This window comes from Ochotona princeps, chromosome 18, assembly GCF_030435755.1.
Source record: "Ochotona princeps isolate mOchPri1 chromosome 18, mOchPri1.hap1, whole genome shotgun sequence".
NCBI lineage: Eukaryota > Metazoa > Chordata > Mammalia > Lagomorpha > Ochotonidae > Ochotona > Ochotona princeps.
In genome coordinates, this window is record NC_080849.1 from 16,008,810 (window position 1) to 16,075,898 (window position 67,089).

Consider the following 67,089-nt stretch of genomic DNA (forward strand, 5'->3'; position numbering starts at 1 on the left):
CACTGCCCATATGACCTTTCTAGTTAGTGGTTTTGCTGATATTCATTAATATTATCTAGATAAAAGTTACCATGGAGGACCAGGGCAATACATAACGCTGTTAAGTGTTGATTGTGGTGTATAGACAGGAAGAATCTGAATTCCTGAATGAGAACAATTTGTGTGTTTGTGAAACAGTGCTTGTATTTTAATAACATCTTTCTGTACAGGAAGCGTTGATGTTGGTGCATTCAGTAAAACCAAACTCTGATTTGTAGAAATGCAAACATACAGTCACTCAAGAAAGTAGAATATACTTTAGATTAAATTAAGTTAAATAAATAATTAAAGAGTCCCTGGAACATGAGTTCTCTAGGCCTTTGGTCATCCTTTGTGGTACACAGCTATGAACACTTGCCCAGGAAAGATGCTTCAGCCCTTCTATGTGAAATGTCAGATATCAGTATTAAGCACAACCCAGTGAAATGTATATAAATGAGGTGAAGTAATACATTTGTAAATATATCTTGGTCTTGTTATCATTGAAACATTGTCTAAGTGTGAGTTTTATGCTTCATGATGTCTTTTGAAGCGTTTTTGTTGTTTATTTGTTGCTAAAATGTAGTTATCTAATTAGCATTCAAAGCATAGTTACACCATAAGAAGAACAATGCTAAATTCCTCACCTGTATTGATTCCATTTGCCTCTGCAGAAGCAGGTCATGTATTTGCGTATCTGTTACACAGGAAGATACTAAGAATGGTGATGAATTTGCTCCGCTGCTAACTGAGAAGCAAGGAGTTAACTTTTCGACTTGGCTGTGGATGTTCATTCTTCTTTCCAAACCGATGTTCTGGAAATGTTGCCGTTAGAGAACACCTTGTTGAGACTTTATCAAAACACAGCTTCCTGGATGGCTCTTTGCACTTTACAGTGGATGAGAGTCAGGAACGCTCACTGAGAAGCCATTATTTTACAGAAATAAGTGGGCCTTTCATCTTCTGCTCTCAGTTCAGATAGCCTTCCCTGCTAAATGTCGGATTACTTGTTCTTTATTCATAACTCTATGTGACATTGAAGAATTTCTAACACATTTTCAGGTGTACCTGTACTTAAATTGGGGTCATGAATTGGTTTTAGCATGCCCAGTGCAGTAGGAAAACTTGCCTGTTACCTGTAGTTCACTTAGCCTTCTTTCATAGCTCAGTAAAGTCATCGTTCTGGATCATAATACCTTTGAAATTTGGGGATGTACTTTAACTGACACAGCACTCTTAATGCATTCTCAATGTATTCTAAAGTCCAAATGGAAAGGCACTGTTGTGTTGGTTTGGGTTTCCTTTCCCTCGTGTCTTGATAAGGAAGCACAGCTGCAGACAGTATAAGTGAACTAGGTGAACTCTACAGATTCGCTTTGGAATGTTTGGACTCACAGGAACAGTGACTTACAGTTTCAAAAGCCTAAAGAGATCTGAGCTCTTACACAAACATATGTATATTTGTGGCAGAAGCCATTTCATTTATTTGTTATTATGCATTATTTTGTATGACCTTATGGACTTTTCATTTGAAATGTTATCTAAATAAACAACTGAGAATGCTGAAACGAAGGATTACAACGTGGAATTAAATCTATTGTTCTGAAAGTGGTTCTGGCTAGGACATATAGACAAAGAAAATACTCAAGTTCTATTCTGGATAGCTGTACTTTTAATTATACTATTCAGTATTTTGTGTAAGAAGTCTATAGAGAGCCTTAAATTCATATATGCAGTTTGGAAATGAAAATAAATTTAGTTCTAGGCTGTGTGTTTAACCTAGTGGTTGAGACATCAGTTAAGAGCTCAAATCCTAACTTTCCTCCCAATTCTAGATTTCTGATCCTTTGAATGCTGTGAAGCGGCAATGATGGTTCCATTCCAGGCTTTGAGTCCTTGCTGCTTCTGTGGGAAACTTGGATTGAATTCTGAATTCCCTGGTTTGGCCTGCCATATCCCAAGCCATTGTGTACTTTTGGGCTGTCACTTAGCCATAGTTTGGCTCGCTGCCTTGAAAGGAATGTAGGCAGGGTAGAAAGGAGACGGGAACGAAGGAGGACGGAAGAGAGGGAGGGAAGAAAGAGAAAGGGAGGAGACAAGGAAGTATTTTTACGTACATACGTTGCTATAAAATATCAAGAAAGTTTTCATATACATATGTTGTTGTAAACTGTCAAGGAATGTTTAATCTAAAAAGTGATGAGTGTATTTTGAAAACTTGCTTATAATATGTCTCATTATAAGAAAACTGATATTGTACTGTACACTTGGGATTTTATCTCTTTTTATATTAAAATTTTATATAAAAACTATTTGACATGAAGTTTTTATTTGATTAATTATGAGTATATAAAGCTTAATAAATGGCTTGTTTTTTGTTAGTGAACAGACATTAACATCTTCCTTGGTTTTTTTCTGCTAATTTTTTCTGTATTTTAATCAAGAGCAAATCAATTGAGCTTACATTCTAAATTTGAAAAATGTAACCATGAAATCAAAAGGAACATATACTTTTCACATTCTTTCATATTTCTCCATTTTGGAAATTTCCACCTCCCTTCCAATGTATGAATACAGAGTCTTTATCATTATTCAAAAGTTATACTATCCAACTGTAACTGAGAAGCCCTCGAACTAATTTGTAATCATTATAATTTCTCCTCTTCCCTCCATCTCTCCTTTCCTTCCTTTCTTCCTTCTTTTTCTTTTTGACAGAGACTATTAAGAATGCAATAAAGATTTAAATAAGTATAGTGAATTGTTTTCAATCATTCCCTCTTTCAGCAAATACTTCTTGATTTTCCCTAGTTGGCAAGCGGTTTCTACATGTCAGGTCTAGAGCTGGAGGTGGTAAGGGTGGAGTGGGAGGGGAAAAAGAAAAAGAAAAATCTGTACCTTAACAGAAATGCACCCTAGTGAGGGGAAAAGATGTCAGAGGTGTCCAGTGCACTGGGTGGAAAAAGAAACAAAGAATCCAGTGCCAGGGAATTCCCAAAGACAGCAGGGTGGGGTGACAACATTAGACTGGGCAATGAAAACAGCAACAATAGGTTGTTACTTTAAATAAGGTAGTAATTTCAAAGAAGACTGTATCTTAAAAAGCAACATTTAAGCAAGGAAAGAACAGTACACACCTTTGGAGAAGCCAGCAGGTGAGGAAGGTGAGTGCAACTGACCTGGGGATTGGAGAAGAAGTATCCATTTTGTCTAAGTCCTTTTCCATATGCTATAGCATTTCATATTTCACTTGCATAAATTATTCCTTCTAGCTTTTTGGATTCTGTGCAAGAAGCTAACGATTCCTGGGACTCTTTATCCCAACCCCTGATGTTATATAGTTTTCCTAACATATTTAGAAAACCCACATTCACTGCACAAATCAGAGAAAACTGCTTTGAGATGGTTCAGTTTAAGGTCTTGTCTTGAGCTAATGACCTCATAAGGAACTGCTCTTGAATGTCAGGGGAAGAGAAAGAAAAGGGTTTGCCTTGAAAGGGAATGGCACAACATGTATTGATAATGCTGCTAGCTCAGTTACTGTTTCATGAATTAGTTTACAATGTAAACTTACCTGGAAAATTAATCAAATTGAAGTCCTGTGGTATAGCATTGCTGTAGGTTTAAAACATTTGGTGAATATGTATTTTACTTAGATTTAGGAAAACAGGTCACCACTATAAGAACAACTATAAAACTTATTATCTTAGTGCCTATACCACAGCTTTAGGTCAGATAATAATGAACATGCTGTGTTCCCAAGGCATCAGCCAAGTTATCGAAATGAGTTTCAGCTAGAACAGCAATTGCTTACACTCTTCTGATACCAATTCTTTCTTCAGAAGCAGCAATCCATAATAGAGATGAAATCCTCCATGGTATAGCAAACTGTGAATAATGCAAATGTGGCATACCATTTTAAAAACAGAAATCTGATATTTACAGACAGAGGATGTTAGGTTGCTCTGTCCTTCTTTCCTCTCAACATGGGGCATGCTTTGACTTTTTAAAAATCCCTTAAAACCGTTAGAGAAACCAAGCTCCTAGTGATTTATCTTGAATTATTTAGAATGAACCCAGTGGGCAAAAGATCCTGCCTGTGTGAGGCAGCATTAGTACTCCTGGGGAGTGAAATTGAGAGAATGGTGCCAAGGATTTATTTGCTTGCAGTGGGAGAGTTGTTTATCTTTAAATTAAAAACTCATCATTATCTTGGCAAAGCCTATCTGTGGAACATATGGAGGAAGATCTGCTCTGGGAACAAGGCAGACTTTGCAAACGAACATTTTAAAGGAAGTGTACAGTCATGGTCTTGAATTAGCCTTGAACACCAGAGTTGCACCAATCTATAAGCAAGAGAACATAGCTTTTAGTGCTGGGCTTTAACGGGTATTAAGATGTGGAAGGTTGTATGTACCATAGCATGCTTCGACTGGCAATTTTAATAAATGCACTGCCAAAAGTATTAGAAAGTTTTACTTGCAAAGCATAGTTTTTAAGTAATTAATGAGTAAGGCTAGAGAGATGATGTGATTTTACTTGTCTGGGTTCAGACCAGTTCTTATATCCTACGTTGGAATGGGTTCCGTTATTAATGTGATTTAAATCCCATGTTGACACTGATTTCCTGTTTCCCACACTCAGTTTTCAATGATTGGACTCTCAGTTTCAGTAAAGAAATAGTTGCCTGGAAGACACAAGATAATTGATAAAAATGCATTTTTATTTGAAAAATGTGCAAGAAACAGTCACTTAATACAGTTCTCATCCATAATATTTGAACCCAGACACCACACAATCATTGGATGCTATGATTTCAGTAGCCATTAGAACTTTGGTACAATAAGATAATAACCTAACAGTATTTGTCAGGTACCACGGTTTATTCAGGGGCATATAGAATTAAAAACTCCATATTTAAAAGTTTTAAATTATGCTAATAGCACTAGACAAAAAAGATCTCTGTGGAAGATAGACAAAACGATTACACATGCTTAGCTTTAAAATGAGGACAAGGCCACTTAAGAGTACACTGTTGGGATACAGTAAAGAGCTTCGGTGTTGTCAGACCATCGTCTACTAACACATCAGAGAGCAGGATTATGCATTTTTCTTAAATAATTTCAGGTGTAATCAATGTGTTTTATAAGCTATGAATACAAGGCCTTATTTGCACAAAGAGGATTTTACCACAATGTAATATACTGTGCGGAATTAAATGGCTTTCCTTGAAAAAATACAAGTCGAAGTAGAAGTCATACTTCTTCTCAACAAGATATATTAAATATTTTATGTCAAATACAATGACATCAAGGTGATTGCTGAACTGCGGTTTCCAACACCTCTACTAAAATAAGCGTTTTGTCCCTGCTGTGAGCTTTTTGTAACCAATAAGTGGTTTAAATGATGTCTGTTGCATTTTTATTCATTCTCAGCTGTGACAATAGCCTTTATAAAATGGAACATAAATTACAAATCTCTTACTCATATTTTCCTTTGAGTTGGACATGAACCCAATGAACACACAGCATTTATAAATTCCATGACAATCCACTAGTAGATATAATTTCATATGTATGGGTCCCATGGGTCCTGAATTGTTGTCTTTCTACAATGGCAGGTTTTCTTTCAAAGCACATTTGAGAATAAAAAATCACCTAGACAGAGTAAGGATAAGTACACTTTTACTAAGTCAGATACTATTTTGACTTGCCAACAGACATTGGAACAGCAGCTGCTAATTAAAAAAAGAGATCCATTAGATTAAGGTGAGACATGCCAGCTTCTAAAGAATTTATTAGCAATCATTAAAAACTGGATCAGCTCAGGGATGTTAGCCACACTTCCATGACCTCTTGTGAAGGAAAGGAACCAGCAAACCAAATTTAAACCACTACATCCAAAGATGATTCTTTAGTATATCTTTCCCCTCAAATGATTCCCCTAAATATTGACTCACTGTTTCGATGCTAATAGTTTTGCTTACTTTTAGTTAGTTCTGCTCTCTCCATAAATGAAGTTGGAAAATATCTCAACCATAGATGGTTGATAGAAAGAATATTACAGAAAGGCATCTTTGTGGTTGTTGATAAATTAATCAAAATGAAATTTATGAGAGAATTGGACTAACCGTAATAAACGTTTCCAAGTTTCCCAGATTTTTATACTCACAATGAAATACTTAATGTTTAAGTACTTTTATTAGCTTAGTTCTAAGGGCGTAAGCCTCTATGAATAAAAGTAATGAATAAACATTTGTGACAGATCTAGTTACAAAATTGTTTCTGCTACCAACCTTTAAAAAAAATCTACCAAAAAATCAACCTTTTATGTATGGCCTTCTAAATATCTCTCTGGATTTAAGAGCAAAATTCATACAATTTTTAACTATAATGTGTACTTCTTGGCCAACATCATTGTGATTTGAACCTGTAACCAAGAATGCTGAGGCAATGAGTTATATAAAATTGTTTATTTATCCAAAAAGTTTTTATACATTCTACTTTAAGAAGCTTCATGATTTTATAAAGCATTGAGATAATACTCATCTAAGATAATATTCTATACTTACTATCATGTTCAAGGACTCTCACTGTACCCAGAGGGGGAAAACAAAGATTGTTTGATCTTGGTCAACTTGATGAGCTTTTCAAATATAGACAGAATTTTGTATTATTAAAAATGATAAAAGTTTTCTCTAAAATGTTCAGCTACATTCATTTTATTTTAATGTCATAATGTTTGGTAGTTTGATTGGCAAAGGCAGCTCCGCTATAATTTTGGCTAGCATCACCTCGCAGATTTTTCTTTCAAGGAGCTATTTCATATCCTAGCAGACCAGAGATTTGGAATATCATTTCTTTATTCATTGAATTTCTATTAAACTTCCAAACTCCTTCATAGAGGAGGATTTTCCCTTAAACTTATGACATGCTATGAAACTGGGAAATTATGTGTGTCATTTAAACATGCTTATTTGAGAGGCCAATAAATATATATGTGTTCCCGTCTGCTGGTTCACACCCCAAGTGCCTGCAACAGCTAGGGAGCTGGGTCAAGAGCAGAGACAGGTATAGAACACAGTTACTCCAAAGTGGGAAACAGGCATCTTAACTACCAGGCTAAATACCTCTCCCATGAATCCTAAGTGATGGAGAGCTTATTGCATAGTCACAAGTTTCCAGTGACAGAAAATGCGTAGTTTTTCTCTAACTGCTCTCCTTACTCCATCGGTGAGAAGAACGATGGGCTTCCTCTATTTTATCCATCTCCTGTGGATGCAATGTATAGCTTAAATAATATTGTATTGTGATGGCTGTTAAATTAATTTGTAATGTACTCACGTCTTTCTGATCAAGCTTCCCTCTTTCCTAGACAGAGCAAGGGAAGCTTGGTTAAAACTGTTTCCCAGTTCAACCTGTTTGTTTGCACAGATTGGCAAAGGACAATTTACAGCAGAAACAAAATAAAGACATCCATTGATAAGCAGACTGGTCCATCTGGTTAAAAAATATCCAGTAAAATATTTACTCTAGAAAGTGCTGGTTTTGAGTTTTTAGCAATGTGGCAGTTGATAAAATGGCAATGAGAGCAAATTGGCTGGAGTGTAACTTGCTCATGTTTTTAAACTCTCATGGACAGACAAGTTCAACTCCTTAGCATCCAGCATTTTCTGTAATTCATGCCTTGTTGCCATCATCAGACAAAGACAAACAGATTCTTTGGACTACTTTAGACACGTTTTGAAAGGGTCCTTCTTCATTGACCTGAGAGCTAATCACATGTAAGAGTCTGGAGTCAAGCCAACTCCATCAGGAAAAAGTGATCAGAGTCTCCAGATTGCAATGAAGTCCTTGCATCGTTTTCTGAAGATTCTATAGACCTTTAGCTGTGTTAATGTCTCTGACTCTTGGGAGGATTCCTATAATTATACAATTATCTTTTTATAGTACATAATTAGGGGAAATGAGACATGGGGTTAGAGACAGATTTGGTCACAGGGATTTCTGAGGCACTGAGTTAGAGAAATGTAAACATCAAACCTGCATAAACACTACAGAGACAGTTCCCATAACAGAAAAGAGTTTCACATACATTTTAAATATTTCTTATGAGAGGATTTACTAAGTATTCAGGAGATAATCAGTAACAGGGCACATCTTAGCTAAAGACGCATGCAGTCTTGAGACAGAAGGAATATGGAACTTACAGCAGCCAGTATACTCATGGCAACAGATCCATTTGAATTGTAAAATGAATTACATAGAACTAGAAAACCTGGAATACAATCAAATAAGGAAATTCTAGTAATGGTTTTATGTATTTGGGGTCAGATGTCAGATTTTATTGGAAAATATTTTTAGATCAAGTATTTATAATAATATTTTAATATCTGCGTTCAGTTTAAATTCCATTCTTGTTGATATTGTTACTTACTATTTTACAGGAAAAATTTCATAATTATGTGCATCACCACCCTCTGTTTCACACTACAGTTATCAACAGTCTTAAAATAAATCCTGAAAAAATATTCATTAAATAACCGACAGTGACAGAATCCTGGCATTAGTAAATCAGTCCCATAGTTTGGAGCTAAATACAAGCAAAGACATGTCAAAATAGAATATCTCTAGGGCTTTACAAAGCCTCAGCATTCACTATTATGGAAATTCTGGGGATATCACAATTTGAGTCTGAAGAAGAGCTTGATAGAATGTCCACCTAAGTTTACAAAAGTTCACCCCAGAAATGGATAGATTTTTGTTTTCAGTTTCCTTTAAGAAGAAACATCATACATATTCGTCAACAATATTGTGTCTTCATGACACAGGCATTGAGGTCAAAGGGGGCAACCCAAAGAAAACATCCCTGGGAGGTATGGCTGGAACACCAGCTACCACCGACTGCAGGAGCTGGGCAGTGAACACTGATCAATTCACCGGGGGCTAATTTCATCAGAACTTCCAAACTGTTTTGATGCTTGGCACATTTCTGGATCTACTCCATCCTAAGAACTATAAACAGATATTTCTTAGGATTCTGTGTTTCTGAATTGATTCAATAGTAAAAGGAGATTGTATGGAAAGGTTGAAGAGGAGATTGGGATTTGAGTTTCTCATGTTTGCAACATAAAATCTATGCACAAAATACAGAATATTAACTTGGGAAAGCCTTATGAGAAAAGGAGACATTGTATCAAAAACAATGTATTTATTGAAAAAAGATAAGAAACTAAAATGCATTTGTTATTGATAAAACTGACTGATGCATTTAAACATTTTGATTGGAATGACTTGTATGTATCAGAAACTAAGATTTTAAAATGCCATACTAGTTTAAACACAATAGTAAGATAAGGTCAATGGAAAATATATATGTGATGACGTTTAGAAAAAAAGGTAGCTTTGTGTGAAAAATCAAGTCATTGGCCAAAATTTTGGTGGGATATTTCGCCTTTCCAATTAACTCCCAAGTACAGTTTAACTGTAAGTATTTGCTTGCAGTTGGCCTTGGAAAGAAAGCAGATGGAGCCAGCAAGTTAGTTATAAACAAGCAATGTCAAATGACTGCTCTTACTCCAGACTGCTAATCTGACTGTTCATCTTCAGCTTGGTGGCTTACTATTTACATTAGCCAAATCACTTACTCTTCTTGGTCCCAGCTTCCTCATCTGTAAGACGTCTGATAGTACTTACGAAGCCCTGTATCAGTACTGATTCATGCCCTTTTCAACTTGGGGAAATGCCCTTCAGATAGGCATAATACAGTATAGAATGAGGTATTATCAATTTTGTATTATTGAGAATATCAAAATCCAAAATGAGGGTAGAACTGATTGTTTTTGTGAAGTTGTTCATCTACAAAATGAAACACTGATTCAAAACGAGATGTGAGTGTAGGTTACAGAAAAGAAATGCGTTTCGGTTTCTAGTACTTTTGTAAACAAAAATGAAACTCATAATTAACAGTTTGTTTCATATCAACTGCATTTTCAGCTTAAAACTCATTAGACTAAATAATTTTTCTTGACTGCATTTTCAAAAGAGCTCTTCTCCTTGTGACTGCTTCTCAAAATTTTGTTTTAAAAAAAAAAAATGAAATGCAAAGCTGGACAGCACCCAGGCCAATTCCTTAAATTTTGTTTGAAATGTAACCCTCTGGAGAGTCTCTTAATCTCAACTGATAATGTAAGTTTCTAATTGGTTGGGATGAAATTCAGCTCACCAACTCTTCTAGACATATGTAATAGAGATACCTAGTTTCAGCTGTCCAAATGCCATGTTCCTATTCTTTAAGTTTTTTTCTCCTCTAGAGCATTTGTCTTGTACTTTGTCATTCACAGTCCTGTTCTTGTCTAAATGCCATGTATTAAGAGTATAAAAATGGCATTAAAACACAATTTGATACATTTTGGCAGAAGTGACATTCACCCACTCATAACATATCAGCAATCCAGTCATTCCAGTACAGTTATTGGGTGCATCCACATATGTTATTTATAACAACCCTCATGAAAGTCTTCATTTGTTTTTTTCCAAATCAGCTAAAGTGTTTTTGCTCAATGCAAATCTAAAACATAATAATCCCATTCTAGAAAAGAAATAAAGCCAATCTTAAAAAATTATATTCTCCCTTCTCCAATGTGACAAGGTCACTTTTGTTCCAATTTAAACAAAACTCATTGATATTTCTCTCTTATATGCTTATCTTCTTTATAAGAAAAACAGATGGCGTTTCCATGATGGTGAGGTCACCTTAGCAAATGTTTTGTTTTGAGGAGCCTCAAGCATAACTAACTAGTCAGTTCTTCTGAGCACTGCTTACTATTCTGACCTCTTAAAATAGATTCTGTAGCAGAGAAAGAGAGAGATGTCTTTGTTGATGGTCTACTCAACAACAATTTTGTGGTCTGTTGTTGTATTTGGAAGTAATATTTGGGTAGGGATCCTGACCATCAGTTCCTCCTCCGAGTCTAGCAGGCACATTTCTTCTCTGTAGGCTTTTCCCGATCGAGCTTTCCAGAATTTCCGCCATTAACAGTGTCAGAAATTTGTGTCTTCTCCACACACTGCTCCATTCGCTTCATGATCAAGTCCAGAAGGGTTTCTACAGCTTTCTCCACATTCTGTCCAGTTGCTGCACTTGTTTCAAAATATGGTATGCTAGCATAGAAAAAAAAAACAGACAATACTGATGAGATGAAGAAATCAGAGACGATCCAACAAGATGTGCAAATGAATCACACATGCTGACTGAAGAGACTGTGAAATCATCCTGCTTTTGCTGCCTCAGTGGAAAAATAGCCTCTCTTTTTCTCAGCAAGTAGAAAATGGTGAGCTGCCCTTTAGTGGATTTACAAGCACTTTTCCCTATAAAATATTGTGGGAAATAGGAAGTAGAAATTTGGACAATATAAAACTGTTAATTGAAATTTGAACAATATAATTTTTAATAGGTTAAAATGTCTAGAAGTAATTCTGCAAATAAAATACTACTTCCCTTAGAATCATCTAGAAATCTCATTCAGCATTGAGAGTGCACAAAATGGGATATTCACTTGAACGGTTTATACCTATTTTAGAATTAAAAGTTCTAGGATTCTAGGAAGAGATGTGAAACCCAAAGCTTTCAAGCAGGATGAGTCAGTGAAACACTGGCAGATATAAAACTGCTTTAACCAAAAAAAAAATAATAATAATACTAATGACAGATTCTTCTGTGGAAACCAAATTGTAATTACATGGGTTTTTGTGGCTTGGTGTGGGTTTTCTTCAGCTGTTGCTGAAGCTCAGCTGGATAAGGATTGCATTATTACATCCATGTGAGGAACTATTTCTCAGAGTTTTGAATTGAGTGTAGTGTTTAATGGCCTGAGTGCTGAGCTTAGATTGCCTGGATTGAATTTAAGTTCTGCTGCTCACACATTGAGGCCTTCCATCACTTACTTAATGTCTTTGTAAATCAATTCTTCATATATAAAATGCTTCATGGTTGCTTTCTCTCACCCGAAACAGTTATAAGAGGTTAAATGAACTAAATTCTATGAACAGTTGGTAACATGCAAGTGTTCTATAAATGTTAGGTAAAAACAAAAAAGTGCTTTCTGAAACCATCATATACATTCCTGTTTAAGATCTTGTTAATTCATACGCAATTCTTGATTCAAGGGGATTCCTCCTGAAATCAGTCTGTGTCTGGCTCTACTGCTTGAGTATCATTGCCCAAAGTCACATGGTTCTCAGTGCAACTGACTTACCCGTATTTCTCAGCCAAGTCCCGGGCTTGCCGTTCATTGACTTCCCTCTGGTCTGGCAGGTCTGCCTTGTTGCCAATTAATACTATATCTGGGTTCTCACAGTAAGCATTTGCTTGCAGTTGGCCTTGGAAAGAAAGCAGATGGAGCCAGCAAGTTAGTTATAAACAAGCAATGTCAAATGACTGCTCTTACTCCAGACTGCTAACCTGACTGTTCATCTTCAGCTTGGTGGCTTACTACTTACATTAGCCAACTCACTTACTCTTCTTGGTCCCAGCTTCCTCATCTGTAAGATGTCTGATAGTACTTACGAAGCCCTGTATCAATACCTCATGCCAATTCTTCCTCAAATGTGAGTGAAAACAATAAGTTTAAAGTTTGTCAATTTGCTTTGTCCTTGAAAAAGTTGCTATATTTTCTTGCTCTGATGTCTAAAGGCTACATCATTGGAGAACAACTGCAAATTCACATAAAAATTCAAGACTGAGAATCTGTGTTTACTCTTTTCTCATGATGGAGGTTGAAGAAACAGAGTAAAGTAAGGTAGATTACGTAAGACAGGTAAGGTAAGGGGAGTGGAGAGGTGGGGAGGGTAGCAGAGAAGAGAGCAGGATAGGGGAGGCAGGACAGAAAGAAAGATGTCGTGTCTGAAGGGCTGCTGTGCACTACCTTGCTAGACCACAGAAAACAGCAAAGGTTTATCCTGCAACACCAACTGTTTGGGTGCTGGAAATCATAGTGTTACTAGACACAATTAATTATTTTAAATCCCTATGATGTCCTTCAGGAGACTTATTTAAAAGCATGGTAAAGTCCCTCTCATCTGGCTTGAAAAAGGATAAACAAATTTTCAGATAGAATCTGACAATCTTATTATCTCCATGTTTTCTCAGAATCTATTAATACCATCAACATTTGGATAAGGATACACAATATTAAAAAGAAATAAAGACAAATCCAAGGATAAACACTGGCTAGGAGAAGCAATTTTCAAAAACCCAGAATTTGTCATATTTTCCCCATTGGTTGCTACTGTGTTATTGAACTGACATTGAAAGCAGTCTTGTATATTACTTCTTATTAGTCATATATAATTGCTAATAAGAAATTTATACAAAAACATTTTAAAAGTGAATGTGTACATTTTTTTGTACCAAATAAACGTACTTCTTAATTTAATTTTTCTTGGACTTTTTGATGTAACCCTCCCCTGTATTTTAGGAAATGGTTCAATGTTAGGTATATAGTTTACCAGAATGGGACAAAATATAACCAGAACTTTCAAAGAGCCAACATTCTGGTGGTGGAGTGAAAAAAAAAACACAACTAAATATGTATCTATACACCTAATGTGTCAGGTGGTGGCAGTGACAGAAGGGAAGAATTCTTTTAATATGATCAGTCAGGGAAGACCTCTTTCAGGAGATCAATGAGGCACGAGGGAACTTTGAGGTCCTAAAGGATCTAGCAAATGGCTCTAAATGGGAGAACAATCAGGGAACAGAAATGGAGGACCAATGTCTGGAGCAGAGATACTGGTTTTCATCAGGGAAACAGCATGAGAGCCAGCTTGGCTGGAGGTAGTGAGCTGGAGGCCTCAAGGGAAGGAATTGAACAAGAAGCCAGGCATATATCCAGTAGCCTTGGAGAAAGTTGAGAGTTGTATTCCAGATGAGATGCGAAGTCTCAGAACAATTTTGAGCAGAAACATAACATGACGCAATTTTCAGAAAAATTAGTATCCTTGTAACACTTCCATTGATGTATACCAATCTGACTTCAGTAACTGATTAGACAATGTTTAAATCCCATGTTATAGCTAAATTGTCATGGAAGCTACGGCTTTTTATATATAAGCTTCCTCGCATCTGAACTTGTTAAGATAAAGTGCCCATGTGGGCTGCCAGATGCCTGCTTCACCCTCACCTAACATACCTGCTCTGGAGTCCTTTATTGCCCAGTGAATCCATTAGTCCTTGAGCACATCTTAAGTGCCAATGCTCCATCTCCAAAACCACTCGTGATTTTCACTGTGCCCCCTCCAGGTTTGATGTAACAGATATGGGACTCAGTTTTAAGTCCTTTAAGATGAACTAACATGGGAGATGAATGGCCTTTGAAGAATAACAGTAACGACCTTAACTACAGGAGATGATAGTCATACCAACTACCTCTAAGAAGAGTGTCAAAGAAATATATCTCCTAGCCACTGACACAAAAGCAATCATGAACAGAAAACATCACTTTCTAAAGGTAATCTGGTTTCCAATCTTAGATTTGCTATATTACTCAATCTCACTTACTCATCCAGTTTCTGACGTTCAAGAAGCTCTGCTGACTGGTGAGGTCAAACATCAACAAGAAGCCCATGGCATCTCTAAAAAATGCAGTGGTGAGGCTCCGGAACCTGCCAGGAAAGCACAGCGGGAGGTTCTGAAGGTTAGTTCTGACACTTACGGCTAGGCAGACAGCACTGCTTCCTTTCCAAGACGAAGGCTCCATGGCAGGTCCTAACAAATTATCATACAGGAATGGAGGATTGGTCACGAAAATAACTAAAGCATCAGGGAAGAATCAGATGAATTGGTGTATTACTCAGCTTTTCATCATGGTAGAGGCTACCTGTAAAGATGACTTTTTTGTTTGTTCGTTTTTAGCTCATTATATTGGCAGCTGAAGGGCATGGACCAGCATCAGCTCAGCACCTCTGGGAGGTTCACACCGGCTGTGTCATTTCACAGCTTAGGACTTGGGGAAACACAGTGGGTTGTTCATTTCTGTTGAGGAATCTGGAGGATCTGTTCCATTATGTGCAATGTAAATAAAGATGTTCTGTGCCCCATTCCTGTTTATGTCCACTAACATCGTTTATGAGACATACGCTGAGATCCACTTTAACGTTAGCTTTGGGCAAGAACAGACTATGTACAGGATCAAAGGTGGAATGTGGTAATAGATTCTTAGAAATGCATTTAGCTAAAATAAGCCAATCCCTAAAAGACAAATATCCTAAATTCTGATATAAGGCAACATTCATGCAAAAATACAAAACAAATTGATACACTCTTGTCATAGATGAATTGTGTAACAGAGACTAGCATACCGCGAAGTGATGTTATGTAGCAGGCATCTCTACTCCTGAATAAAAGGAGGACTCTGCATGAAACAGTTAACTCGACCTTGACAATACGACCCTACATTTTCTATACCTACAATTGTGTGATGTGCTTAAATAGCACAACGTTAAACTTGTAACGGTTACTCAAGGACTACTGGAATATGTGAGGAAAATGGCAGAAAGGCAAATGTTGGAGCAAAAAGGGGAAAATTATGGGGGAATTCCTACACCTACAAAAATGTATCATGGAAAATAATAAAAATAATTTAAAAATTAAAAAGAAAGGCACTCGTTTTGAAAAAGGGCAGATTATTTCCTATCCTAACTGTCCTTTTAAAGTTTCAGTTTCCTGTTTCAGCTTGTTTGTAGAAACTTTGTGTTGCTTTCCTCCAGGTTCTGTTCTTGGCCCTTCTCACTTTCCACATATTCACGGTTGCTCTCATCCACTGCCCTGGCACAACTCTATCGCATAGATTGAGGAATATGGTATGTGTGGATCTTTCCTGTTTACACACTATATATCTAATTACTTGTTGGGTATTTCTGCTTGCAGCAAACTTGGGCACCTTCAACTCTTCATACCATAAAGACCAAATTTGTTCCCTCTTCTTGGTTTCTTTTTCTAATACTGACGGACTTTTCCTCCTAGTTGCCACACTCTTTTTTCCTTCATCTGCTGTACCCATGCAACACTGAACTCTTGACCTTATTGCTGCCCATCTACTCTTGCCTCCACTCTTACATTAAACTCATCGTCTCTGCTAAATAATGTCAACACACTTGTCATTAGGCTTCCTGTCTAATTTTTGGGAACCCTAGACAATCATTCATTAGTTATTAATCCTCTATTAAAATATTTCAATTTTACATTATCCTTAAGATAAAACTTGCACTCCTTAGTAAGTTGTCAAGGGCTCTGCAGGAACTGACCCTTGCTGATTTATGCAGCCTCACATCGTGACTACCCACAAGCATATTGATCTTTCAGTTCCTGGAAATTTTACTTCCCTACCCTGGGATTTGACACCTGCTGCGCTTTCTGTGGGTAAACGTACCTTAATTCTTCTCCTTTACTTTTCTTTAGTCTTGATAATGCTTACTCCTGCATTGTATATGAGTTATAAGGAACCCTCCCAATAGACATATGTGGGACACAGGCCCCTCCTATTTAGCCTATCTATAACTTTTTGTCTTCTTTTTAGTGCTCCGAGACTATCTTGCAATTATTTGTCCAAATTGCATCTTCAACTATGAGTGATAAGGGGATAGGAGCTGTGTTTCTAATATATTATTGTTATGTCTCAGAACTTGGTGTTTGCTTACTAAATATTTGTGAGACTAAAAAAAGTAGAAGAAAAAGAATAGTAAAAAAATACAAAATTGCCAAAAACATACAATGACTTCAACAAAGAACTATTCTTTGAATACCAAAAAGGGAGAAGAAATACTAACTACTATTTATATTAAAGCAGAATTTCTATTGCAAGGCATTATAATAATCTAAAAATATACAGCGAGAAATAAGAAAAATGACTCATCTGTGGTTTCTTGTGGATTAGTTTCTATCTTGGAAACTCAGAGAGATCATAGCACTTTTATTGAATGGCTCTATTCGGAGATGATCTGTGCCCACAAAATTGTCTGCTACTCAACCACAATGTGCCATAACTCAGAAAACTGCTTTGGACTATCTGGTGTGTGTGTGTGTGTGTGTGTGTGTGTGTGTGTGTGTGTGTGTGTGTATCTGATTTAAGGGTCAAATAGGTGTTATCTTCTCTCCTGTTGCCCACAGCACATGGCAGACGACCTGCAAAAAATGTTTCTTTCCAAGGATCTATTGGGACAAACATTTTTTTTCCGATTCACAACAGCACAGATGGGGTCCTCCTGCTCCATAGTAGGCTACACATTGGACCATTCTTCCCATGATCCTTGTTATCATCTTATGCTCTTTTGGGGGAGGGAGGGAAGTCATGAACTTTAGGTCCATCCCCCTATGTCATTCTGACACACAGGTGCATAGGGTAGGGAAAAGCTGGACCATTCTAAGAAACAGATCCCAGAGTCACCTTATCAGTCTGGCTCCCTCGCCGAGAGCTAAGGCAGTGTTCTGTATTCTTTAGGTCCTTCCTAGGATGTGATTTTCATCTGTAACCATGACCTTACATGGATCCTTCTGCCAGATGTCCTCAGGCCAAGGACTGAGTTGTGAGGCGCTGTTTCTCTTGTTGCCTAGCTACATCTTCATACACAGAATGCACAATTCTCAAGGGGTGAATAATCTAAGTCTGACGAAGACTGTCCCTAGGATTTCCCATTTCCCTCATGGCACAGCTGTCGTAAGAGGACAGATGAGAGAAGCCTGCCATCACACTAGGTTGACATATCATGTGTGAGCACATATGGGGCTCACATTTTCTCAGATTACTTCTTCAAAAATAGATTAAATTGGTCTGTAAAACATACATCTTTGTGACAACAAAACTGACATATGAACAGAGATTCTTGTGAGGAATGACTGCCGTGGGACCAGCAGTGTTGAAGGGTGTGTGTAAATGGATTCACAGACAGTAAAGCTAACAGAGAGGGCCCAGCACCTCTCCTGGCACTTACACTTAGTGAAAGTGAGAACATTTTGGACGCATTTCAAAAAGGCAAGTGTTTACAAGCATAAGCATTCTAAGACATACGATGCAGAATTTAGAGGTGCTTCCAAATAGCTGCTCTGCCAATCCATTGCCGTATTTAATGTCATCTACTACTGAAAAGCTTTATTTTATGGAGCCTTTAGCACTGTGCAACCTTGCAGCCCAAGAAAACTTATTTTCATTGAATAATGACTTGGTACCTCCAGCTCTAAGTCATTAACATTACTGCGCAGTTGTCATCTTAGACATTGTAGGAAAAAGAATGGCTAAAAAAATCAGGCTGACTGCTCATACAAAGCTGAAATGAGAAGGACAAGTAAGTCAATGAGCAGTAGTTAGAAAACAGAAGATTCTCTTACTTTTAGTTAATATGTAATCTATTAATTTTAATTTTTTCACTTTAATAGGTTTGATAGAATTCAGATACAGTTTTAAGAATATAATGATATTCCCTTTCTCCCTCCCTCTTTTTGCTTCCAGTTAACCTTTATTCCTTCTCCCATTCATTTTTTGAGATAATATACATTTATTTTGCACAGTTAAGGGCTTAATGCTCCAGTAAGTAGAGTTTAATGAGCAAAATGCAAAAATACTCCAGCTCAGCAAAAATGTAGCATAGGGATATAAATAACATTAAAATGGAAAGAGATGATTTCAGTGTAGTAATCTAAGGGTGATAAGAGTTGTCACAGGAGTTCAGAAGAAAATGTGGTAAATCATCATAGACAGGGTGGAATTTGAAGTAAGCTTTGTGGAATGAGAGGGTCAGGGCCGGTATGGTGGAGGGAAGTAAGAGTCTAGCTGGAAGACAATAGTGTGCTCAAACCCTGAGAGGACAAAGCCAGTCACATGACAATGGTCAAGTGGCTATGCAGAAGAATAGAAGCAAGGAAAAAGATTTCAATGCCATTCCTTTAACTCTCTTTTTCAGTAGTACATATAGCAGTGTTCACTTCCTGTATTCATTTGGTTGTACTCTGGAGAATTTTCTTACTCCTGAAAACTACAGACAAGGCATAACAAGAGTCTTCACAGACAGCTTTGAAAATCTGATTTTTAAAATCTGTACCAAATACATAGTGTTAGTTAATGGTAAAGCACTTATGGATCATTTAATTTAAATGTCTATCTTGAAATCAAAGAGTTCCATCTCATGTCCTTTTAAGTTTGCACCTGTTATTCACTTTACAATAGGTTGTTCTAAACTCAATGGGGTTAGAAACTAAGTGATTGATTCTTACCGTTCTTGTCCTGCAGTGTCCCAAAGTTGAAGATGTACCTTGAATGCTTTCCCTGAAGACCCATTTGGTCCTTGTGCATTATAAACCTGAAAGATACCATTTCTGTCTGTTAATGTTGCTTTGGATTTTGTTCACATTCAAATTTTTTAGGTTCCTTCAACATGTTTTTCTTGATTACTATAATCAAAGTTCATAGTACAGAATAAATATTTGCTCTATTTCTTTCAGGAAGTATCACATATGCTCTCGCTTTTAAATGTCAAGTACAAGTATGATTTTCAACACAATTTAAGCATGCCACAAACTTGGGTTAGACACCTCCTGTCATTTTCTCACAGAGGAGCCAACATCACCATTAGTACCCAAGTTCTGAGTTTAACTACAACTTTTCATTTAAATTCTTTGAATCTTACTTTTAAACCTACAAATTGAAATCCATAGCATCTTCCTATTTTATGGAGTATTATATACTTCAAACTCAAAAGCAATAGCAGATGGGAGAGAATTTTTAAAACAGCAAGCTGCTCTGCAAATAACTGAGTAGCTTTTACTGTAAAATGGACTTTTGAAATGACTTAGCCATGAATTATGCACAGAATTTCTGAAAGAGTTGACACAGGACATTTCAAGATTTCCTTTACTAGTTATTTCTTCAAAGTTTCTTTTTTAGATAAGTGTACTTTTTCTTTTTTAAAAAAACAAAGTAGCATTTTTTACATTTTGAGCAAAATACGAGAATTTTAATATTCAATTAGCTGCCCAAGTATGGCTAAGTGAAAATATTTTCCAGGGAAAATTTTGCAGGAACTTATATCTAGATCCATATGGACACTGTGGGGGAAAGAAAAGCAACCTGAGAGAGACCAAGACTGCTAAGACTATACTGCCACATATCAGCTTTCACATAGGTATAGGCTATTACAGAAGCCATGACTCAACTTCTCAGGCAGCGTTCTTCCAACAAGCCTTTTCTTTGTTTCCAGCTCTCAAGCAATGAGTAGATTCATGACATCCACTGGAAGCCAGAGCCAAGCTGGCAGTCAAGTGTTCTGTGGGTGGCAATAAACCTGGCTGAGCCTATGTGCCTGTGTCTATGTTACATGTCTTGCATGTCACAATATCCTTATCACTGTCATTAGTGTCTAGCAGAGAAAGAAGTGGTTGCGATTCTCACTTAAACGCCATTATCTTGGAAAATAGCTTGGCTGGTCTCACATTCTGTTCATAATAAGCCCATGATTGACAGCTGAATCTACACAAAAATAAAAACGCAGTAAGAGCTGATAAAGCTCATGTTCCAGCTATTTGTCAATCATACTTTTAACCTTTTTGTTAAGAGTAAGCAAAGGAATATTTGGTTTTCTTGAAGAATTCAACTCAGGTAGAAAGGTAATCCTTAAATCCTGAAAAATAAAAACTTTGAAATGTTCCTTAAGACTCATGGAAAACAAGCTACACAAATTTCACAATTATTGATCTCAGTTGTTGAGTATGCATTTGGAGGCAAGAGCTGGTGTCACTCAATATTTTTCTGGAGATATGCTATTTATTGTTGAAAATAGTAAATGATACTCCAAGGAAAATTATAGTGACAAATGATATATTTCATGTGATAACAGCCACTTTGCAAAACAAGAAACATACCATTTTCATTCTTGTTTCACAAAGGATAGTAAATGTGGTTAACTCACCACACGTTTTTCCCGAAAGTCTATTCCTACTGTAGTGATGAATTTGGGATTGAATTTATTATCTGTGTATCTATAGAGAAACGTTGTCTTCCCGACCCCCGAATCTCCAAGGGCTAGGAGTTTGATCAGATAATCATAGTCCCCATCGGTCATAGTGATGGTCTTGCTGGGCCTGTGAAGAAAATAAGTATGTTGTATTTTAATAGAAAAAATCAAGGAAAATCATAAGAAAAATTTACTTCTCAAGGTTAAAATACCAAAAAGCCTTGATTCTATAGTTCTGATAACTGGAACAAAGCAGCATCAGGAACGAGGGTGCCTCTATTATTTCACTCACTATAAATTTTTTTACATCCCTTAAAATGAAGCATGATAGTCATTGCCACAGCAGCAGTAGAACTTGAAGAGCACTAGGCTTTTGTTTTGATAAGCAGAATGTAAAGAGCCTGTTGGGATTGGAAGGGTAATGCTGGTAGGGGATAGAAGACCCTCAACTAGGTATACTAGAAAGAGACTGCAATTGCAAGTAGCCGATGAAAGGAAAAAGCCTAGCAATGTATTATGAAGCTAATGCTGAATGCGTTTCCTATTACGTGTATGCAAAATATACCTATTTTTTCTACAACATTTAACTATTGGTATGACAATCTTCAAAAACCTTTGCTTTAAAATCACTTCAAAAGCTGTTGTGGAACACCAAGACTTCTGCTGCCCTGTGGCAGCTCTGCTGTGCTTGTCTGCACACTACTCTATTTTTTTTTTCCAGATCTTAAACAGGAATCATGATTTGGAGGTGGAGCTGGTGGTATTCTGCTAATATTTTTCCTGACTAAAGAAGTACTGTCACTTGCTGTTTCTTCCAATTCCCTGACCCCTCATGCCTCGAGATTTCTCTTCTATGTTACAGTGTCCATAGGTCAAGATGAGCCAAGAGTGAACATCAAGTAAGTGCACTTGCACAGGCAGCACACTCATTTAAACGCCACCATTGCCTCCTGGACATTGGTGAAGTTCCTTCACTCCTGAGTTCAGCAAAATGATTCACTGCCTGGGACAACTCTGATCACTGGCCTTATTGCAGCACCTATAAAGGAAGTCTTGTGAGATTTTCCTACAACAAAAAAGCATTTCTCCCGTTATTGTGCAGGAAAGAATATTTTCCCAACGTGAAGATTCAGCAATACATCATAATTCAAGAGCGCTGCAAGGATGAAAAGTAAATTTCAGCAACAGTCAATTCCACAGACATATCCTATCTAAAAGTAACCAGATCATTCTAACTTACCACAGTAGGAGAGTAGGAAAATTAAGTACATGCACGTAAGCTTAGAATAAAACTTTCTTTGCCACTTTAGTTGGTAGTCAAAATTGAAATATTTTATGTCTCCATAGATAATTAAATGAGGAATAAGGTAACAAGATACTCACCAAATAATTTAAGACTACTATGTTTGGAAAATGCACATTTTTAAGTTTATTTTTTATTTATTTGAAAAGCAGGGTTACAGAAAGAGAAAGAGCGAGAGAGAGAAAATCTTCTATTTTCTGGTTCACTCCCCAAATTGCCACAAAGCTGAGGCTGTGCCTGGCCAAAGCCGGAAGCCTAGAGCTCCCAGGTCTCCTGCATAGGCACAGGAGCCCATCCATGGATTCACTCTTCAAATGGTTGCAATGGCCAGAACTGGGTGGATCCGAACCTGGGAGCCAAGAGCTTCTCCCGGGTCTCCCACACTGGTCATTGTCTACTGTTTTCCTAGGCTGTAAGCAGGGAACTGGATGTGATGGAGCAGCCAGGACTAGAATCTGCATCCTATGAGACGCCAGCCATGCAGGCACAGGATTAGCTTGCTATGCCTTTGTGTAGAGTCCTCACTGTTTCTTCTTGTAATAAACTTCACTGAGTAAGATTCTCAAAGTGAGTTTTTGTGGTGAAAATTTTCTTTGTTCTTTTTGAAGTAGCTAGACAGTGCCCAGTTGCTGCTCCAGAAAAACATCCACCTCCATAACTGAAAGATGCCTGAACTACTGACAGGAAACACTTCTCGGGAGATGTGTGAACTGGCAGATGGCCTGAGAGTGATTGGTTCTTGGCTTGGCTGGTTCTAAATATCTTTCCAGGATTTTGTAGCCAAAAATGCTGCAACTGCTGGACTCTGGCTACCCAGGCCCATTAAAAGCTCCACTAAGAACCTTGTTAGTGTGACAAAATTTAGCACTTCACTAATAAAAGGAATGGCTAATTCTCTCAGGAAAAGAAAGAGTATAAATTTATTCTAACTAGGGTGGAACTAAATCCAAATTCTTCTTTAGGCACAAACCTTAATGATAGGGGATGAAATTGAAGCCACTAGTTGACTAAATAGGAGACAAAGTTAGAGAACACTGTGGTATCCTGGAAAACCGAAAATAGAGTCCACAGAATACATCATGATACTTAAAATTTCGCTGAAAGGCAGCTTTTTATTATTTATTTATTTTGGTAACAGCCTTAAGAAAGGCTGTCTTGAGCAATTTCAGAAAATAACTTGGTGCCAATAATCCCAAAGATGAAGATCAACACAGGTGAGTCTGGCTTCTGACAGGGCATGGACACACTTAAAAGATGAGCATGCTGTTTGTGTCTCCGTGTTTAGGGCAGCTAAATTTACAACAGCTAAAATATCGAATCAACTCAGATGTTGATCAGTTAGTTATTGAATAAAGAAAATATGGTGTATATACATGATGGAATGAATGAAATCCTCTCTTTTGCAACAAAGTGAATGCAAGTAGAAAGTATTATGCTTAGTGAAATAAACCAGGGACAAAAAGGCAGATGTAATATGTCTTCTATGCTATGTAGCAGCCAATGCAATGTATATATGAAGTATATATATGAAGAAAAAAAGTATGTCACTGCAGAAGTTAAAGAAAATTAAAAATGGAAGGAAGGAGGATGAGCAAGTGCAGGGACGCGGGAAGGTTAAGAGGTGTTAGTGTCCTTAATATCTGAAATTTTTCCCTTTGTAAAATTAGAAAATTAAGTAAAAAAGAGATGCTACAATGAATACAACACATGTTAAACAGCTGACAGGAGTAGTGTCTGCCTGACCTCAGCACCTAGAGTCTCCTTCCTTATCTGTGAGGTGAGGGTTTAGAATAAATGACCACAATTTTGCTTTCCAGCTGTGGCTAGCTAAATTTACTTTTTTTCTATTTTAATTTGCACTAGAGTATAAAAATCTCAGCACTGAATGCTTTCATCTTTACAAGAAGAGTTTTAAATAACCCACACAAGGACAATGTGAGATTTGCGCTGGCAGAGAGCACATCACGAGATTTTGTTTGAACAGTTCCAGGGTTCAGGGAACAGAGCTCTTCTGTGAAAACATCCACTTGTCCAAGTAACACTGTATCCTTTATTTGCATGGTAGTTTTCAGGGTTCTGAGGATACCCTGATTGCTATATAGTGGGAGCGTAACAAATACTACAGTTATGTCATGACCAGCTATGATGCTGGGGGATATTTTAACCTGAACATTAATGCTCTTTTGCCAAGTCAAAAAAGTAACAATCTCAAAAATGCCATGCCAAGCTTGAAGCTCGTGACTTTAACTCATTCAATTAATAAAATCCAAGTTAATATTAAGATGTTAAAGAAAGCTTCAAGTAATTGTCAAGTAAAGAGAAAGAAATCAGGGATATTTTTGGCAAATGGGATATATTGCTTCAGATAATAAAACTGTCAAGCCCAAGATGGACAGAAGTTTAAGATGGTCTCATTTATCTTTGTTGGAGAGTTGTGCGTTGGTTTCCAGTGGGCATTCTTTGAGGTCTGTGGCCCTATAGCAAGCATTTTATTGTCTGAACGAGAACCTGAGGGTAGTTGCCACTAACTGACCTTGAAATATGTTTCCCCTTAACCACATTTATGTCCTGAAGTCTAGTCTTAAATTATGGATGGCTAAATTACTTTGGGGACCCATGGTCAATGTGTCAAAACAGAAGGCATGCTCCTGGGTGAGGGAAAGATTTTAAAGAAATATATTTTTGGCAGTGTATTCTATGCTGGTCTTTCATGTTTTAAAGATTAAATGCAGCTTATTTTTATTTTACTTCTTCCAAAGGACTACTGAGAATTAATTGACGAGAACACGTAAAGAGGGTTGAAATAAAATTGTAAATATGAATTAATGCCAACTCAACTACATGATTTTCACTTAGGCTTACAGCAGTCATTAAGACTGTTGTGGGCAATCAAATCTATTTGAGAAAACCAAAAAGGTATCCTTGTTTCATCCTGTCATCAAGGGATTCAACATAATAGAGATAAATTGGGAATTTACTGAGTGTCGAAGCTCACTCTACTCATTCTGGAAAGAAAGAGTAAAAGTGTTTTTTTTAATTTTTTTTTTTTTAGATTTATTCATTTTATTACAGCCAGATATACACAGAGGAGGAGAGACAGAGAGGAAGATCTTCCGTCCGATGATTCACTCCCCAAGTGAGCCGCAACGGGCCGATTCGCGCCGATCCGAAGCCGGGAACCTGGAACCTCTTCCGGGTCTCCCACGCGGGTGCAGGGTCCCAATGCATTGGGCCGTCCTCAACTGCTTTCCCAGGCCACAAGCAGGGAGCTGGATGGGAAGTGGAGCTGCCGGGATTAGAACTGGCGCCCATATGGGATCCCGGGGCGTTCAAGGTGAGGACTTTAGCCGCTAGGCCACGCCGCCGGGCCCAAGAGTAAAAGTTTTAATACAGCTCAGGTTTAAATTGATTTACCTCAATTGACAGTATCAGTATTCTCACATATTAAACTCACCTGGCAGCCAAAGGATGTTTCTGTTCTTCAATGATTTAATGTTTAGAGTAATACATTTTTTAGTTTTTAAAAAGGATTTATTTTACTTTTTTTGGAAGGCAGAGTGCCAAAGAGAGAGACTTAGAGTAAGAGAGATCTTCAACCTGTTAGTGTAGTCCACAGATCACTGATAATGATGCCAGGATCCAGAACTCAACCCGGGGCTTCACAAAGCTGGTGGGGATCTGGAGGTTGCAGCCGTCACTCGCTGTTCCCAGGGTATGCAGTAAGAGGGAGCTGGAGAGAATGTGAAGCCAGGAATTGGACCTAGGCATTGCAAGTGGAGTCTCAATTGCTGTGCCAGATTTACATGTAAACATTTTATTTATTTCATTTCTTGGGGTTCAGCTGTCATCTTGTGCTTGCTATTGTTGCTTATATACAGTTTAGCTTTTGTGAGTTAGTTTTACGACCCCAAATTTTGCGAACTTTTCTTCTTATGATAGTTGATTTACAATTCTTTATTCTGGGGACCAGCATAGTGCCTTTGCAAGTTACACCTCTGCTTGAGGCACTGGCATCTCAAATGGGTTCCTGCTCCAACAGGCTGCCCCACTTCCACTCCAGCTCCTGCTAATAGCCTGGGAAAACAGCAAGGATAGCCCATGTGCTTAATGCCTGCCCTCGGTGGGAGACTGAAGCAGCTCCTGCCTCCTTTGCAGCCATTGGGAAACAAATCAACAGATAGAAGCGATCTCTCTCTCTCTCTCTCTCTCTCTCTCTCTCTCTCTCTTCCTTCTCTGTGTTTCAAGTAAAAATGAATAAATCTTTAAAATTTTTCATTATTTTGAATTTTCAGGATGTATAATCATTTTTCTAAATAGAGGTTTAGTTGTTCCTTCTCGACTTGTATGCTTTTGTTTCTTTTTTGTCTACTCTATAATAAAATTAAAGAGCTGCCCAGGAAGTGGACGTCTTTGTCTCTTATTATTGGAAATTCTCTCATATTTTCCCATTTAGCAAGATGCTGGCAGCTTCGACTAAGAGACATTGATTTTTGTAACTTGTCTTCTTCCTCTACTGAGATGATCTTTCAATTGATTTTTCTCTGTAGCTTGATTTAATAGATTTCTTTATGTAGAAACTACCTGTACATTTCTGAAATAAATTTAACTTGCATCATCTCGAAATGCGCTATAGGATTCTGTCTCTTACAGTTCAGTTAATTTTCTCATCAGTATTCACAAATAGGATTTGTCTTTGGGGGAGAGGGAAACAGCTTTGATTCTGACCTTTGAAAACTCCTTTCATGGAACACGAAAGTTATATTTCTTTTTCTGTGCCCTGAAATATCTTAAGTATAATTGTGATGCTTTGACTGTTTGAGAGAATTTGTGAAGGAAAACTACTTATAGTAATGATTTTGGGTAGGAGTTTCTTAAAAATAACTTCCCCAACTTCTTTTTTTGATAATTGGTCCATTTAATTATGTTTATCGGTTTTACTAAGTTGTAATTTGGTAAAATAGCAACTATTTCATGTAGGTGACTCAAGCTACTTTCATGATTGTTAAAAAAAGTTCCTGTTTTAGAAACACATGTTCTTCTCATTTGATATTTCTACTTTGTTATGTTTGTGTTTATTTATGAAAGTTTTTTTAAGACTGATCCAAGTGCTAGCCTTATAATCTCAAGCTTTTTCGTTTTAATGGTATCAGGTACTCCATCCATCCTCCTGCCTTCTATCACCGTTCATTCTCTGTTGGATGGTCCTTTCTAGCCCTCTGATTTATCCCCTATGTAGTTTATCTATAAGCTCTTACACTTCAGTTTTTCTCTGGTTTCTACAGATTCCCAAAGAAATTGTGCTATGACGTCAAGTTCTAGTGGTGGTAGAATTCTGGACTTGAAGTTGCTAAAACCCAAATCTATTCAAGGGGCATTCCTCCTGTCATAATCAGGGCTCGGAACAAGGATGTGGCTTGATCTAAATCATTTCACCTAAACTGACCAGGCTCTTTAATCACTCTGTTTACTAACATTGATGCATTCAGACAAATCCTTGCAGTATTTTCCCATCCCTGTATCATTACAACTCAACAGGAGCTAACAAAACACAAAACTATTCTATCCTTAGTCATAATGCAATATTGATGGGTGCTCTAAATACAATCTTTCTGAGAATGACATGAGAGCAAAGGTCTAGCATTGCCCCTGAAGCTCATATGTACCCATGGATCAAAAACAAACCCCTACTTTGGCTTCAAAACATGGCTTAGGGGTGAGTGCTGTAGTTCATCAGGTCAAGCTGCCACCTGAGGTAGCTGGATCACAGATTTGAGTGCCTGGGATAGAGTCCTGGCTCTTTTGTGGTTGAGGCCTCTGCTAACGTGCATTATAGAAAGCAGCAGATGTGGCTCAAGCATTTGCATCCCTGCAGAATATATATTCTACCTCATACCCACAAGGATAGCAATCACAAAAATACATAACAAATCTTCACAATATGAGGATTTAAAGTGGATCAGCCTTTTGGAAAAACCAGTTTAGCAATTCCTCAAAAACTTAAATTTATTCTTAGCATATAACCTAATAATTTGACTTCTAGGAGAGTAATGAAAACATATCCCTATAAAAACTTGCACATAAGTGTTCATAACAGCAATATGCATAATAATCCAAAACAGAAAACAAACCAAATATCCATGTACTGACTGTGGCATAGTTCTGTCACAAAAGGCTATTTAGTCAGAAAACAGGGTGGGTGGTAATTTACATAGTAAAACCTGGGTGAGTCCCGAACGCTCAGGTAAATGAAACAGCAGAAAAGCAAAAGGCTATATCGTTTATGGTCCCACTTTATAAGCAGAATGTCAACAGCAAGCAAATCAATAGCGACAGAGAATGCAAATCTGCTTCCCAGGGGTAGCTGCAAGCATGGAAAGAACCTGACAATGGATGAGTACTTTGGGGGGGACGGGGTGATGATGAAAGATTTGGATTTGGCAGTGATGATGGCACAAGCTTCAAAACATACTTTAAAAACTCACTAATTTTTACATTTAAAATATAAATTTATGGTGCAGTAATTATAAGTCAATAAAGCGTTTTTTTTTTTTTTTTTTTTTTTTTTTTTTTAATAAAACCTAGCATGGGCCTGGTGTGACAGCCTAGTAGTTAAATCCTTGCCTTGCATGCACTGGGATCCCATATGAGTACTGGTTCATGTCCCAGCTGCTCCACTCCCCATCCAGCTCCCTGCTTGTGACCTGGGAAAGCAGCGAGGATGACCCAAAGCCGTGGGACCCTGCACTTGTGTGGGTGATTCGGAAGAGGCCATTGTTGCCACTTGAGGAGTAAGCCAGCAGACACAGGATTTTTCTGTCTCCCCCCTGTAGCTCTGACTTTCCAATGCTTAGACCATACTCCAAACCAAGAAAACCTGGCAATGAGACACCAACATTTGTGCTTTGTAACGCCTCTTGATGTCAACTGCCTCCCAGCACAGGGACTCCTCGCTACCATGACGGGATGAAGAGCTGGAGGTAACCATCATCTCAATGAATAGCTGCTAGGTGAGAAGGATGGTCCATACTAGTAAATATGCATCTTACTAAAAGAGTGCCTTCCTGGGAAGATGCCTGCTTGCCTATCACGGATGCTTTCTTTAACTTGGTCACCAGCAATCAGAGGCTATCACCTTCTCATGCATCATGGTAAGTTCCCACCATGCTCCATGAACGAAACAATGCGCCCCTGTCTCTGTAGAGTTCTGTGATACAGAAAAAGATACTATGTTCATGTTTGTAAAATGATGCTGCTACTTATAGGTACTCTCTTCATTTAGAAAATAGAGCATTTCAAATTAAAGACATGCTTGTAGGTTTTAAAAATTATGTTTAATTGTAACAATTAATAAATTCATAGGTTTTTCTGTATACAACAGGTTAATTTTGAGCTGTTGCAGTTACTTAGGGTGTGAGCCAGTGGATAGAAGATCGATTGATTCTCTTCTCTGTGTAACTGCAGTTTAAATAAATAGTGTTTTAAAAACGCATACATTGAAGAAAGCTTGCGTTAGCTAATTGACTTGTGGCCACTTGGGGAGCGAGTCAGCACACAGAGGATTTTTCTCTGTCTTTCCTCCTGTAGAGTTCCTCCAATGCTTAGACTGTACTCCAAACCAAGAAAACTGGAATCCTGGCAGTGAGACACTAACATTTACGCTTTGTAACGCCTCTTGATGTCAACTGCCTCATACACGTACATTTGATAGTGAGAAAACTTCACACAAAATCTGTTCTCAGCAATTCTCAGGAATGCAAAACACTGGTAACCACGGTCACCCTGTTGTACAATAGTTCCCTTGAATTTATTACTTTTAGCTAAGTGAAATTTGGCATTTTTGATCAACCAACATCTCCCTCATTCTTCCCACAGCTCACATGTTTGTTTAATAAGAAGCTTTACTAAGTTTTCAGACACTGGTCTACTGAACTTACAAACTGGTTTCCTTTAATGGCTGGCTGCTGCTTTGAGGAAGTCATGCCAAACCTCTACTGCTTTGCTTCATTATCTCGAAAAGGGCAGACTAATCAAAATATCTTCCCATAGACTCTGCCTCCCTAAGAAGTGAGGAAGTTAAATTAGATAGCATCTCCAGATTCACAGGCAGATAATTCTGAAAATAAGATGAATGTCATATTTCTCCAATTGTGTCACTTAAACAGAATTCTAGGCAACTTGTTAAGCCATGTGCTTTCAAGAACCAGAAAGATAAAATTTCTAAGACCTCTGCATGGGTGTTTTGCCAAAAGGTTAAGCACCCACATACTCATATTAATGTAAGTTTCTGAAGTGGAACTTTATTTTGGATATATGTATAATCTGAGGATGACTGTTACATAGGATTCTTGATTCTTTGGTGATCCAATAGAAATGACACCAACCTCAGAAAATCTAGGGTTATGTATCTGTGCAGAGGAAAGAGAAAGATTCATAAATGGGTCTGCCTTTAGGGACAGGACTGATCATGAGGGCAAAGATAAGGCAAGAGCTTAAGTTCATAGGGAAGGTGGAGAGATGGAGAATGGAAGGAGTCAGGCACTGCTGCTAAGGCAGGATGTGCAGCCAGAGCCATTGGCATAGGAGACTTGGCTTAGATTTAAGCATTTGGAGATGTTTGCTCACAACACTGGCATTTCATCATAGTAAGAGACAAGCACTGGACGCCACAACTTTAGCTATCTAGATCTACTTTTAGCCATTTAACCAATGTTGAGGCAAATTACTGAATTCTGAGTTCAAGGGCATTTAACATGCCCTTGTAAATATATAAATTCTCTGGTTCAGTGTATCCAGGCACCATGAATTCCTCTCCACTTTTGACTAGCCACTTTAAAAAAAAAATCTCCTTTAGCCAGGAACTCAATGAAACAAAAACAAAAAACAATTAATCAGTCAACCTTGGATGCTTTATAGCCCGGAATTAAGTCAACACATTTCTCAGAACAAAGATAGTATAGAAGTCCTGAAGAAAAGGCATGGTTAAAGTTCAGAACACTGTGGCTTTACTTCCACTTAACAAAGCACTGGATTATTTCAGCCACTTTATATCCTGTTGGATCTCTGATTAAAAATACATTATGTCAACAATGAGTAATTACAGCTTTAATGACTCTATTGTTTACTTCTTCCCAGCAACCTAAGCAATCTACCAGGGCTTAAACTCACCTAGCATTTTCAAGTATAAAGCATTCATAATTTTGTTTTTTTTTGCCAAGGTTCACCACCAGCTGTTACTAGTGAGAAAAGCCATTAGCACAGAGATACAGACAGCTCTGACAACCTTTTCTGCTGCTGGGTGCATTTGAAAGTTTAATCAGAACAGAACAGGAGGCAGCTTTCTGCTGCTTCATTCAGAGCCTGCTAAGTTTCCGACTGACAGCTAGGCAGAGCACCAGAGAGGAATGCGGTTCTCAGGCCTATGGCTTCTTTAGAGCTGCTGGACCCTTATTTAATAACTGTTTTGACTTGCAAAAGTCATGCAGTGGGCCCTGCGTGGTAGCCAGTGGCTAAAGTTCTCACCTTGCACACACCGGAATCCCATATGGGAGTCAGTTTGTGTCCTGGCTTACCTGCTTCCCATCCAGCTCCCTGCATGTCTCCTGGGAAAGCAGTAGAGCATGGCCCAAAGTCCTGGGACCCTGCACCCGAGCAGGAAACCCAGAAGAAGCTCCTGGCTCCTGGCTTCGGATTGGTGCAGCTCCGGCCATTGTGGGCACTTGGGGAGTGAACCATCAGATGGAAGATCTTCCTCTCTGTCTCTTCTCCTCTCTGTATTTCTGACTTTCCAATTAAAAAAAAAAAAACCTTAAACTTCTCAGTTTTGTCAAACTTTTCCTTGATTTAAAGGGGAATTTCATCCAGATCTTCAAAAAGTTCATAAAAAAGCAACATCATGAAAACTAGGCATAGATTTCAAATGCTCAGTCTTACACATCAAAATAAGTTTTTAATTAAATTTTTCCACAAATGTTTTGAAGTCCTTGCCTACTCTCTTGATGATTGCCCTGGATAAGAATTACAAATTCAGCATAAAAATAAACTGCAAGAGATGGATTTCTTAGAAACCAAAATGTACTGCAGGGCAATTATGAAAGTAGCCTTGCCCATACTTTTAGAAGTTCATCTAGAAGAAGAGGAAAGTTTGTGGCCTGTGGAGAAAACAGATTGCTGATGTAACACTGACTCTCTGTAAAGTTACCTCCTAGAAACCTGCTAATGAACAAGCAGATATGACTGACCTCAATTTCCATAAAAACGTTTACCTGTTAACTTCTGATGTTACTGAGCAAATAAGGACAAATTTAATTTACCATAATAGGTGAAATATCAAAAAATAAATGTTAACATCTTACTGAAACGAAATCACAAGTAGCCACAAAGAGAATATTTGCAGGGTCTGATACATTCCAGGTCACTGAAGTTCCTAGGCATCAAAGAAACTTGGGGGAGTCAGTTTATTCTCCCAAGGTCAAAGTGCACGCTTCCTACTTCATTGCCATCAATTTTAAGAAGGCAAAGCTAAATTCTTCACTATCTTTTTGCCTAAGCTTCTAGAAAAATTAATTGCAAAGTTTTCTTGCAGGAACCTGAGCCCACGCTGATACATACTGCTAATTCAACAAGAGGAATAATTATCAAAGAGAAGTGTTTATATAACAGTCTTCAGAGGTGTAAATTCTAATTACATAGAATATCAAAATGAAAGTGATTTAAATTTGTTCCATCTATGTATTTCTATTGAAGGCATCAAGTTGAATTAGACCACTGCATATGACTGTGAGAAGGATTTAAAGAGTACTGCCCTTTTCTTACGTTAGTCTACGGTTACGCGTCTGGTTTACATGAACACAAACACCGCTGATATTAAACCCGTTAGTTTTGTATCGCATAGTCAAGCAAAGGTTGGGTTATGGTATGTGCATCTGCTAATGCTGATTTTCCCTAGGATCTAAAATACAACCTAATCTTATAAATCCAACTAAAGATCATCCACCGAATAATCACCAATGACATCAGATGAAACACTTCTTCTCATGTCAGTTACATTTACATTTTCTTGAGCATTACAAATCAATAGAATAAACAGGAGGAATGAGTATAAAGATGGAGATTTAACCACGTTTTTCTTGAGCAAAACACCACGGTTGGGTTGCATCAGTTACTGATAACAGATGAGAAGAGCCTTAATGACTGAATGTACCCACTCAGGTGCATGGATTTACTTGAGTGCACACACTTGTTCACGTGCATATGCTGATGGCATGAACCCACACATGCACACATGCAAAAATAGACACCTCAAATACCTTTAAGTGATAACTATCTAAAGAATTAAGTTCCGTTTAACATGATGTCGTCAAAAGGTGTGTCTGCTTTAAATGTATGTGGAGCAGACCAGATACACGTAGAATTGACAATTAAAATGTTATAAAACATACATATTTTCATTTCTTCTATGTTTATAATTTAAAGCAGAAAAGCAAACTATTCTTTTTGTTTTTCTTTAAAGAATTTGGCCCAAGTCATCCAACAGGCATAGCTACTCTATTGTTAAGGATGGGTTGGGGTACCATGAAATCGATTCTTAGGTCTTAACCTGGGAGCAAGAAGATACAGGCTTAGCATCCTTAATCCAAAGAACTAAAAACTACATGCCTAAAGTTCTTCAGATTCGGAGGCATTTGATAGTTTCCAGAAAAGAATGCTTAACCAGTAAACTGTGCATACATTCCAAAATCTGAAATACTTTCTTGTCTTAAGCATTTCAGGTAATGAATTGTACTATTGTACCCATGTTATTTTCACAGCTGTAGAGGACAGAGGTTAGGATTCATTTTAAAAGTGGCGTATCACGCATGATTAGCCTGGTTCTAACAGCACAAGCTTTCTGAAGTTGCAGCTTAGGGGTGGAACAGGCTGACAGGGGAAAAAAATCAACCCGTTGCCTGGGGATTCCATGTGTCAGGGTGCCTTTGATTAAAAAAATAAATAAATAAAAGCTAGCACAGCTAATACATTCAAGAAACCCCTATGTAGAACACTAAATCTCAAGTAGAGGAACAAACAGAAATTTGAAAAATAAGATAGCTCAAAACTATTGAAAAAAAGCAAAAACAATGAACTATTAGCTAAGAAAACAAAGAATACGGGTTTTGTCATTGGAATTAGTCTTCACAATGTACTTGTAACACAGTTCCATTAATAAAGCAAAAATACTAATCTTCCCCTAGATTCACTCAGTACTTGTTCATTCACTCAACAAACACTTGGTATGTACTATGCATTTGGCTCACAGAGTTTAATGTGAGGTTTCCATGAAATGGCATAGAAGCTATACAACAATTGAAATAGCTCACCAGCTGCTTGATTTAGGCGCTTCCTGTTGCGCTCCTGGCACCTGCTTTAACCTTCAGAAGTCCTGATTTGGATGAACCGTATGGTTCTGCAAACCGTATGGTTCTAACCTCACTTCGTGCCTACGGTTTCCCCTTTTACTCATCCATTCTTCCCCTAATAAGAAGAATCATCTGTTGAAAATGTAAGTCAGGTGACACACGGTTCTTCTGATCATTTCCAGTGATAGCCCATTAAACTGAAAATGGAAGCTCATCTGGTTTACAAAGTGCGGCATGACCTGGTTCTGCCTGGTCCCCTACTAACATTTCACGCCTGCATTTTTCTATTCTGAGTAGCTAAGTTTCATGCTGATTCAGTGTTTGTAGTTACTGTTCCCTTTGCACAGAACTTTCCTCTTCCCCATTTTCACAGAATCTCTCTTATTAGCCCTTTGGGTTTCAGACAATTCTCTCTTCCTTTCAGGAGACTATGCAGGATCCTTTACTGATAGTGGGCTTTCATTCACTTTCCATGGATTCATTCGATATTAATTATTCTTGTGGTTCTCTCCAGCTCTAATCTGTCTTGTTTTTTAGCATTCTCCTCACTATGATTCAAACTGCGGGAAGGCAGAATTCTCATACGTGGTGCCAAGGGCTGTAGCTTAGCATGTTAAGTTACTGCCTTTCACAGCAGCATCCCACATAGGCTCTTGTTCAGGTCCTGCACTGCTCTAATTCCAAACCAGATCCCTGCTAATGTGCCTGGGAAATTACAAAAGCTGGCCTTAGGACTTGTGCCCAGCACCCATTTGGGAGATTTGGATGAAGCCCCTGGTTCCTGGCCTCTCCCTGGCTCTTGCAGCCCTCTGGGGAAGGAATCAGCAGGTGGAAGATCTATTTCTCCTTCTCTCCCTCTGCAACTTTACCTTTCAATTAAAATAAATAAGATCACATGGTTTTTCTCTTCTTAGTTTTAGTTCAAAAAAGGTGATTGTCATATGTTAGCTAAACATACTGTGTTAACCCTAATTTAGAGTGGTTGTGCAATAAAGTCTTGGGAACTTAAGGTTGTACATACAAGAAAATGAAATACTTCTTATAATAACAATTATCTTCACCATCAAAGTTGTCTTTCCATGTTGAATCCAAAGAAGTGATTCTAAAATATACAAGTATAAAGTTATAGAATTAAAAGATTCTAATTAGAGTACACAGTTTACAACTCTATAAATATCTGTTTTTACTCAATAAGGAACTCAATTTCTACCAATGCTCCCCTGTTTTTCAGAACTGTTCTAGTAAACACATCTGATGGAGAATTGCCACAAAGTGTTGCAGGGTAACAATGTCGAATAAGGAATTCCTTTCAACAGAATTATTGATTCAAACCCTGGCTTCTACTATACTGTTGGTGGGTCACTGCAATTACCTTGAACACCGACTTTGACACACAGTAAAAATAGTCTGCACTTCAAATTAAAAAATCATGTTAAACAGACATAAAATGACTAGCATTTCAAGAAAATGCAAGAATACAATAGAAGATGCAAAAATTCACATGAAAAATAGATGAAATATTGAAGTTCGTGCTTTTCTTACTCTTTTTTACTTGAAAGACAATAAATGGATTGCCCAGTTAGGGACTGGGCTCCGAATGTGGGTTTATTTGTAGATGAAATTCAACAATATCAAATCCTTGGGACCTGTACTGTAGAAATCTTAGAGTGGATCAGAAAATTTTGTGTTTAGTTCACCTGCTTTTTTTTTTTTTTTTTCAGTTTTCACTGCTCTTTAAAATAAAGGCTATGTTTGATTTCTTTGTGTGATCCAAAGGCAAACAGAGGGAAAGAATCTCTTTTGTTTTTCTCTATTTTTTTTTCTCCACTGTTGCTCTCCAAAAGGGCCAGTGGAGAGTGCATTGAGGCAGGGTGAGCAGCTCCCTGGCCTCCATCACCTCAGGTACAATGTCCCTAACAGACCTAGTTACAAGGAGCAGTACTAAATGCATTAGGGCAGGTCACCCAGGATTAATGAACGGCCATCAATGCTGATGAATTAAACTCATTACCTCCCCCAATCACCAACTTCCAAAGCAAGTTTTGGTTGACCCCTTGGTAAGAAGAAGCACAGCCTGTTTGCAGAAGGGAAGATGACAAGGAGACAAAGTATGGGTAGGATCAGAGCATTTTTCTGCCATTAAAATTCCTGACTGAGAAAATAGAGTAGAAACTTGGTGGAATGAAAAGACACATAAAAATTACAGAAGTGTGAGGCCCCGACATCTCTTCCCTTGCAATTTTTTTCCTACCTGGCCCCAAACCTGTTACTGCATATTGTAAATATTCATATTGTAAATAGGCTTAGCCAATATTTTTTGAACTCTTTGGATTATAAAAGCTGTCGTAAATAATTAACCTGGAAAAACCAGTCTGCTCTTTACCAGTGCCGTGTAATTGAATGTACAATAGTGTGACTTTTTGCAGACACAATAAATCTGAAGCTATGGTTGAAAGAATATGCAATAAAATAGCAAGGAATTAGGGGAGAATATCAAGTTGTTCAGTTATAATTTATAAGAATGCATTCCATGTAGACATATGATTGTACATGTAATAAAAGCTCCAGGGAAAAAAATTACGAAAATTCACAAGAAAGCAGGCTGGAAGGGATAAAGTGTGAACATTGGGAGTAATAAATTAAAGATCTGAACTGAATAAAAGGAGGACTTCATACATTCCTGACAAGAACTATACACCCTTGCAATTTTATAAGAGCAAGTCCTTTAAACAAAAGTAGATTCACTAACTAAAAAACATATAAAGAGAACACATGGCATGTCAAAGGGCATGATAGTGAACATTCTTTAAAATAAGAAACTTCAAACCAATCACTATAACTAACAAAACACAGAAGGGTTAATCCAGTTTCCAGTTTTCTACTTCTACAGCTCCTAGAATAAATTTTGCAATACTTAAAATTTCCCTGTTGCTGTCACAGCACTACCCTCTGGATTCTGGGCCAAGACCTAATTCCAAACTACTGGAATCACTCAAGTTGGTGGTTTCATGGATTTAGTTTCTTGGTTAATTAATTTATTTTTTAAAGCAAACCTATAAGTTGCCATAAACTATCGGATATCTGGCTCTTCCTCTGAAACTTGTGGGACCTTAAAGAGCTCTTTTTTTAAGCTACGTTGTGCTGAAGTTAAAATTACTAGTTTGGCTGCTCTAAGTATGTTGGATGGAAAAAATTTCAGAACCAATTGTAGCTGTAAGGCCTCTTATCTCATTATTGCAACCACACAACATTTTCACATTGCCAACTGCCCAGAATACAACACAGCTTCAGCGTTCAAAGAAAATATCAAGACAACTCAGTAAACATTTGCTGAACATTAACTACATGCAAGAGACTACCAAAGTTGCTGTAAGGTGGACATAGAAACTGGAAACAGAATTCTTTCTTGTCTCTTTCCTTGAGTTTACTGGTAGATAACATGATCAGGAAAAGACCTTGAAACAGATACTCACCTTGTGCACTTGGATGTTGAAGCTAGAGTGGCTTTGTGGTCTGCCATGTGTCACCAGAAGAACATCCGTAAAGGAAGACAAAGCAAACAACTGGCGTTTGCAGGCATGAGATAGCCACACCAGGGTTTTTATCTAGTGCCTTGACTTTAGTCACTTATCAAAACATCCAAACGTGACACAGAACTTCAGCTGCATGAGAAGACTCACTGGCAAAAGAAACTCTTACTTTGCCCCTAAATCAGTGCTTGAATTCTTCATGTCAATGTAAAAACCTTTTATGTTCAGGTGATTCAAGTCAGGAGAATCATCAAGCACAAAATCCCAGCCTACTTTATGAAAACTTTAAGAGCTCAAAGGAACATAGGCCTGAAGGATTTTACCTGTGAGCTCACTCTGGGCTGGTTCCTTGCAAAAGGAATTTTAGCTGAAATATTTATTCAACAAGAAAGAGAACCAGCTATTCAAAATCACTTTTCAAACTAACAGAGATTTTCTGAGTAGTGTTAGGAAACATGGGACCCCAAACTAAGGCAGATTGGGGCACAACCTTACAGACTTTGGAGAATGCGCTTCACACTCTAGCTCTTCAAAATATGTCTTCAAAAATTTCTTTCACCTGCCCTAGATTGCTCCTGGGCCAATGGTCCATGCAAAAAACACAGTATATGTGAAGCAACCCAGTATACCACTAAGCCAATGGAGAGTACTTCAACAGTTGGAGATGAGCTTTGGGTATCAAGAACTGCTAGTAACCATTTCTTTGCACTTTTCATTTTTAAGTAATGAGTATTGCAGTCGCAAACATTCATTAGTAACACTTTGGATATTGTACATAAGCAATGAATACACTAAATAACTTTGCTGTTAGCTAACCTAACTGAAACACTTATAGAACACCCAAATCTTTCAAAGTTGAAAAATAGAATAAAATAAATATAATGCTTATTCTAAACATTCAGCAATTTAAGTGCTAATTTTGAGTGATCATCAAAATATATTGTGAAATAAAACTGTATATATACACACATATATACACACACACACGTATATGTCAAAACTCATTGAACTTCATACTTAAATTCACTGTATTTCTTGTGAAATTCAAGACAATTATTGAAAAAAAATGCTGTTGCTTCAGAGCAGTTAGTTGCTCTGGAAACTGGTCTGGAGAGACCGGTTTCAGCATGGGAAATTTTAAAACTATCCCAGGGAAACTGATTGGTGGGGGAGATGAGGAACAAAATAAAACGCACCCAAGCAAGATGTAAGACATTGTAAACAGTAACACTGGGATGTTTGATTTAGTAAAAGATTCCAGGACATACAGCTACATTTGAATGCAAAATATCAACTTTTTGTCTGTGTACAAAAGAAGACGCTTTCTGCTATGTACTTTGTGCCTTTTTAATTTTTAGTTATGTAGATGTATTATTTATTTCAAATAAATGGTAAAGCTTAAAAATATTTTTTATTGGAAACTAAAAATCAATTGGGAGTGGTGCAAGATGAATACCTGTGATACGTTAGGAAACCAAATAGAAATTTTTCCAAATATTGTATAAAACACTGACTTTTCCATGTACTTAAATGTCGGTAGAATTCACATTAATGATCACTTGTTGAGTTGCCAAACTGCAATTCACATTAATATCAGTGGCCTCCTGTTGATTTATTATGTTAAACATTATATCAATTAGTTAACAGAATCCTCACAATAGTCCTGGTGTTTTGCAAATGAATAGGTTAAAACAACAGTGTAGGAATATGCTCAGGACCACCCAGTTGAATGATTAAAAGCCTGGGATTTCAATTCAGATCTGTCAGAATGTATAGCTTAACATAACACAACACAACACATCCTAGAAGGCAATAACTTAAGTAGTTGAGTTGCCTGCCACCTACATGGGACCCACATGGAAACCCTAGCTCCTAGATTGAGCCTAGCCCAGCTCTTGGAATTTTGGTCATTTTATCAATGAACCAGTGCCCCAATCTCTCTCACTCAGTCTCTCTCTCTCCCCATCCCTCAGAGGAAGGATGAGAAGACGGAAGAAAAAGAGAAGTAACACATATTCTGCTTCACTGCTTTAAAGTACATATTGAGGCATCATCCATGCAAACTTGTTCCAGCAAAGATGTCTATAAATAACACTTTGTGGATGTAATTATATTGAGAATAAAATCAGGAGTGGGCTTTGTAGACGAATTCTTTGTTAAATGCTATTTGAAAAGGAAGAATATTTTTGTGATGAGCAAAATCCAAGCCACTTGATCTAGACAGTTTCTGAATTAAGATCCATTACAAGTTTGTGATCATCCTTCAGAAATAGGGGTCTGAAAACGAAATATCATTGAAGGTTTCTGTGGGAAGTAGACATTTTCCTAAATTATAAAGAATTTACCCAGTTACATTGTTTCTAAGTTGAACCTACCTCTAGATAATTGATGTTTTAAAAGAATGAGTAAATATTGGCTAAGGAGAAATAGAATGTCCCTTCACTTATCAGGCTGGTACTATTTTCATAGCTTATCAGAGACAGGAATGTGTCATACAGTTATTTAATTTTCTATTTTTATTCTGTATCCCATTTTTTCAAAACCTACTTTTGGCATACACATTCTATACATTCCCAAGCCATCGACCTTCTTCTTTAGAATGCGAGTGAATATGGGGAATGGGAAGAAATTCCTGTTGTTTGTTTTAATGTGATATCAGGATCTAGGACTGAAATACCTCTGAAGCTAATTTTTAAAACAGTTAACCAAAAGTTATTATTGTATTAATAGGGGATCTGCAGTCTCCCTGGTGAATAGTCAGAATTCTGAACACGGGTGGGAGGGGAGTGGTCCTTGGACAGAAAACCAGCCTTTTACAATTTTTTAGCTGCCATGAATTCAGCATGTGGAGTCAAAAGCAAATTTAAATTACTTATGCTCGAACTTCATGTTTTCTCCTACTATACTTCAATGCTGCCAGCAGGAAGTAGTATAATGTCAAATTTTGGCTTTTTTTTAAATCAAACCATGAAGGAACAACACTTAGAAGAATGACGTACGCCACGTATCCCCCACGCCACATGCCACCACCTTCATAGATGTTGCTGGCCAGTCAATGGCTGCATTGGGCAGTGTTGCCACCACCCTTGCATGGGCGTATCTGTGCCACTATCTAGACATTCTGTCCCTTTTACTCATTATTTCTTATCAAAGTGAGCATTTTCTTTGAAAGATCAAAATTAAAGCATACCTATAACGTGCTGGGTATCATGTGACTGTGTGAAAATTGGCAAGTACACGAGGATTAGCTCTCTTCACACTCCCCAAGATGAATGTTCAAATATTTTCACAAATGTGGTCAGCCTGGTAAATGACAGCCTGCAGTTAATCTGCATAAAATTCATACATTATTTCCAATAAATCAAATTGCATCTCCATTTAAATATATTTATTATATCTAATTAAATTAAGTTTTTTGTTTACTCTTGCTAAACAAAATAAGGAAATCAAATATTTTTATTTTATGAACTTGGTGGTTTACATTTTTTTTTCATTTTTGTGAAGCCCTAATCTCTATTTGCTGGGGGTCGGAGGCCTGTTTTCACTTGCATATCTCTGCAGACTCTGGGAAACATACGCTCATCTCTTTCTGAATAGATTCCATACAACTTGCCCTTTAATATTTTAATGATACAAAGGATCAAGACATCATAAAAACTGCACAGAATTGCTGAGTTATAAGACAGCATAAACACACACTTAATCTTACAAATTTTGGCAATATTTGGGTTAATAACTATATTTGAAAAATCAAGACAATTTAAGCTTAAGAGTTTTAACATCAACAATCAGTCCATGACATATAAGTGTGGTTTAAATGACTATTTTTCCCAAGTGATTTTTTTCAAATTTCGTTTTATGACACAGTTTCATAGGCTCTGGGATTCCCCCAACAGCTCCGCATGCCCTCTCCCCATGTTGGATTCCTCCACATTGTTGCAGTAGTACAGTTCAGATCCAGTCATGATTCCTTCATTGTGAGCATGCACCATGCATAGAGTCCAGACTCTTATTGTCCAGATAAATTCAACAGTTTCCTTGGGAGACCATCCTTGGTCTGAAAGTAGAGCTGGCAGAATATCATCCCCTCCAATGAAAAGCCCCAACATAACATCAACAACAATTTACAACATTATGGAGTTAATTGGCATGGTACTGAGTGATCAATATGTTAGATTGTACTTTCTCCATGGACACATCGCAGCCTCTTTGCCCTTAAAGATACAGAATATGACAGTGGCAGGCTGAGGTGTTTTCCTTTGTGACATTTTCTAACATTTTTTAATAACATTTCCAAACGTGCTAATGTAATGAATACCAGACTGCATTTTTTTCACTGTAATCAATGATATTTTTGTCTCTAAGGACTTCAACATGTTATTTCTTTCTGATTCCTGTCTTTTGTTTTAAAGTTTCAATTTTGAGTCATTTTTTGGTATCATAAGTCCATTCTTATCTGTCAGAGTGGAAATTGGACTTAACAGAATATTGATATCTATTCTGAAAGTGACAACGCAGAGGGCAATATGGTGATAATGATTAAAAAAAGATTTTAAAAAATGATTTGAAAGACAGAGGGAGAGAGAGAGAAAAAGAGAGAGAGAGAGAGAGAACTTTCATCTGCTGGTTCATTCCTAAATGGCAACGTGGCTGGTCAGGGCTGGGCCAAGACAAAGCCAGGAGCAAGAAACTTCTGGAACTTCCATTTAATGCAGAGACCAGGCACTTGGGCCATTCTCTACTGCTTTACCAGGTGAATCAGAAGTGAGCTGGATTGGAAGTAGAACAGCTGGATCTCAACCCAGAGACCATGTGGGATCCAGTGCTTCATGCAGTACCATTATAACAGCCTCAACAACAGTGCTCCAGTATTATTGAGGTGCAATCAACTAACAGATCATTTTATCTTTCCATTTAAAAAATATATTTATTTATTTAGAAAGTAAAGCCATAGGAATAGGACAGGGAAAGCTTCCATTCATTGATTCACTTCTCAAATGACCACAAACAGCTGAAGCCAGAAACCACATCCCTATTCCCCCATGTGGTTGCAGAGGCCTAAGTACTTGGGACTATCCTCTATTCCCTTCCCAGGTATATCAGAAGAGAGCTGCATTGGAAACAGAACAGCCAGGACTCAGCTTGGCTCCCATGGATGGGCTTTGCAGGTAGTGACCCAACCTGCCACATCATAACAGTAACCCTACAAAAGATCATTTTCTGCCATGGATTTGTGAGGTTGACATTTAGCTCTTAATTGTGGACCTTACACATAACCTGTGTCTATTGATAAGTTCATCTTTATTCTTGTTCTAGTTGGCTGAGCTTGGTTTATGGGGAAAACAAGTCACCATCTGTAATGGTCAGGCTGATCTACCAGTTCCTGTGAGAAGTGCTTGAGTCTGTAGAATGAGCACAGCGTTTGCCACTTATCAACTGAATATATTTGCATGAATTTATAATGAGAATAGAACTTACTGTCACAGACACTGGGTTAAGTATTTTGAGGAGAATGGGTGAACAAGCTCCAAATGTGCTTGTTAGGACAAATTTGCTTCCTGAGGATGACTTCAGAGATTGCACAAGGAGACCAGAGAGGGCACACTAACCGATTTTCCAAACCTAAATACCTGTTTCATGGTGGAGTCGTTGTAATGGAAGCTGCTGCAGAAATTTGAGGCCATACTGTCAGTTTCTGCCAATGCCTCATTAGCTTTTGCTAATGAAGCTTTTTGTTATTTTTGCTCCAAATTATTTCTCTGAAATTCTGCTTTTAAGCCTGGAATTACTAGCATTATACATGGCTTCGGATATTCCTCAAACAATATAGGAAAGTTTCAAATGACAGAAAAGATTGACTCTGAAAGTTTCAAGAGAGAGCAATTTTATCCATGATACATGCTAAAAAGAAAGCTCTTTCAAAGTGAGATAACTAAAAAAGACAATCTTCCATAAAACCAACATGGAATTAATTGTTCAGATACAAATTTAGGCACCTTACAGAATAATTGGCTTTAACAAGTGCTTTATTACTGGGGACTGCATTAGGGCAGAGGGGGTTACACTGCCACCTATAACACCAGCACTCTATATCAGGGCTTTGGTTTGAGTCACAGCTAATCAACTTCTGATCCAGTGCTGAGCTAACATGCCTGGGTGGGTGACCTCAGATGGCCTAAGGGTTTGGTCACAGTCTCTGGTAGGGCAGACCTAGATGGATTCCTGGCTCCTGGCTTTCACATGGTCTAGACATGGCTGCTATAGCCAACTGGGGAGTAAACCAGCATATGAAAGATTTCTCTCTGTGTGTTTTCTTTTTCTGCCTTTCAAATAAGTAAATAAACCTTTAAAACTAAAAAAAAAAAAGTCATTATTTCCTATTAGGTAGTAAAGGCTAAGGATATATAATTTCTCCAAAAAATATCCCTAAAACATTTTTGTTGTTTATCCATTCAGTTTCATAATAACAGCAACTATTACAAATGTTATAGATTTATTTATAAATAACACCTTTAAAGTTCTAGAAACTCATTACTGGAATGGGTATCATAAAAATATTCATTTCTGGGTCTGGCACAATGGCTCCATGGTTAAATCCTCACATTGCAAGCTCTGGGATCCCATATGGGTGCTGGTTCGTGTCCTGGCTGCTCCGCTTCCCTTCCAGCTCCCTACCTGTGGCCTGGGAAAGCAGTTGAGGATGACTCAAAGCCTTGGGATCCTGCACCTGCGTGGGAGACCCTGAAGAAGCTACTGGCTCCTGGGTTCAGATCAGCTCAGCTCCGGCCTTTGTGCCACTTGGGGAGTGAACCAACAGATGGAAGATCTTTCTCTCTGTATCTCCATCTCTCCATACATGGATCTGACTTTTCATTCAAAATAAATAAACGTTTGAAAAATATTCATTTTTGCCCTTAACTCATTTCAGATCTACATAATTTTAGAGCAAAAGAAAGGAAGCTTTATTTGCTACCTGAAAACCAACATGATATTGAATAGGCAGTCTGCTACTGAGCCTTTGCTTTGACAGCACTGGACCTGAGGGTTGTTGTTAAAGTTTGGGGATGCTAGATAACACATTAGACAAAGAAAAATGCCCTTAATAAATAAAACCTTTATTTTTGTGTTTGCCTTTCATTTTTCTTGGGACCTGTTTTTTGCAGAAAACCTGTCATGTGAATAATTTGATTCAATTTTGTTTTTAAGTCATCTCACCACCATTTTCTAAATGAAATTGGTCTCAGAAAGAGTACTGCGAGGAAGGGAACGACTGTTTCTTTAATTTTCTTTAATATTATTCATACCTTGCATATTATTGTGTGAATACCCTGAAATATCACTTAATTGTATATGAAAGATAATTTTAAACCAAATAAGAAAAATATGTAATTTGCAAACTGCTTATTAAAACCCAAATGATAAAATTTTTGTTGTTCTTACATAAAATCCTACACTTGAAAACTGGTACATTTAATGAGTGTATGCTTAGCCAATGAAATTTCAAAGCTAAATATGATGGTGTTGACAACTTTTAGTCAAAGGTTCAATGTCAATGTAACTTTTCATCTGTGGTAACCATGTGAAACAGTCTTCATTTAAAGAAATTCGTAAATGCCCATGTCAGTTGTAGGATTCACAGTTGGGTGGCAGCTTAATGAATAATAAAAGTAACTAGATTTTTAGAGGAAAAAAAGAAGGACTAAAACCAACACAGTCCTAATAGACATTTTTGACTGGGATAACTGTAGACATGGACTATGTGTCTAACTTACACATGAGTTATTTAAAAAATGTTGGTGGGGGCGGGGAGATTTGCTTTTACATGTATAATAAGAAGAACTCAAATAATTAGAATATTGGCACATTGCAAGGAGCTTTTATGAAAAGTACATTTGTTCAGAATTAGATGTCTCAAATGACAAATCCACAACAAAAAAACTTTGCACATTTGAAATCCAGAAGGAACACAGAAAAATATCTCAATTGGACATGCAAACATGCAGAGTGTTCTCACCGTAATTCCTTAATAATCAGAAATACTTTACAACCAAGGCGGAGAAGTACCCAGTTGTATAAAGAATCATTGTAAATAGAATGGAATATTCTTCAGATCCTCAAACAGTGAACTAGCAAAAGCATTAGTGTGAAGGTGGAGTAGCAAAGAGGAAGTAGAAATAAAACTCCCCCTAATTGTTTACTCACTGTACACATTTTTACAAGTCAATCACTTGACGATATATTATATAACACTGATACTTACTAAAATAATCATCAGGGAATTGTTGTTTAAGTCTTTTAAAACATCAAAATACAGTTTGTTATGCCGCAATAAGCAGGTATTGGGTTAAAATCTATTAAATTCAGTCATCGGACCCAGAGCAGTAGCCTAGTGCTTAAAGTCCTCACCTTGCTTGCACCAAGATTCCAAATGGGCACTGATTATACTCCTGGTGCTCCCACCAGCTTCCTGTCTGTAGCCTGGGAAAGCAGTCAAGGATGCCCAACGACTTGGAATACTGAGCCTACGTGAGAGACCCGAAAGAAGCTCCTGGCTCCTGGCTCCTGGCTCCTGGCTTTGGATTGGCTCAGCTCCGGCCGTCATGGCCACTTAGGGAGTGAATCATCAGATGGAAGATCTTACTCTCTGTCGTCTCTCCTCTCAGTATATCTGACTTTGCAATGAAAATAAATAAATATTTTAACAAATGTTATAAATTCAGTCACAGAGCTGAAACAATTGTGTAAAATGAAGACAGTGGGAATTAATTTGCTCTAAAATTAAAATTAGCTGGTTGTCAATTATTAGAGCATAAGGATGAGCCCAAATCAATAGATCCAATTATTTTAAAATCTGTAAGGCTGCCCTTTTTAAAATACTAGACCGTATTTCTGATAGAAATACGACTTGTAATTTTTCATATGTTGGGCTGGGATGGAATATATGTGAGTGAGTACAGGGAAAGCAAACATTACCTAAAGTAGCTCCCCTAGTGAAAGAGATAAGTGATGTCATATTCAGAGACTAATAGCTATAGGCATATTTAATAATGTCCCTCAAGTTTAAGAACGTAAGTTATAAATACATATAATTATATAAGCAATGTTTTATTTCCTCTAAATCCTTCCAAAACTTCAATGTCATTGCCAGTAAAAGCAGAGAAGGGTTTATAGAAAATGTAGGAAGTCATCAAAAATATCTATGGCTCCTCCTTCCTTTGAAGGTCTCATGGAGATAAGGCATTCAGTCTTATGGACTTTAGTAATTCCCATTGCATGCTGGAATTTCCCAGTTACTCTTCCAGACTGGCATCTTCTGAGAGGTTGAAATTTCAAAAGCCAGTTCAGGGCCTTGCAGGATGGCCTAGTGGCTAAATCCTCGCCTTGTAAGTGCAAGGATCCATTATGGGCACCGGTTCATGCCCTGGCTGCTCCAGTTTCTATCCAGCTCCCTGCTTGTGGCCTAGGAAAGTGGTAGAGGATGACCCAAAGCCTTGGGACACTGCACCTACGTGACCTAGAGGGAGCTCCTGGCTCCTGAATTTGGATCACTCAACTCTGGCCATTGCATTCACTTGGGGAGTGAACCAATGGATGAAAGATATTTGTCTCTCCTTCTCTGTAACTCTGCCTTTCCAACAAAAATAAATGAATCTTAAAAAGAAGAAGCACCAGCCAGTGTATCAGGGCATCCAAGCGAATGACCGCAGGGACCTCAAACTCGGTACATTTTCTTTCCTCAATCTAGTCATACTTTTCTACACCCAATTTCAATGATGGAGACCATTATTCCCCCTTCTGATTGCCTTCAAAACCGGTAATTTAGACTTTAAAACAATTTCTCCTTTCCCCACATATCTGATTATATCCACTATTGTTAATGATTTCCCTAATCTGACTTCTCTGTTCCAACTTTCACAGACACTGAGGAAATGTCAGACTTTTAAAAGTCCCACTTCTACCTCATGACTAGAGTTTTAACTCCTTTAAATTTACCTTCCTCTGTACATGCCATAATCTGCATTCACATCACTAAGGGAAATCTTAAAAAGTTATACTAAAATTATAAGCTCAGGTATTTGTTTATTTTTCTCAAATTTACCCTAAAGTAGGAGACATGAAATGTTCTCAGAAATTTTGTAAAACACATGTTAGGAAAATGTTACATATCTATGTCTAATTTTTTTGCAACAAAATAAGCCTATCTCTTAGTTCAATTTTTTATTAATTCTTTTAATTTCTTATGTCATACTCATCATTACAACCAAAGTACCAAAAGTGCCTAAACATAAATAAAAACATAAAATAAAAGAATATCTTAAAACAAATGCTCTAAGTAGACAGAAATTATGTCAGAGATTAAATGCCTATTATCTAATTCAACATGGTAAGTAGGTCTTTTGTTGTAATAATTCTATTGTCAAATTTATCCAATTTGACATTTTCTGTAAAGTTTCTGCTTGTAGCAGTCAGTATTTGTACTCCTCAAAAAATATCAATAATTCTTTGTCTTTTTTATTTTCTTCTTCTCAATAAGCTTTTGTATTTTAACAGACTTACAAAACTTACATATTTATGTAATCTCATGTGCTGTTTTGGTAGGTGGATATGTAGGTGGATACATACATAAACATATGTATCTCTTTAAGTATATCTTTGGATATAGTGACTTGTGTAATATTTGTTTTCTGCAGAAAAGACCAATTAGAAAGCAATTTTGACCCACTTTTTAATCTTTCTATTTGAATTTTTCACACCTTCTAAAAACATGATTCCTGGGAATATAAGACAAATAAAAGGTAACTACTGGTTATTACATATTGTGGTGCAAATAGAATAGATTTCCTTAAATATATAATTAACATTGATGAATTTGAACTATTCCTTTGTTGCTGTTGTTGTTGCTAATTAGCTCTCTGGTCTCAAAGTGCCAGACCAATTCTCTTCTGTGTTGGAATATTTACTGTATGGTTTGAAGAGTCCACCTGACTGCCAGGCCTCCATCTTTTGTCTTGTTGAAGTCACTAACTCCACATCTTCCAGGAGCTGGGAAAGTCCTGCTTTCTGGTCCCTTGGTCTCATACAAGAATTAACTTTAGGAGTTAAAGTGAACTTGGAAAGAGTGAACACTGAATCCAAACCATGGTCACACCTGAGTCAAAAAAATATCAGTAAAATAAAAACTTCGAGGAATCAGAAAAGAGATCCTAATTCAAGGGCAATTCAACTCAGTTATTATCCTGCAGTCATGTATAGAAGAAATACACAGTATTCACTGTTAGTTAAGTTTAGAGCTTGCACAGGAGACAGGCACACACTCAGCCCTCAGGTTAAAGCGTAGCGAAGGGACCAGCCTCTGTGGAGTGACTACCACACAGAGCGAGACATGCTGCAGGATGTCCTCGTGTGCTGCTTTCCATCTCACCGGCACCTGTAAGTACAGACTGCTGGGAAGTTTCAGTTGGAATGGACTTTCATTACATGTAAATTTTGCAGCAGGGAGAGGGCCCTTAAAATTGAGGGTGTCCAGAAATAGTGAAAATGAAGTCCACATTCTCCTTTTATTTGCTTGATTTTCCTAGCAGCTAGGTGAAAAGTTAATATCTAAGAGAGGAGATGAGAGGAAATTATTGGCCAATTTCAAAAGAAGTCACACCAGTGGGATCTCCAGGAGGAAAGCCAGGCCCACAAAGCTCACTCCACTGCTGATACTGTGCAGTCCTTATCAACCGCATTCCTTTTCAAATTAAAGATTCAATAGACCTTTCCTATATGAGGACCTATTGAGCTTGTGTCGTTATGTCTTCAGTTGTAAATATGAGAATATTTTCATTATAATAAGTTTTTCCCCTAAGAGATAGTTAGTAGTCTTGGTTTCTCTATCGTTTCTATAATAGAATCTTTTGTCTCTGAACCTTGACTGGTGCAGCTTGAGAACTGATACTACTCAGGGCCATCAGGAGCAAAGATTACCTGGGAGGCAGCTCACATATGGCCAGGGAGTAACACTTTTGCTGTGCTTATCTGCGCTGTCTATCCTAACCATTAAGGAATTAAGAAACTGACAACTAATCATGCCACTTCTGTATTTCGAGCATTTGGGAATAAACCTTCAAAAAAGAAGAGACTGAATAACCCAAGGAGACTCCTGAGTCATGATGGGGCAACTCTTGACACTGGAAAATGTTTCTAATATTTCAGCACCAAGAGATGCCTAGTTTTATTTTCCACTCTGAGAAATCTAATTAAAGTCTATATGTGTAATACTTAGACATGACCAGAAACCTTTACCAACAGTCCATCTTGTTTATGAAAATAACAAATTTTGAACAATAGACATGAGAACCAAGTAAATCTTCTAATGAATCTCTGAGGCTCTCATGACCTTGCCTAAATTAGATTGAACAGAGTCAAAAAATCAATTTTGATTTTTCTCTTTCTTCTGATTCTATATCCCTTAGGTCAGATTTAACACAGTGCATTATATTTCTGAATAAGCTAAGAAAAAACAAGAAGGAAACAGATTATGTTGACCTTGAGTTCAGTATAATTGAGAATAAATCTATGTGCCACAGAAAAGAAGACTAAAACAAAATCATTCATTTTTCCTAAACTTTTTAAACACATTTTTCTTTATTTCTATCTGTCCACCCACTCATTATCTAGCTTTAGGCCATTTATCTACATATCTACTTATCTGCCTATTCTTTCATTTATACAAATGGAAGAAGGGAATCAAAGAGGAAAAAAAAAAGGACTAAGTAGGAGGCAAGAACTGTAGGTTACCCAAGCATAGAGCAACACAGCAAAGGTAAACACAAGATTTGGAGATAACCCAAATCTTCAGGAAACTAAATGCCATCTCCATAGCTATACTATAATTAACACTGGCAGCATTTCATTAATATTAGACTTCTTCATCTTTCTTACAGTTAGGTGCCTGGTTTATTTTATTTGTTTTATTTATGATGCAGAAAGAGACAGCGATGGTTCACTCTCCAAGTGCTTACAATGGCCAAGCTTAGTCCTGGAGCTGGGAAATACTCAGTTGGCTGTGGTGTCAAGGAACCAGTGAGTTGAGGCATCCCTGCTGCCTTTCAGGGTCTACACTGGAACTGGAGCCAGAAAGCAGAGCCAGGAATGGAACCCAGGTTCTCCAACATGGAATATGGATCTCAATCACAGTGCTAAACAGCTGTTCCCTTAACTGTCTGATTTAAATCCCAGTTTATGACATGTTTATCTTCTATGAAATTATTTCCCAAATTAGAAAGTTATTTGTTAGCACAGTTTACCTATCTGAAAATGTTCCTGAATTTTTGTATATTAAAGTTACAGTTTATTTGGTAGCTAGAATTTAATATATTTGATGAATATATTTCTTATAACTAAATTTTACCATCAAGTTTTAATTTTGATCTGGGACATCTATAACATGAAACAGGCTGTGCTCTTCCACTTGTAGAATTGCAATTTGGGAAGACAGTGTAAAGATCACATAGTTCAACTTCTCTGTGCAAACAATTTTATAAACATCTCTGACAAGCACGTCTAGTAGGGTCAGTGCACTTCTTGGCCTTGCTTGTCTATCCATTCCCTGGAGTGAGTTGTCAAGCAATGTCTCCTCCCCTTTCTAATGCCCCTCTGTGCCATTTGCTTTTCATTCTCTACATTAGTTTCTTAATTCTTGAATTCAACAAGCTCTCCAGGTTGGAAACTGGGAAGATGTTTTGCTTTTCTGGTTTATTCTTTCCTAATTCTCCATCAGACTGGCATCTAGAAATCCATTAGGCCTCAACTGAAACACCATTTTCCTGTGGAGATTTTCTTGACCACTTCTATCATTACTCTTTTTGATTTTTAAAAAGATTCACTTGTTTTTAACAAATGATTGATTTGTTGTGAAACGCAGGGTTACAGAGCAGGATGTGGAGATACACAGAGATCTTTCATGACTCCCCTGGTGATCAAAACTCCAGAGCTGTGCCTGGTTTTATTGCTATTGTCCCATTAATTTGACTTGTTCCCCTTACCTTTTCTTGTCCTCCCAAGTAAAAGGCCAGCTCGATGAGAGCAGAGCTTTTTGTCTGTTTTGTGTATTTCTGGCCCACAGAGCCGAGAATAGTGCTTTGACACTCTCAATAAATATTTAATGATTAAGTGAACAAGTGCCACAATATAGCTTATTTTTCCTCATAAACTAACTGTTGATTAGTTAAAACACTAAACACATTTAAAACTTTTTGGGGTCATTTGTTAAGTGGAATGTTGTTCGTAATGGAGATATGTTTAAGTCATTTAAATAAGGCCAATGAGAGGAGACTGGAAAACATATTTAGTGACATAAATAATGTTTGCCGAGAGTGTGAGACAAATTAAGTAACGCTTTCACAATAGGAGATTTTGCAATGGGTTTGGTATTATACTTAGAGATATAGCTGTTTTCTACAATTATGATATAAACTTAAGTCATAGATATACATAATTAGTAAAAATCACCCCCCTTGGCAGCTGTCTTTGCAGCTCTCATGGCAGACTCTTGGCTTGTACTGATTGTCACAACCATTGATGGTCTGCATCTCAACGTTACCACCAGTTGCTTAAGGGCTGAACTAATACTGTGCCTTGATGAATCAGCTCAAGAAACTGGATGACTTGTGAGTTTACCTTTATGTGAATACTTTGTCTACACTTCATGTTCCACTGGTTGGTGGAACACCTGATCAAAGGGGTCTGTGCATTAGAGTCGGCAAACAGCAGGTTTTTACTCGAAACTGCCAGGGACCTTGGATACTTCCTTCTTGCAGAAGAAGAGTTTAATAAATAAACAGCAATGCCAAAACCAGGAGGCAGCTTTCCTATCAGCTGTATACGAAGCAGGTCAATCCTATTCTATAAGAGCAAATCTGCCTATCTGCTCAAACATGTTTGTTCTAGAAATGGCCTATGAGAAGGGAGAGTTGTGGTTCGCTTACATCTGACTGATTCTTCCGTCTTGGCAGTCATAAGAACAGGCTCATCCAGTTTCATCTGAAATGTTTTGTTTTCCTTTGGAAAGCAATGATGATAACATTGGGAGTTCACAGTCAGTTCTTTAAAAGGAATGCCTCATTAATATCAAACTACCTGTGCCAATATCTGTCAAAACAGTTTAAGCCCACTCCCTTTGAGAGCATCCATCGGCACCTGTTCTTTCCTTCAAGAACAGCTGATACTAGGAAACTGTGGAAAAGAAATTCTGCTGGGGGATGAGAGGCAGGGTTGGAAGGGTATGGCTCTCACTTTATTGGGACTTTATAATAACCGAAAAAAAAAAAAACCCAGTAAATACCTGACATCAAGATAATGCTGAAGTCCATTTTTTCCATCAATTTCTTTCAAACTGTGTAGCTATAAACAAATCTGAATATGTTCATATATCATACTAAATACATGAATGTAATAGGAACTATAGACATTTTTCTTTTAAGCAAAACTAAATCAGTAATATTCATAGCTGTTTTCTATTAAATAATATTTTTCTCAGTGAAAAATCTGCGCTGTGCCATTTAAACCTTGAGAATCTTACAACCTGAGTTTCAGACCTTGAGAGAAAGGCTGGTAAAAACAGGTTACAGGTATGATAGCTTTATGCAAACACATTTTTTTTTCTAAGAACCCAGTCTCTGTTCCCACCCCACCTGCTACGGTAGTTCTCAAAGACTTCATTGGGTCAAGTTCCACTGGGAGGGAATTCCTCAGAAGCTAATTTATTGTGACCACTTGAACAAACATCCATACATACTTGTCCCTGCACACAGCCTAGCATTGCAACACCAGCAATCAGTAGACAGCGAGAAACTGGAACACAGGGATTACTCTTGATTTTCAAGTGGCTGTTTCACCCCTAGATGGACAAAGAAATGTCCTGTCACCTGCTTTCCTGGTCTCACGAAGTCACCTCTCCTTGAATGAAACTCCAAACACATCATCATCGCTCTTATTCTTAGTCATCACAATTGTGGTTGTTTTTTAGAGAAGCTATTGGAAGGAAATTCCCATGGCTGTGCCCAGTTTTGCTTTGCTTTGTGCCCTGGCCAGCTGTTAGATAAACAAACACCAAAACAAAGAGGGCCAGCTCCAGATCGCCAGTGCCAGCCATGCATCGTACACAGTGCGGGTCTCCCTCCCCGGGTTTTCTGCAGGAAAACTCAATCCATGCGCGTAAGCCCACAAGCCTGGGCGCCCGAGGCACCGAACCTGGCCCACAGGGCACAGGCGGCGCTGGGGCGCCTGGAGTGGGTGGCAGCGCATTCCAGCAGCTGCTGCGGCCGGCCGCCCCTCCCGACTCACCAGCCTTGCGAAGTTTCCGTGGAGTGTGCTGGGGGCAGATTGCAGAGCCGTGTCTGCTCGTCCTAGCCCCCGACTCCTTGGGCTAAACCCAGCAGCAACAACCCAGCCTTCTACTTCATGGGGACAGCTCTTTTTCCAACCTGTGGCGCCTGATCGGCCCAACGCCGGCTGGTCCCCAGCCCCTTCCAGTCCGGACTTCAAATGACACGTCTGATAGCACCACCCCTCTGAGCATGCAGAGGCGACTAGGCTCCCGGAGGTTTGTGTGAGAAGAAGGCGTGTCCCCGAGTCCTAACGCGGATGTGCCGAGCTCACCTCTGCTAATCTTGCTGGTGACTCAGCCGCTGCAATAAAGACATGCAATGTGGGGTTTCTAGCCCTAGCAGCGAGCTCGTTTTTATTCATCGGTTGCAAGTTGTTTTCTTTGATATCCTTTTTTCGGGAAGCTCCAAGCACTTATAGCGCCGGCATTTTTTGCCTCTTGTCAGAGGGGGTGTCTCATCTACCCAGAGAAGAAGAAATTGAATTGCAAGGAGTTGGGGAAAGACCTCCAGAAAATAAAAAGGGAACTGGTAAGAAACCCAGAATTGAAAAGTTGGGATGTGTTCACAAGATTCCATTAATCACCAGGTACCATCTTGAGGCTTGCTTTCTGAAGTTACTTCAGAGATCAATAGGTCACAATTAAACAAAATAATGAACACACAGTCACTGAGCAAGTATACATTAATTGCCTACTAGGCAGCCCCGTACTGAACATTTTAGATTCAAAGACTTTGGCTACCCCTCCTGGGGTTGCACTTTGCATAAATTCAGCCATCATTACTTCACAGTTTTACAGGAAATGTAAGAAAGCTAGATTGAATGCAGACCAGTACGGTAGCAACGAGAAAAAAATTTACAAGTTCTAAAGCTGTGCTTGCATTCATGTTGGTGAAAAGTGATGTAACTGTTTAAATGTCAACAGAATGGGTCTGGCACAATAACTCAATTCGCTAATCCTCTCCCTGCAAGTGTCAGAATCTCATATCGGCACCAATTTGTGTCCCAGCTACTCCAGTTCCCATGCAGTTCCCTGCTTATTCCCTGAGAAGGCAGTGGAAGATGGCCCAAGGTCTTGGGACCCTGCACCCATGTAGGAGACCTGGAGGAAGCACCTGGTTCTTGGCTTCAGATTGGATTGGCTCTGCTCAGGCTGTTTTAGCCACTGGGGAGTGAATCAGTGGATGGAAGAGCTTTGTCTCTCTATAAATCTGTCTTTTCAATAAAAATGAATAAATCTTTAAAAAGTCAATGCTTTAACTCCATTCTGATCTGGTGCCTTAGCAATTCAGCAAGGGAGATAGCGACCTTACCTGGCAGTGAGCATCTCCCAAAGGGTTTCTTCTGAAAGGGGCAAGGGACCAGCCTCGAGTCAAAGTCCCCAAAACCATGAACAGAAGGACCAGAGGAGCAGGGGAGGAGCTCCCACAGAGATCTGTCTGCTGTATTAGACAACTGTGGAGAAGTTCTGTTTTCTGTGCCTCCAATGTTCTCTTGAAAGTAGTGATACGTTCCTAGTATTACTATGAGTAATTGAGTGGATTTCAGTAAATTTCACACCTTTGGCTTCTATAGATAGTTTTTATAGGGCTGCCCTTGTATTTTGGCAGCTCTCCGTCTACTCCTTTCTGCCAAAGTGAATTCCAATTCTTAAAATTTGTCTTATGCCTATTAGGTTAAAATATATTAAATCTGGGTTGTTGATTTTCAAAAGGAGACTCTATATTGACGGCAGCTTAACACACAGGCTGTGTTTATGTATCTTACAAATGTGTGTCTCTGGACCCTGGGAGGAATAGATAAAAGAACCTAATAACCATGGCTTGATTCCTCCGTTGACACATTGATTTAAAATGATCCTCTCAACTATACAATGATAATTATATTTAACTAGTTAATGTGTCCACTGTTCACATAAACTAGAATCTATTGGTCTTGTGTGCGATTGCATTTGGAAAGCCCTTGCTCAGAGATCACCTCATATGACCTTTTCATACTTATCATAATATTGCTTTGAAATAGGCAAGGCATCTATATATTTAATGTTCCCATTTTGATGCTGAGGAAACCACGTTTGGGAAAGTCTGGCTAACTTAGTTAGAATCATGAAAGTCAGAGAGCTTAAAATGTACTGCTCCTGAGCACTGAATTCATGCCAGCCACTACATTGCCTCGCTTGCGCTGAGCATCTACTCTGCTTGCCACTCTTCAGGACAGTGTGTCATCTACCTGGTAGGCCATGCTCTTGAAAGGACGGCTCTCATGGAACACTTGCCAAATCCAGTCCTGTCTTTCAGGTTGCTAGGCCTCCAGCCAAGAATGTAATGGAGTGACACTACACAGGAGTGCTGGAACATGACCCTCCCTGTGGGAAGAGTCCCAGCAAGGAAAGCAGGTGGAAGCCTATGAGAAGATTTGGCATGGCCACTTCGCAAAGGCTGCCTTGACCAGCAAGAGAGCAGAACAGATTACCCCAGAGAACCAGAGAAAAACAAGGGGGCAATATTTATGTCATAATAGTAACATCTTGCTGTTAACATAGATAAATCAAATAGATATAATTTCTAATCCAATTGATATAACACTAAGATAATCAACAGATATATAAATGGACATATGGTTTAACCTCAGGTTAAAAATGTCACATGGAGGACATGCGTTTCCTTTTCCTTTGTCCAAACTCCTTAAGATAGCAATAAATGAATATCTACAAACTATATAATCCATAAAGAAAAAAGAAAAGGCAAGGTGACAGCAACAGAGAAGTTGTAATGGATGTTTGGAAAAGTATACTTTATGGGGGGTTCCGTGGCAGCTAATTTGGAAGAGCAGACATTACACACTGTATGACTTGCAGGAGGGGTTATGAATGAAAAGCAGCCAATTCCCCTGGCAAAACCTGGGCAGAGATACCATCATAGAAGGAGACCAGGTGGCAGGGTAAACACAGGGGTTTGCTTAGACGTCTGAGCACAGAAAATCCCTTACCCACTGCCATTCAATCAACCAACCATAAGTTCCTCCATATGCTAAACCTAGGTTCCAAGAGACTAGAAGTTTATTTTCTTGAGAAAGTCAACTAGAGCAATTTGTGGTTCAACAAGATGAACTGAACACATGCCCTTTTACCTAGTTACTAGAGAAAATAAAAAGAGAAACATACACAAGACATGTGGGGGGAAAAAAACCTCTTGAACTCAAAAGTATATTTTTAATAGAATATAAATTTGAAAAAATTTTTAGGAAAGTAGACCAAGAAGTTATCTAAATAAAAAAAAATAGTGGTATATTTCTTTTTTCTGGTTGGAAGTACTAAAATGTTCCAGGGAAGAATTCTGTAAGGATGGAAAAATTAATAAAAACAAAGCACCAAGTATAATATCAGAAATAAATATCATGAATTTTGAAGATCAAAAGCCCACTACAGTTCCAGCAAACTATTTCAAATTAGAAAGTTCATTAGGGAAGTACAGAGATACTTCCTTCTGAGCTAACAGAAGTCTAAGAACCAGGAGAGGAAGCTCACCCATCTTCCAGAAACAAACATGTTAGACCAAGGAAGAGGGTAGCATGAGATTTCTCAAGTGCCATCATGGAGCCAGAAGTCTCAGTGAATGACTTCCCATTTCTTGAATGAAATCAATTTAAACTTCAGAATCATTATATCCATACAAACTGTCAGCTGAGTGTGCTTAGTGTCAGATATGCAAGTTCTCGAAACATATACTTTCAGTGTGCCATTTATAAGAATACGGACTTCAAACAAGATGATGAGTCAATCAACAACAAGACATGAGAGCCAAAAAAAAAAAAAAAAAAAAAGAAAGAAAGAAAAGAAAAACCAACATGGGTGTAACACAGGAATAGATTTCTCCAGAACAGTGACTAGGAGACAGCCCTAAAGAGAAACAGAGGGATAATTTAGAATACACAGTTCTTCAAGGTTTGGGGGGAGGGGCAGGTTGAAAGGGCAGAAGGGAGGGAAGCATAGGCTATTTGAAACAAGGGTGTATTGGAAAATTGCTAAATGTTTAAGTAGTGCAGAGTGACAGAGCTTCTCTTTTTCATGAGCACCCTGAATTCCAATGAGTGGAGCATGAGTGATTTGAATGTGCCCACAGAATGATTTATGCCTGAACTTTTATTCATTTGGTAGTCGCACACATACGCAATCACATACACACACTGTGGGAGGAGAGGAGCAGAGGAGAGAGAGATCAACACCAAGAGATCCGTACGCTGGCTCATTCCCCACATGTCAGTAATCATGGAACTCACGTGGGTGGCAGCGTTCCAGCATCCTGAGCCGTCATTGCTGCCTCTCAGGGTACACCTTAGTAAGAATGCCCAAGTTAGAAGCAGAACCGATGTTTGAACCAAGACATCTGATATAAAATAAAGACATCTGGACCACTGAGCCTGGTGCTGGCCCCAGCCTCTGTTCTGTAAGTTCTTGCTAACTTCCAAGCACAGAGCATCAGTCATGAGCCAGAAGGCCTTAGGAATCCTGGAATTATTCTGTGACACAGAAACCTCTGCTGTCACGTTGGACTGTGACCTGAGCAAGACAGGAACTTGGGTGAAGTCCCCAAGGCTGTGCCTTTCCTTTGTTATGGCAGTTGGGCCATTCTGATTATTCTACTTGAAAAGTCCAGTTCGAGGCACTTGAGAATAACTTATAGGAGGTACAATATGTACTAAGTAAATTTTAAAAGAATATGGCCAATTCTGGAGCAGGGGGAGGGGGAAGATGTGAGAGAAATAAAACAGAATGAAAAGCATACCACTTTCTTCAGAAGTGGGTATAATCAGAACAGTGAAACATTGACAATGGGAGTAATCTCCAATGCAGTAAAACTGGACACAGAGGGCAAAGATAGGGAGAAATGGGCCCTTTGTATATGTGTGGATGACAGCTAGATGTTCAACAATTATCACTTAAAGTCCACAACTAATGCATAAAATTGCTAAATGGAGAAACACATGAGAAGCAAAAACATCTAGGAAAGTGCAAGTGCAACACAAACCATGAGCCAATGTGTGAACAACACATGGCTTAAGAGTGGACTTCTGGCTACGTTACACTATTTTGTTTTAGGCTATGAGTTGTGTTACCTTCATAAAAATAGATTTAATCTTAAAAACAACTTTAAAATATTCATTGGAAAAAATCAAACATGCTTGCTCAACAGGGCCTTTTACATTGTATCCAAGCGTTTGCCTACATCAATATAACGGCCTACAAATAAGGGAGAAAGTGAATTTAGGATGCAGAATGAAGATAGATTTGAGTGGTTTACACAATGATTTACTCATTCCACAGAGATTTATTAAGCAATTTCTGCCTAATGAGCCTCTGCAAGGTACAGTTGAAAACATTGTACTATACAGGGAAAAGCACAGGTGCCCTCAGTGGAAAGAGTACGTCCAGCCAGGCTTTACACAACAAATACACTGGAGGTGTCCTCTCTTGTTCTTTTTGGCATAAACCACTGACATCCAACTCATGATACTGCCTTTCACGCTTCAAAACCCTCTTCAACATAGTTCTTGTCTTGACCGCCACACTGATGAGCTCAGAGGTTTCCAAATCGACCCTCCCCCTGTGATTGCAGAAGGCTTTGTCAGGCAGTCATGCCAGTGAGTGCACCTTCACCACCTGCTGACTCTTACTTCAAGTGCCACCTATCTAATGCCCAATAAAAATCAGCCTCTCCCCATCTGAAGAAACCAGGAAGCATGACTAACACAGCATGGGACTGGATAGCCGGGTCCTGCTAGTTTTACTACTTTTAAAGATACAACTTCATCAAGTATGTATACTTAGAAGATGGTCAACTGAAATATTGTTTTCAGTGTGTGCCACAAAAGGTCTACTTTAGATGTCTGTGAATTAAGCTAGACATATTTTTGCAACCTATCTGGAACATGTACTTAACTTTAAGGCCTTAACTTTCCCAATTTATAACCTAATTTTGCCTGTTTCTTGGAATGTGAAATGAAGACAGACTGCCACCTGATAACATTATTGTAACTTAGTCTCATGGTTTACATCTCTGTTGAAGGACAGAAGTCTAAATGATTTCATGAATATGTTCACAAATAGCCTTCACACAAACCCACACTTGCCAAGAAGCCATGGCAGTATGGCTCTACCATGGTTTGTCCCTGAATGACATTTAACTCCTTTGTAAAGACAGAAATGTTTGGGCCCGAACAGTGGCTCAGCAAGATAATCCCCCATCTGCAAACATCAGCATCCCAAATGCGCAATTGTTCATGTCCAAGTTGCTCCACTTCCCATCCAGCTCTTAGCTTCTGATCTGGAAAAGCAGAGGAGGATGGTCTAAGCCCTTAGGATCCTGCAACCACATGGGAGACCCAGAACAAGCCCCTGCCTCCTGATTTCAGACTGGCTCAGCACCAACCATTGAAGCCATTTGGAGAGTGAACCAGGACATGGAAAAACCTCTCCATTTCTCCTTCTCCCTCTTATTGTGCCTTTCAAATAAAAAAAAAATAAAATCTTAAAAATTTATAAAAATGCTCTAAGTATTTTATAGACACAATCATAACATTGTTTAATAAATTTCTCTGATTGCTCACAAAATCTTTGGGTCCAATACGTTAAACTTCTCTCCTTAGCACTACTATCCCATATGGGCACTGGTTTGAGTCCTGGCAGCTTCACTTTTGATTGATTCCGCTTCCTTCAAATGTGCCTGGGAAAATAGAGCAAGATGACCCAAGTGCTTGGACTCCTGTACCCACATGGAAGATCCAGATGAAGTTCATGTGGCCTCTACGGCCATTGGGCAGTGAACCAGTAGAACATATACAGTCACATGATAATATATATATACACAAATATATAACATGCATATGATAAAATATATGAACATATTTGCTTTGTTGCTAGTTCACAATGAGCCAGCTACCAAATGAAATGTAATATAGACCTAGATATAAAAATTAATGAATATATGGCGATTATTTGTTTTCCCAAGTTTTTTTCCTGAACATCATGGTTCATTTGTGCTAACTTTTTAACTATGATAATTTCAAATTATGATTGAGCATACTCAGGAATAATTAGTAATTCTTTCCTAAATCTTATTGCCTGCCATCCAATCAAGTATACGATGATTTTCCCAGCCATCCAAGCTGAGACTGACTGATAAAATTCCAGGCTCATGTCTTGAGGATACTTCAAAAGTCCACAAAAAATGAAATTAGAAGACAGTTTATTTTGGTACATAAAATTTTAAGACTCATAGGAATGAGGAGTCTTGAAAAGGCAGTGGAAAATGCCTCGTTTGAAAAACAGTGCAGGAATTTCAAAATTGTTTGCACCAAAACAAGCTTTATAAGGTACTCATGTATGATGATAACATGATACTCATGTATGATGAAAACTTGAACATAGCCAAGATTAACATGCCCTATTATTACTTTTAAAAACCCTGTCTTTAGGAAATCTCTGTGCCTTCTTCATGATAAAAAACTCTGACCCTAACATTTGGTATCGAAACCCAGGAATGTGATTTGAAACAGCCGGTCTGGGGGGAATTTATTCCCCTCCATGACTCCTTCAATACACCCCACCAGTTACAAGGGCACCTTGCGTTGTTTCCATCTCATCTCATCTGGAAAATCCAGGTGTTAGGTCAAGGTCCTTCTTCGGCCAGGTGAACTGTCCCCTTGCAGCTCCACTTCTCTCATTTCCTCATTTTGGAGTGGACTGAGAGATCGGGGATGCTTGACTCGTTCCTTCCCCTGCAAGCTTGTCCAAAACTCTGGGATTCACTCCTCCTCCCTTTCCCATGTGGGGAACTTACCGTTACAACTGCCTAGAGATTCAGCACTTAGGAGTCTCCTCCATAACCTGAAGAGCTTAAATCTGGGAGGAAAAATTCACAGGGACTCGTCTCATCCTGTAATTCGGTTTGGCCATCACAGCCCCAAATTCTCAGAGACTGAAACACTTGTGGCAAAGCGGGTCTGAGGCTCTCATTGTATGAACATTCTTCTATTGCTGCCACTGCCCTTTACCCCATCAATCTTCTATCACCTGTCAGATTCTCCTTTTCAGGCATGAGATTAAATCCCCAACCTGAACCTTTGGGAGAAAGCAGACCTCTAAATCCTGAACCTGACTTCAATCCACCTTTTTCCCCTTTATGGCTGGCTCCCCACCTCCCTGCATCCTCAGAGAAACTGTCCTCACCTTCTTCACCTTCACCTTGGACTCAGCCTTGCTTTTGTCCTCCTATTACCTGTTTGTGCTCCGCAAAATCCATGCCTTCAGAATGACTGCTCAGTCCACTTCTCCTCACCCCTGTCCTTCTCTTTCCCTAGTATTCATTTGCACTGAAATGGCTGCCTCCAGCTTTTCAACCCCCACCATCTTTCCCCTTCATGAGGTAGCTAACAAGGAGTGTATCATTATTGTCCATGCCTAGTTCTTTCTGATATGCCTCTAACTGAAGAGGGCTTAGGCTTCTATACCACTGATCTCACTCAAACACCCAGGAATTCTCTACCGCCTGTAGTCTGGGAAAGCAGTGGAGAATGCCCAAGTACTTGGGACCCTGCACCCACACGGAAGGCCCAGAAGAAACCCCAGGCTCCTGGCTTAGGGTCAGCTCAGCTCCAGCCATTTTGGCCATTTGAGGAGTAAACCAGTGGATGGAAAAATCTTTCTCTGTCTCTCCTTCTCTCTGTAAATCTTCCTTTCCAGTAAAAATGAATACCTCTTTAAAAAAAATATTCAGCTTGCTATGGTACTCTTTCCTTTCCTTTTCTTATTTATAGTCCCAAGTGCCTTTTTGTCTGGATGAGTTGTTGCACTTATTCTTGACTCTAATACCTGTAGATGATTCTCCTATTGCTTTTCCTGATCACTTCCTGTCACCCTGTTCAATATCCCCCCACCCCAGGAATTTCTTGCAGCACATCACTGAACGTGTATGTTCAGTCTTACCGTCTGAGTTACATAACATGAATGCACATCTCATGAAGGACTGCTGGCTATGCCTCTCCATATTCTCTCTTACTTATACTGCAGTCTGCCCAAAGCCAACCTGGGCAGAACATACTGCTCTGCTAAAGTGGAAAAGGAGCAGCATTTTCAGATGTAGCAAAACCTCTCCTCAAAAATCATCCCACAGCCTTAGTAGAATGGACTACTAGACATTTTCAGGACTATTTGGCAAGCATCACTGTGTCCCATTATGTTAAAAATGCTGACCCATAGCCTGGTCACCCTCACACACCACTCCTCAATGAATCTCTTTTTTGCATTATAACGCCACCACCCCCTCTTCCCAGAGCAGCACTTCTCCTGAGCTTTCTGATGTCATGACCACATAGTAAAATACATTGTGTTAATCGGTGGCAAATTCACACAACCAGTCTTATTCTCAGGCTCCCCACTGTTTCTATGCCCAGTTCTAACACTGTCAGTTCTGTCCAAGCCATCGCTCTATACTGCATAGCTTCCTTCCTTGGCAACCCACCTAGGGGATTCACTTGACACAGTGCCTTTTTCCAAACACATATAAAATCTCTGCTAATTGTTGCCACAGAGATACCTACAAACATTTAATTCTTTGTGAAAAAATAAAGCTACTCAAGTTAACCCTAAAAGTCCCATACAACCTTGCAGAGGCACCACATTGGCAGATGTTCTTCACTTCTGGAAGAGCAAGCCAGGAGCAGCACAAAGCACGTACATATTTCAACACTTGCTTTTTAAAAATATGTATTTATTTTTATTGCAAAGTCAGATATATAGAGAGAGGAGGAGAGATAGAGAGGAAGATTTTCCCTCCAAGGATTCACTCCCCAAGTAGCCTCAATGGCCAGAGTTGTGTCAATCCGAAGCCAGAAGCCTGGAGCCTTCTCCAGGTCTCCTATGTGGGTGCAGGGTCCCAAGACTTTGGGCTGTCCTCGACTGCTTTCCCAGGCCACAAGCAGGGAGCTGGATTGGAAGCAGGGGTGCCCGGATTAGAGCCGGTACCCATATCCGCTCCTGGCAGGTTCAAGGCAAAGACTTTAGCTGCTAGGCTACTGCTCTGAGCCCTCAACACTTGTTTTCGATCATCTGACTTGAGTCCCAGACCTGGAGATGCAGGGACTACTTGTCTGGGTATGTCCCCTTCCAGCAGGAAGCAGCCATCAAGACCATGTTCAACTTTATGTTCTGCTTACCCTCCCCCCAAAATCTTTACAATATAATACTGAAATATTGTCTGCACACATGCAAACACACAAACACACACATATACACAAACACACACATGTTCACATACACAAGCTGAAATTGTTAGGCTGTGTTAGAACATTGGAACACAAAGAGTTGATCTCAACCCTGATAATTTTACTGTCTGATTAGAACCAATGTTTCCCAGCACCTGTCCCGTGACACATCAAACTGGCAGAGTCATATACTGTAAATGATTGACTTTGATCAACAGCAGCTGACAAGGGCTTTGTGCATGCTGCAGCCCATGTTATCATGGGCAGTGTGGGACTCTGCACATCTGCTGGACACCTCATGACAAGTAAAATCATAACAGGATAGCAGGTTATAGATGCTGAGTTACGACCAATAGCTGTGCAACCAAAGTCATTGCAATGCAACGATTCGAGTAAGGATTCATGGCTCAGCCAAATGTCCTCCTCAGCAGGCCTCTGAAGGTCTCCGATTCACCTCTCTTATCACATTTCCCTTTAAATTATCCCGATTTAATGTATTTTCTTCATTCAATATACACTTGAGGCTTTTAAAAATTGAATTGTTTGAGCGCATATTTATTGTGATTACCATGTTTTGTAAGAAAGAAAGATTTTGTAAATTTGATTGTATTAAAATTATGGTTATATTTCACTTTTGGAAATGTTGTGAAATGTAACCATATTGTTTTCTTCCTGAGTCCTCAGTATGGTGTTTAACCATCCCTACATGTTGTCTCTGAAAATAGGATGCATTCTATTATATTAAATAGTTTTGCTTCATTATCCGTTAAGTTATGGTTAGCTATTTCAACTCTTTTATAGCTAGAGTTTCCAGTTCTAGATTAATTTTACTGATGCCAGCATTTAGGACAACTCTTCTTTTCTGAGAAATATAAGTAGCAAATAATACTAGCAAGCATAAATGACATTTAAATAAGTTATCAAGTTCAGAAAAGGAGCTGCTGTTAATTAAAAATTTATTACATAATTTTTAAAAATAGCAATTCACTCAATAAAGATGGATGTAAGAATGTTGTTACAGGTGCTGTCTCTCAGATAAGCCTGCCCAGGGTCAGGGTTCTTAGCCCAGTCAGAGGAAGGTCTGTGAAGCTCCTCAGGGAGGAGCCAAAGCTTTGCTCCCACAACTCTTCATTGAGAACTGACGTTAGAATTGACCAAATATGGGTGTGATATCACTTCTGTGTAAAATGTTGTTCTTCAACGCTTTGTTCTTCAAGTCTCAATTTCAGTTTACTGATATTAATAGTAAAACCTTACGTCCAAAAGGCTTTGACTTATAGTTAATTTGAATTTTTCATTAATTAAAATGCATTTTACTTTTTGTTTGTTTATTGGTGGTTAATAGAACTGCAAATGATTTTCTAAAAGATTTATTTATTTATTTATTTATTTATTTATTTATTTATTTATTTATTTATAAACAGGCACACCAATGTAGCTTATAGGCTTCTCAAACAGCACTACCTCAACCCGTACCACACGACATCTATTTATTTAAAAAAATTTTATTTATTTCCATTGTAAAGTCAGATCTACACAGGGGAGAGATAGAAAGATCCTCCATTTGCGAGTCCATTTCCCAAGTGGCCAAAATGGCAGGAACTAAGCAGATCCGAAGCCAGGAGCCAGGAGCCTTCTGCGGGTCTCCCATATGGACACAGGGCTCCAAAGCCCTGGGCCATCCTCCACTGCCTTTACAGGCCACAAACAAGGAGCTGGAAGGGAAATGGCACAGCCAAGACACTAACTGGCACCCAAATGGGATTCTGGCACACTCCAGGCAAGAACTCCAGCCATTAAACTATTGCACTGGGCCCATTATACTTACCTTTATGAAGATGTATTTCAGAAAGACATAAAAATTTTTTCTCTAACAATAAACACAAATTAAAGAAATGAAATTAAAACTAATACAATGTAAAAATGGACAGTAAAAATAAGAAAATGCTCATTTAGTAAGTATGAAAAGGTGTTCACTCTTCTCCTCAGAGAAACAAAAATTCAACCGCAATGAAATATAAGCTATGCACATACTGTGGTAGTTACAGTGAAGAAAAGAAAACCTGACAAACTGATAATACTGATTATTGGCCAGGACATGGAGCAATAAACATATTTATTCACTTCCAGAAGTAGTGTAAATTTTAACTATTTTGGACAACAGAATTCAAGCAGAGATATGTTAAACACATGGCAGGTAGAATTTTGGAATATAC

The 67,089-nt window shown here is 38.3% G+C and overlaps 1 protein-coding gene across 1 annotated transcript; it reads right to left on the minus strand.

Moving 5' to 3' along the window:
* Positions 1 to 9,950: 9,950 nt before the first annotated feature.
* Positions 9,951 to 54,815, minus strand: RAB27B (RAB27B, member RAS oncogene family). Its single transcript, XM_058676834.1, has 6 exons — positions 54,572 to 54,815; positions 20,970 to 21,141; positions 19,279 to 19,364; positions 14,575 to 14,678; positions 12,272 to 12,395; positions 9,951 to 11,177 (listed from the first exon to the last, which is right to left on the minus strand). Exons 2-6 carry the CDS (start codon positions 21,120 to 21,122, stop codon positions 10,988 to 10,990), a joined length of 657 nt encoding a protein of 218 aa, XP_058532817.1. The 5' UTR covers positions 21,123 to 21,141; positions 54,572 to 54,815; the 3' UTR covers positions 9,951 to 10,987.
* Positions 54,816 to 67,089: the final 12,274 nt, after the last annotated feature.

What these genes read in the sequence shown, in the direction of transcription:
- RAB27B (XM_058676834.1), bottom strand. Translation starts at nt 21,122, where the DNA reads ATGACCGATGGGGACTATGATTATCTGATCAAACTCCTAGCCCTTGGA. An exon ending in GACACTGCAGGACAAGAACG is followed by an intron (nt 14,679 to 19,278) that starts GTAAGAATCAAT and finishes CTTTCCTGGCAG; the next exon opens with GTTCCGGAGCCTCACCACTG. An exon ending in GAACGTCAGAAACTGGATGA is followed by an intron (nt 12,396 to 14,574) that starts GTAAGTGAGATT and finishes TTTCTTTCCAAG; the next exon opens with GCCAACTGCAAGCAAATGCT.